We start from the raw sequence: 65,290 nt of genomic DNA on the forward strand, positions 1-65,290 counted from the left end.
CATGCAGGTGAGCGGCTACGTTTGTGGTGTTGGGACACGTTCTTAACAATATGTACTATAATTTTTTTACAATTACTTATTAGAATATTAAATATTTAAGAAATTAAGATCTCTTCCTAAAAATTAAAAAAAAATTGATAAATATACAATTATTTTTATAATACTTTATATAAGTTTATTTTAAATAAAAAATATTTTTATAGAAGAACTTATAAAAACAATGTCAATTCACATAAATGCGCACATTTTAAAATATGGTTATATTAAGAACAATTCTTTTACAGGCAAGTACAAATGCATATCGATGTGCACCAAATGCTGACATGGCAAGTTGTTTAAAAAAAAATTGAGGAAAAGGAGGGAAACATGAAGCAAAGGTCTGGTTACACCATTTTTGTTTCGTTTCAAGATATTCCTCCCCTCTGTGGCGACCACCTCCACAGATCTCCTCCACCATTTTCATCTCTGCTAGGCCACTCCTCTCTCACTTTCTCTATTTGCAACTGCTTGTTCGAATTCATCTCTTTCTGGAGCACTACATAGCTCTTCCTATTCAGCTTCAAACTTATGTTAGAGTACATAGTAGTCTTAGTAGGAGAATCACACTCAGCATACCACTTTCAATTGTAAAAATTGTCTTGCCGAAAAGGTATTTGCTTCCACATTTTTAGTTTTATTGTTCATCTAAAAGAAAATATAGCTTTTCATCATTTTTCCTGAAAATAAACGGGATGATGTTTTCTCTATCTTCTATTGACTAGAAAAGTGTTATTCTAGGTTGGGAAAGTCTTCTTATAGGCATACAGTTTGGAACGAGGAAATGAGTTGAATGGAGCGATTGATCTAACCCCTCCATCCACTCCCAATCTACCTATGTCCTCCCCTACCTTCTGTCATTGTTGCCTCTGCCGCCTCTCAACCACGCCAATACGGTAACATCAATAAAACCCAATATTATTATTTTTTTAACTATTAGTTCGTTATTCTATTATTTGGTGCAATTTTTTGCAAGATGGATGGTGGTGGGCAGAATAATATTTGCTATCGTATGGAAAATTTTCTACTTTTTTAATCAAGGAGTTGACATTTTTGGATCAGAGTGTGATTAATTGATTCACATCTATTTCCCAATTGCTCTCAAGCGCGATTTCCTTCCCATGTTTTTGAGTTCAATTTTTATTCCAAGGAGTTTAATTGATTCACAGCAGGTCACCTACATAACTTTTTGATTCCAAAAATTATTTAATTATACACAGCAACTCACCAATTAGTACCTTTGAGATAGGATTACACTGGCATATACTAGGTATTATATTGTCTCACCATTCCAATTGCTTGCTTACATTTTAGCCTAGCTAATACTTCTATTTCTATACTTCCCAAACCTATAATTATACAACTCTTATTATGTAGGTGACTTGCTTGCACTTCTGAATGTGTCATCTCATGAGAAGATACTGTCTACTACATATGGAGAATTAAAACCTTCTCTTGGGAAGCATCGGTTAAAGGTTAGTTTATTTATGTATTTTATATTTAATTTGCAAGACATAATTGAGTCTAATCCCAATTCTTTATAAGCAGTTAATTTCATTATTAAGCAAGTGTAATCTAATTTTGAACTTGAGTGAAGTAAATTTGACACAGTTGGTTGTCATATATCTTTTACCCATAGTCAATATTTGTGTATTGTATCCTTCTGAGTTTAGGTTAAAAACTCATTTGTGCCAGAAACAGAGCTTATTGTTGTCTTTTGGATATCCGTTTTTATTTTTCTGATATTTATTTTCTTTTTCTTTCCAGATTATGGAGTTCATTGCAGCGCTATTGAAAACTCCCAATGATACTGCAGAGAATGAATTGGTCAGCATAGGAGAACCCATTCTTTCTGGTGATAGTTGTCCAAGTCTTTCTTTTATAACACTCAAATATCATTGTAGCACATTTATAATGCTCTGCTGAACAAAACTAGATTAAAATGAATGTATAAAAAGAAAAAGAACTACTAGTCAAAATATAGACACACGGTGTAGTATGTGTAATATCATGTGGTTGCATAAATATCTATGTTCTCTTAGCTGTTGACTGCAGTAGAAATTTTGATTCTTCTATACTTAATTATGAATTTGTAGCCAACAATTCTTGGTTTTGTCTATTTCATGTTGCTTTGTGTTGGAAAATTTTTCTTTGATAAGTAAAAAATATTATTAAAGAGTGCAAAAGGCTCAACCCAAGTACCCATGATGTACATAAGAGAGAGCTATTTAGGAGAAAAAGATACAAGAATATCATGAAAGTTTTTCCCCATCAAAGTTTAGAAGCCGTCCAAATGAGTTTATAGTATTTTTCTCATTCCAAATAAACATGTAAAGCTAGTTGGGACCAGTAAGAATATGGGATGGGAGTAGCAGCACTAGCTGGTTCTTCAACATTAGTACCACATGTGTTTTGACTTTGGAAATCAGGTTGTTTCTCACATTAATAATCTCCCCAAGAGGCTGACAAGAGCCACTGCCTCCACCAAATTTCCCAATAATAATGTTTCAACGACTCCGAGTTAGGACTCATTCTAATAACCAAGCCATCTTCATGGAAGCCTTCTATCTTTCATTATTTGCTGCAAGAGCAGCAAAATCATTAGCTCCAACCAAATATTAGACAGTTATTTAATTACTTCTTTAGTCAAACATACTAAAAACATGAACACACTTTTTAATTCATGGATGTTTGGCTGGAGAAAGAGTGAATGTCGCCCAATTGGTAGAGATGCTAAACGTTAAGGAAAACATGCAGAATTGTTATTTAGACCTGTTTCAATAATTATAGAGAAGTATGATGGATAATATATTCCAACTTGCCTTGCTTTTCCTCTTAACTAAGCGTGCGAATGAATTTTAAATCTAGTCGATCGAAATCTGACTTGTTAATCTTCAAAGTTAGATGTAAAATCATACGAGAATTTTCAAAAAGAAAAAATGCAGAAAAAATGTACAATTAATGTACTTGATCTCCCCACGTCGGATGAAATTATCTTTGTTTCAAACTTGGTATGCATAGGTAGATCCTGTACACATGGCACGAGTCTTCATTGGAACAAGTAACTTGAGATATATTGCTTGGTCAAAAAGAAGGTTGTATAAAAGCAAGGTCTATATAAAAATAACCTGCACAACATTTACTATCAATCACTATTTTCAAGTATTGGAATTCAATACCTTTGCAGTAAAGTAGCTTTAGCTTTCAGGTTAAAGGTGCTAAATAGAAATTCACAAGACCTCATTTACATGTCCAGTTCGATAACCCCTAAAACCATATATAGCATTAGTAAATATGTTGGCCATTATTTTAGATATTTATAAGTTGTAATTGTAATTAAAAGATGTTTTATATAACTTAGTTAGTTCAATATGGCAATACCTTGGGTTGAAGTTGGATTTGTTTTGAATTATATATTTGATTTGTTTTGCTTGGTTTAAGATGATTTTTAAATGTTTTAAAATATTCTCTACATGGAGAAAGGTAAGGAGCATGCATCTCCTATAACACCTTATACCGCAGATCCATCAACAAATCCATCAACCCAGGTATTCATTAATTAAAGTTAAAATTAAGTTTTTGGAGATTTTCATGATTGGTTTTGTTCCGTAGGTTATACAAAGACCATTCTATCCACTTGGATCAACGTCTCCTACTGCAAATCCATCAACCAATCCAGCAACTTAGGTGAAGTGAATATTAATGAAGTTCATTTGATTGTTCTAATAATGTCTATACATTGTGTTGCTTATTTTTTAAATTAAAATTTTCTTCTTTCTCATGTAAAAAAAGAACAAATAAATCAATCAAATGACGTTAGGCTATATTAGTACATCTTTATTTCATAATCATTATTATTTTATATGTTAGGTGATACCAATATCATTTTATCTGGATTTAACAAATTACATGCATGGTTGCCATCCACCAATGCCACATGTGTGGTTACCACCATTTGATCCTCATCCTGATGCCAATCCATCTACATGGACCAATCAAGTAATAAATTCGTTCATTAAGTTGGTACTAAATCTTTAGTCAGGTGAGTAATTGATTTAAAACATTCTTTGGGTGTAAATTGTAGGGAAATCTGTTGCCCCCGTTTCTGTCATCAGTTAACCCTTCGATTAGTTTACACTCCACAAGTTCAAGCCATGTAGATGAAATTCAAAATGCCACACGTGACTCTACTCCCTCTGTTCAACATACTGTTGAATCCAAAAATGACAATTAGTCTAGGACACAAAATACCGTGCATACTGAGGGGGTCGATATCATTCAAAAGTCGAAGTTGGGGATGGTGTTTAAATCTGAAGAGTAGTTACTTTCTTATTATAAAAGATATGGTCAACAATGCGATTTTGGGATAATGACACAAAGGAGTCATAGGTTTGAGGATGGGAGCCTCAGATATGTTACATTGGGTTGTACTCATAGTGGCAAGGCATGAAACCGTAATTCAAATGTCGCGAGGCCATGTTTGACATCAAAGATAGACTGTAAGGTAAGGATAAATGCTATATTCATCGATGGGGTGTTGAAGGTGTCAACTGTTAACAATTACCATAATTACGGCCTAAGTCCACAAAAGTCAAGGTTCTTTCACTGTAATAGAGAAGCGAGCAAGTCTGTTAAGAGAGTGTTTGATACAAATAATCAGGCTGGGATCATAATAAACAACAGTTTTGCCACTCTTGTCCAAAAAGCGAGTGGGTTTGAGAACTTGACGTTTAATGAAAAAGATTATCGTAATTACATTGACTAGGCACGCTACCTTCAACTTGGGAAAAGTGGCGCTGGAGCCTTCCGTGAGTATTTTGCTAGGATGCAATACAAAAATGATGGATTCTTGTTACTAATAGATATGGATGATGATGGGTGGTTGATAAATATTTTTTGGCGGATGCAAGAAGTAGGGCAGCCTACAAATATTTTGGTGATGTCATTACATTCGAGACCACATATTTGACAAACAGATATGGAATGCCGTTTGCACCATTTTTTTGTGTAAACCACAATGACCAGTCAATTCTTTTGGGGGCAGGATTGATTTCTGATGAGAATACAGAGACATTCACCTGGTTGTTTCAAACTTGGTTGAACTGTATGGATGGTGATGCTCCGAAGGCTATTATTACTGATTAAGATAGAGTCATGAAAAATACAATTGTGCTTGTCTTTTCAAATAGCCGAGATAGATTTTGCTTATGACACATAATAAAAAAATTACTTGAGAAGCTAGGTTCACATGATGCATACAAAATTGGATTGAAAAGTCAGTTGTTAAATCGTGTATATGAGTCTCAAACAATAGAGGAGTTTGAGAGATCTTGGAAAGTGTTAATTACGACATACAACTTGCAGGAGAATGCTTGGTTGCAAAGTTTATACGTTGAGCGTACGTATTAGGTACCGGTATTCATGAAAGAAATTTTTTGGACTGGAATGAGTACAACCCAACGAAGTGAGAGCATAAATGCTTTCTTTGATGGGTATGTTCATTCTATGACAAATTTAAAAGACTTTGTCGATTAATTCGATAATGCGTTGAGGAAGAGGATTGAAAATAAAAATGCGGCGGTCTTCCACTCATTTAACACCACAATTCCCGTCATCTCTCCCTTTCCACTTGAGAAGACATTTAAGAACATATACACTTGCAATAAATTTAGAGAAGTTCAAAAGGAAGTAATGGGATGCTTGCAACTCTTCCAAATCTACATTGAAAGGATAGTGTAATTACGACGACGTACTATGTAGAATATGAAGTGAATGTTAATGATTTCATCAAGGAGGTTACCCACTCGGTGTACTTTAATAAGGCCGAATGCGAGGTGAAGTGTTCGTGTGCTTTGTTCGAGATAAGAGACATATTGTGTAGACATGTATTAGGTATTATGAGAATTAACAAAATTCGTTCAGCGCTGGAAAAGTACATATTAGATCGATGGATGAAAGACATAAAAAGGGCATACACTTTTATCTGAAATAATTATGACATAGTTGATGAGAGGCCAGAAGTGAGCAGATATTCACGTATTATCAAGAGATGTTATCAGGTCGCCACAAATGCAGCTTCATCTGATGAGAATACTGAGGATATGCTAGCTAAGTTAGATGCAATGAATATAGGCTACCACACCAATAAGCCGCCTCATCAAACTTGTTCGAACGTTGCAGTTACAATTGCCGTTACAACGATAGCTGAGAGTTCGAAGAATGTACTGAGTCCCCTTGTAGTGAGAGACAAAGGTAGACCGTCATCTCTCAGGAAAAAAATCAATGATTGAGAGAATCAAACTCACGACGAAGAAGGATACTCAGAAAGGAAAACATAAACAGGTTAACTCAATGATTCGATCTGAATATTTTAGCTTCATATTGTGTTCTTGTTTGTTAAGAGTAATGATCTATATGTATATATCTTGGTTTTTTTTTTGTAGTTGCATGGAAGAGAAGGTGAAGTTGTTGGAACATGTAGGAATTTATTTGGACAAACAGTTATTAGGACACAACAAAGTGTAGCCATTCAGGTTACATACAGGTTTTTAATGCTTATATTATGTTTTCAATGCTAGGAAAAATTGTATGCTCAATGGGTTACTTTGATCTAATATTTTTTATGTATTGTTAGCAACCTCAAAACATTACCGAAGTGTTCAACTTTAGTGCAACCAAGTTAGGTGTTGTAGTGACTGAGATTCAAGAAAGTGTAAATCATCTAGTTTAACTTGGTCATACTCTCTAAATGTTCCATATTTTATAGCGCATTTTGATTTTATTCTTAACGGTTATATTTTATTCACAGATGCAACTTAGAGTGGATGAAACCCAACCTGATAGCTTGCTTGTGATACAATAGTGACTATAAGTCAGTAAGTTTGATAGAGCCATTTTACAACTTGTGGTTTGTGTCTAAAACTTTTGGGGTTGGTGATTTTAGTTCTCTTTTATGATACCCTTTTCATTCTGGAGAAATCTTGAATTTGATATAATTGACTTGCCTATGTAATCTATTGCATAAATATGGGCTTATTTTGATTTATATAAGAGTTGGGAGGCTAACATTGATCCCGTTCACCTCTTGAGGCTTGATTCTCAATAAGTTTTTGTATTTACCTCCAAATTATCACAATTGCAGTACAAATATGGCTTTTGTAAGAGTTCTTGGAATGTTATTGCAAACTTTCCTATTTTATACAAAGTAGTTGAATTTCTAAAAAAACCTAACATTTTTTTAAAAGCAATATCTAATCTTTTGCTTATGCTATCAATTGAGCATATATAGTTGATTTGGTGATTGACATATCTTTCAGACTATTTGTGTCTATTATTGTGTGTTGTGATTTCAAACTAGATTTTGGGTAGATTCATGGCACTTTTGTACAAAAATAGAAAGAGTAAGAGATGTATTGGCCATATTTGTGGATCCAGTTGAGTAAGAGATGGGTATATAAAAGCATATCAAAGTGGATTTTTGTTGAGGAAATCCTTTATTTGCTGTTGTAATTATTTTTTGATGGGTAAATTGAGCTATTGATGCAGATCACCAACCATTTTATTGGCAAAATCATTTATTTGCTGTTGTAATTATTTTTTGATGGATAACTTCAATTGTTATATTTTGAAATATAAATATACAAATACTTTGTCAAAACATCACTCTTTTGCTACTGAAATTTGTTTCCAAGTTCGTGAGATGATCTTGATGTCATCTTGCTACTGTGTAAAGAACAAGCGGAACTATCTGTATGGATTAAATCTCATGGAGATGCATGATCTGATGGTGATGGCACTAAGGATTTAGTGCGCTCAAAGTTATAAAGTTTTATATTGTTTTCTTCACACCAGTTTGCATTATGGCTTTTACTGTATAATTGCAATTGGAATGAGGTTTGTGTGTAAGTGTTTGAAGAGTATTTGGGCAAATAGTCAACCCATTATAAAGCCACTTTTGGATGGAAGACCTCTCATAGGTTTGATTTGAAGGGAAAATTACAGGATCCAACATGAGTTCCAATGATAAAGGACTACCAAAGTATGAATGTAAATATAAAAATATAATATGATCTATTGAACTAGAAACAAAGGCTAAAAATATTCTTCACAGGTCTCATTTCATTTGTGCACCTTAAAGAAGGCATCAACCTTATTGTTCACTATCAAGAACATATATACTAAATAAAGGAACCTACTAGAAGGATACAATTTGGAGCCATGATTAGCAGACACATTCATTGATACTTTGAATTGCATATAGTTTCAAAAGTAGTGTCCCACATGATCCAAAATACACAACAAATATTTCTTACAAACATGCAGCACATATTCTAAGCATTTCTAGAACTACTAGTCTAAAGCACATATTAAAGTATTCAGATTTATACACTAGTCTAAAGCACATATTCGTAGTGCATATTCACCGTGATCGTATCACATACAAACAAATTAATATACAAATTGCCAAATAGATATAAAGAAATCTGTGTTCACGCCAGATGTCTGTTTGTTGCCTTTGAATATTGAGTTGGTTATTGTAAACTCCCAACTCCCTCTTTACAATCTCTTCCTCTCTTTTTTGAAACTCTTCCTCTGTCCTTAACATCTGAATTTCTTTCTTAAGGAGTTCTTTTTCTCTATCTTCACTACTATCTGCTCATTTGAAATAGTTGCTATGGAGTAACCCCTGATTATAAACATACAAATGACAAGTAAGTAAAATATCATAATTTTGGGTCAAACCCAAATGCATGTAAAAATAATTAAAATTCTTTGTACCTTCATATTGTAATTTGGACATCCAAAGAATAATCGCCCCAGATTTCTTCACGTATACGATGTTCGAAGTGTAGCAGGCTTCCCACAAGTGCACATTGGGTTGTTCCTCAAAGTTTCATTAACAAGAGAAGTTGAAGAAACACAAGATGATACCTTTTCTTCAACAAACGTGTTGACAATCTATGGCCCATAAATAATGTGAACAAAATACCCAATCTAGAATACTAAAAAAGTCTGCCCATAAAAGTCTGCCAAATTTTTTAAAAAGTATGAATCTTTCATTCATTGTTTTCTGCTGATGTTTGAAGTATTTGAAAGAATGCAAAGCAACTAGAATAGAGGAGAGGTTAGCATGTGGGTATTACATGATTGGATTTGCAGATGCAGAGAAGAAGATCTTATCTAATGCAGAATATAGGAGAACCAGAATATTGGGGAGAAGAGAGAGAGAGGGTATCTCAAACCAAATTAATGATCTTTTGTCTTTGTTGTCAATGAAAACGAGTTGCTTTTTACTGTAATGTAGCCAAAGCTGCACACTGTTGTGTGTTTTTAAACATGCATCGGTTTGAATCCCATTATATATGTAAAGTCCTTGTAACTAATAATTAAATGGTTTCCCATGCTTTGAACTTTAATTTGATCATCGTACTATATGGATTTTTTTTCCCTTAAAATGAGAGTGTTTTCAATAAAGTGTTCTTAAAAAAAGGGGGGGGGGAACTATTCCACATTCAAAAGTAGTGATCATGATCTTAAAGAAATATCATGATAAGATGTAAAATCGTCATAAACTAATAGAAAAAGGTCATATATATATTATGATATGGGTAATATTGCTATTTGGCATCCCATTTGGCAACCATATTTGCATTGCCACATTCTCATAATTTCTTTCTCTACACACCAACTATCTAGAATATAAAAAAAAAAATATTACAAAATTAACAAGACATGTACTGAAAACTAGGGACACTAAGCCGACAACAAATATTGATACTATCACCGCAAACCTTAGCAATTACAATTTCATATAAAAGTGGGGATAAGATTATGCATTGAAAACTGCCTCTTTCGATGTTTCAGATCACACCATCAAGCAACCCAATTAGCAAGGCAAATACAATCCGTAAACAAATTACTTCAAATTAGAGACTACTATATCCAGTCTTCAAAATCAAATCCCCAAGGTCCTTTAAAGATTAAAGCACCACATGATGAAAATATCAGAGGCACAAGAAATATCATACGTGAAATTCATAATTTATAGTATAAAAAGAGGAATGAGAACATGGACTTAGTACTTGTATCACATGCACAAATGAAGGTCTTTGAAGGTAAAAGTTGCATCTCAACAGAAAAAACAACAACACACTCAAAAGGTCACAGAAAATGGTGTACAAGTTGAAAATGAAATAGACATTGCAAGTCGCTCCACCTAGGTACTACACACTATTTAGAATAATTTTTTGTATTAAATAGAAAAATATCTCAAAAAATTAAAATTTATACAATTTCACATCTCCAAAATAATTATTCTACACTCAATTAAAATCCCTTAGCATCAACACAATGCAAAAAGCTCAATACATTTAACTATAATATCCAAAAAATCAAAACTTACAGTGGGGGAGGGAACGTGAAAGGGACTGCAACGAGTAGGGAGGAGTTACAACAGAAAATACATGGAGCTGCCGAGGTTGCTAAAATATACGGGGTTGCCAACCGTGGCACATGAGTGAACGAGCTGTAGAAGAGCTCTTAAGATAGATTGATGCCATTACTAAGTGTAGGAATGAAACAAGGGAATAGATGGAGTAGAAGAATTATGAGATAAGATTTGGAACAAATAGATTGGTGCAACGAGGGTTGCAACGAGGTTGATTTCGATTTCGATTTTGATGGGGGAGGAGATTGATTTCAATGTTGGAGAAGAAGAAATGTGTTCTTCACATGGGTTAGGGCTGTTGGGAATTTTGATTTCACATGGGTTAGGGCTGTTGGGGATTTTGATTTCACATGGGTTAGGGATGATGGGGATTTCGATGTTGGGGAATCTAGAAAGGTAGTCTTCAGATGGGTTAGGGCTGTAGCTTCAAAATTCTCCATACGCCATAGTAAGGGTTTGTCTTCAATGAAACGAAACGTTTCATTTTCCACGTCAGCAACTGTTATACAATTGTTATGTGAGCTGCCTAAATAAAGGCTTTTCCTATTAAGAATTACATAATGCGTGCATCGTTACTCAAAAAATTAATCAACTAATTTAGGTTATAGGTGGGGACTACATCCCTAGTTTAAAATAAATAATTTTTATTCAAAAAATCCTTGGTTGTCTTCCAAATGTACTATCCAAAATATCCATAGTACATTACATTTTTTATTTTTTAATGTTTAAAAAATTTACTACCAATGAATTTGTGTGTAGTTTTTAATATTAAAAAAATAAAATGCACTAGGAGCACATTTAGAGAGCAACCTAACATCACCCTTTTTATTTTATTATTTTTTTAAAATTTTATAAAAAACATTATCACCCTAATTTACGTCGCCAACATGGGATCCAAGTTGATTCATAATTAATGGAGAATGAATCGCAATTATAAGTGAAGTGGGAGTTGATAAAAGCATTTGAAGTGAGAGAAATGGGAGAATAAGAGAAGAAAGATATTTAAAAATAAATTCCATGGCAAGGGGGCGATAGTGATAGGACAACAACATGAAAATGAACAAAAAATAAGAATAATGCTACATACAGTTGTGAAATATGTAAGCGTCATGCAATCGTTTTGAAAAAGAATGAGATTTACTATTAAAAAATTAATTTCTTTTTATGTAGATCTTGTATTTATTTACTTTTTTTAAAATGATTATACAACGCTTGTACCCTTACGACAACAAATATCATTTCTCATATATATCATAATTAAATCTTAAGTATTAATTTTTATTCACGATTAGTCTCTTCTTGATAAGAAATTTTGATTGGTTATGAACTTAGATTTAAGACAAAAATTTAGAGAACCTTGATTATATGTCCAAAGGTATTTTAACATGTACCATGGCTACAGTGAAAAATGTAAGAAAAATATGAAAAAGTGACAAAATAATGTATCAAAAATAGGGTATGGAGATAAGAATAGTTGAATTTTTATGTCTAAAAAAATTTATATATTTAGTAATTAAAAAATAAATAAAAAATATGAGCAATCCAACTTCTTTAAAGTTTTATTTCTTTTATTCTAAAAAAAAATATTATTAAAAGTCCAGTTGCAATGAAGTGGATCATCACAACACTCATGTCACTTCTTTTTTATTTGATTTTTTTTATAAAATAAAAAAGTAACAAAAACTCTTACATTCGTGTTCTTTGAAGGATGAGAATCCGTTGCTTTCATTTGTACTTTAGAAAAGAAAAAGGAAAAAGTAATGGGACCAACAGAACCATGGTAAAGTATGAGCCAAAACTTCAACTCTTAAAAAGTATGCCAAAAATTCAACTCTTAAAAGGATGATAGTGATACAAAGAATAAACTTAAAAAAAAAAAACTATATATATATATATATAAAAGATTCCCATCATAGCATTAAAATTCTGAAAACACGTCAAAGGACAAATTGTGGCTGATTAAATATTCTTTATCTAATATTTTTGTGATAAGATAATATATTTTTGTTTTATCTATTTAATTTTTAGTTAGTTCATAAAGGATTTAACTACAAAAATATTTCGTTTTGAAGATTAAAGTCCATGTGAGAGTATGATATTTTGAAAGTTTAATTGAATCTTCAAGAAAATTCACCTAATTTTTTAATTATGTTGTATAAATAAATTAGGGTTTGTAGATTATAATGATCCTAAGATAAGATTTTTAAAAAGAAAATTCTATTCTTAAGTCTTGGTTTTTAACACACTGGTCATACCTCCATGCTAGTAGTATTTGAAATGACTAAAAGGCCATAAATTGTAATGTTGCATCTTCTGAACTGCCCCATGACCCAGCCTTCCTCAACAGACTTCTTCATTTCTTACTGTGTTCAAGACACAATAATTGATCCAAAAATCTTATGACTGTTAGATATTAATTTGGTTAAACCTTTAATTTTCAAGATCATAATATTCCACTTCGCTTCCAAATCCGACGTCTATAGCTACTCACTCTATTGACACTAACTCGATAGTAGTCATTTCTCTTTTAACTGCTTCACGTATCTATCAGTATTCAATAACTTAACACCATACCCATACAAAGTACTAAGGTATTTTAATTAAGTCTATAGGTCGCTCCCTCCGTGACTTGAACTTATGACATGGTTTTTGCTTTGATACCTATTGTTAAAGATCCAACTATTGATCCAAAAGCCCTAGAATAAGTAGATACTAATTTGGTTAAACTTTCAATGCTCAGGATCATAACATTAATTGGAAACACACCTGATGGAAAGTGTTTGGATGAGCAGGAAATAAGAGAAAATGCAAGAAAATAGGGTCAAATTCGAGGATGACCTTGCCTTAAGAGAAAAAGAGAGAAACTTGCTCGTACATAAACAGGATGACCCCTAAATGGGTCAACGCTAACCAAATAAAAGCATAAACAAGAAAATAAAACTAAGGGTCCATGCCCACTTGCAATCCTATAATCCGAACAAGATGCTGAACTAAAATAAAGGAAATTGTTAATGAAACTAAACTTGCCCATGGCCCATGTACTTCGTTCTTGGACTATGACAAACCATCTTCGATCAAAGCACTTTACCCACAAAGTGCATGTATCCTTGCCCACAATTGTCCCACAACTCGGGTAAAAAACGAGAATTATCTTTTTACAATAGTCCATATTTCACAACAACAACACCATCAAGTAGTGTTGCTCCCATCATACCAACAAAGGTCTCGTCTTCAACGGTACAATCATAGATAATAGCACTAAGACCTACTGTAACATTATCCTCAATAATAGTAGGTGAGACCCTTCCGCTCAAGTTATACTTTGCCACATGCACAAGGGAGTTCTCTTGTATGTTAGTTCCAAAACCCACAAATTACAATGATGATGTTAGCATCATCTCTCTGGGTACATCCATACCAAATAGATGATCCCTTTCCAATTTGAACATCTCTAGCATTTGTCAATAATTGCTTGTAAACTCCATTTAATCTAATTATTTCATTTGTCTTCTTCAGCAAAAGTTTTTTTTAGTTGAAGTCGATTTTTTTGTTCAGTTCCCACTTGAAGTTCTGGGTATCCTCAAGTTCACCACCATAAAAAGCTGCATACACTAAAATCTTTTTAGGAACACAAACACGAATGATGCACATTCTATCAATTTCTCCAATGAGCTTTGAGCTAATTAGATGAAATGGAAGCTCACAAAGCCCCACCTTGTCTCCATAATTAGCAGAAAATCTAGCCACACGAACACTACAACTTCTAGCTCCAATGACAAACAAGTCAAAGTCCAAGTCATAGCAGAAAAATGTCATGTCGTGTCAACCCGTTATGTTAATAGATTGTGTTAGGGTTTGAGATTTTGACATGATAAGTTTAATGGGTCATGTTCAGGTTAACCCATATAGTATAATATACATGCCGTGACACAACATAAACACGATCCGTTAACACGATTTGATATCCCTAAAATTATAATTGTCATGCCAATTGCTAGAAAGACTGCAACAATGTCAAATGATGAAATGGGGCCAAATCTCATTGTATCAACTAATAGATTTCCAAACAGCCCAAATACAATGGTAACCTGACCATAACCAAGAATTATTGCCTTAGAAAAATGTAATTAAAATCCACTGTTGCTCAAAGTCTTATTATGCTTTGCAACAAGTCAAGATTCAAAATCTGAAAATAGAAGAGATGTGGCGTTGCCTTCCAATATACGTCCCAACACTAAACTTTTTACTCATAAGAATGTTTAGTAATGCAGCTTAGAATATAAACTATGCAGTAAGTAATCCATGCCCTCTTTCTAAGTCCAATCTTGACCACAATATCATATTTCACTTCAGCCAGAGAATCTCTTCCTCTATCAAAGGGCTAAAACACACTCTTAAGTGGCAATTCACCAAACAACTGAGGTGCAATATACTTACACCTAAAATTCCTAGCAAGGGGGCATGCATTAATAATATCAGAATTAATAATATTAGCAGATTTGACAACCAAATTTAGTGACATACATAGAGGAGGAGATACAACATAGCATTTGATCCTATTTCTTTCATGTTTCCTAAGTTTCCCGAATTCTGGACTACCACCATTATCAATAGTGCAATCTCCCCTGCTCCTAGAAAATGATCAGTAAATGTTAAGGTATAATTTGGGTTCCTCTCAACAAATTCCCTCAAAACTTCACTCTCTGCATTGAAAATCCACCCTACTGCCTTTAACATCCCATTGTGGACATACCCACCACCAAAATTTGTTTGCCCCAATTTGTTATAAAGTAAAATAGCATAATCACTTTCATTTGCTAAATTGACTACGAGTGGTGTATTTGAATGCTGGAGAAATTGAAATAACCTTGGGAGATGAAGGATGTTCGGTTCTGCCATTAGATTAAACAAAAATGGTTGAACATCATCAAGAGTCTCTGGCTCTCTTAGATTCAGAAATAGCACCCCAATCTTCTCTTCCATGACAAATCTTAGGACACCATAGCAAGTCCCTTGAACAACAAGACCATTGAGAAGCTTCTAACGGAGAGACTCAGCCTGGGAAATAGCGCAGAGCTCTATATTATTAACTTTCTCAATGTAGAGCTCCACTTTGTTCTCTGGGAACTTGAAGCACTTTTGTACCAAAGAGGTCAGTTCTTTGATCCTCCTTCCTTTCTCACCAAGATCATTTTGGGTCTAAGTGGCTTTGATGATTATCTTAGTATGCATCAAAATAACCCTAACCTCAACTCCGGTGTAACCATCTTTGGCTAGTTCATGGGGTAGTACCTCATTCAGTTCGGCTAAGAAAAAACCATCATCTATGAACTATTTTGTGAAAAGAGATTTGAAATGCTGCAATGCCATGGTTTTGGGACAAGGACGAAGGCAAAAAGCAGTAGCGGTGCTGGAGATGAAGACAAAGCTATTGGGACAAAAGATCTAGCCATTGGAGCTCGAATTGCTATTATCCATGGTGCTTGGTTCAAGTTTCACAAGTTCAACCCATTGTTCTTCTTCCAGATCTTGTACTCCTTCTTTATGAGCCTCTCCTTGATTGAGTGCCCGAGAACTACTCCATCAGGATCAAGGTCCCTTATAGGGTGTTGGAAGTAAATGTTAAGGTGTTTGGAAGGCCAAGAGAGGTAGTGTATCTCATAGAGAGGTCACCATGAGAGTGACAGTAATAGAACTGTGAAGTGAGTTATAGATTTAGATGAGGGTTTAGGAAGATGATGCTAGCTTGGATGGATGTTGGATTTAGTATAAATGTTGGGGGATCTGAGTAGTAGAGTTGATTTCTCTACCACGAGAGAGAGAGGAAGAGATGTTTTACTAGGTATTCGGCCTTCCACTTCCTCGATGCAGTGTTTGGCATGGCCATTCTTGCTGGTGCTACTATTGGCCCCTAAATCTTGACCTTTTTCTATTTTTGAAACCCTCGCTGGTTCTTCATCTTCCTCCCTCGCACAAACCTTACGCTCCATATGGCTTAAATTTTCATGGAGGTTGATTCAATATTCCTTTAATTTTTGTAGGATAACTTTATAGCATTGCTGATTTTGTTCCACCAACTGCTTGATTTTGAGTAATGATGCAATAATTTCTTTTATAGATTTTGATAACATAGAGACTAGTATTTCTCTTATATCAATCTATAACACACTTGATAAAAGGTGTTTGGAATGGCCAAAAATAAGAGAAAATGCAAGAAAATAGGATCAAATTCAAGGATAACCTTACCTCAAGAGAAAAATAGAGAAACCGAAAATGTATTGTATTAAACTTCTAGATGTTGAACATTAGAGCCCTTAGCTCTTACATAAATAGGATGAACCCTACATGGGCCAAGACTAACCAAACTAAAAGCATAAACAAGAAAATAAAATTGATGCTGAATCAAACTAAAGGAAATTGTTAATGAAACTAAACTCTCTCATGGCCCATATACTTCGTTGCTGGACTGTGACACTCTACTCTCACCCTCTGTTTGAAGGCAAGGTTTGGACAAAAGTGACTCCTTTAGGTTGTTGCAACCCATCACTCGATGGCTTTTGTTCTTCAAATCAAAAATACCCATCACTCCAACACTAGGTCACTCGATGGCAATTTCCTCAAACCGCACCAACCTGACGACTTCTTTAAGTTGGAATGCTTGGGTACAAAGTTCCTTTTTGAATTTTATTTTCATACTTGTTGAGTAGTATTTGAACCACTTGATTTCCATAGATCTTGATTTGAGAGGGAATTCATTTGCCCATTCGTAAACTCTTGTATTTAGATTGAACTAAGATTATTTTATGTGAAATCAATTTGTGAACTCAATGCTGTTATGCTATAGTGATAGACATTTGCGAACTCTTGGAAATTTATTTGCCCATGTGTGAAATCCTTTTTGGCTCCCTGGTTTGGGTACATTTTTTTTTTTCTAAAGACAGTATACACTAGCCTGTGTGTAAAAATTTAGTGTGTTCCGTAGCGCAACTTTTAGACTGTGTTTGAATGTTAAATTGAATTGAATTAAGTTTTTTATTAATAATAATGAGTTAAGTTGATGAAGCGAGTTATGTGGGAACATTTAAGATGAGTTTAGATGTATTTGAATGTTAAGATGAGTTTAAAGATATTTATAAAAAGTTAAAAAAGGTTGTGGATCCTACTTATAAAGAGGTGTTGAGTTAAAAAATATTGTAAATCTTACATGTAAAAAGGTTTTGAGTTGAAATGAGTTTAGTAATTTACAAGTTGAGTATTTGTATGATAGACTCAATTTAAAATTAGACTAAACTGATATGAATTTAGTTGAGTCTGACGACCAAACAAGCCCTTAAAATAATATATGTACGGTTAAATCATCTTGCTAATAATAATAATAAAAAAATAATAAATATATTAGAAAATAAAGTAGAAAGATATTCTATTTCATTAGATTGGTTAAAAAGTAAATTTTATTAAAAATAATATTAATTTAAATTTTAAACAAAAATAAATTATCATTAATATATAAATTAGTAACTAACAAAACTCAAATTTTAGGCTGGCCTAGCACATTGGAAACACTTTCACTTCTCTTGACCGCCGTAAGATTTTATTTTATTTTGTTGATTTGCTGTTTCTTGGTCGATAGAAAGAATTAAAGAAACAGTATAGGGGGCAGGACCGGTGCGCATAACAAGACTTTCTCCAGTTTAGTCCTCTTTGGGAGCCCATTTTTTGTCGAAGAGAGAGGCAATGGATTTGCTTCCAGCGGAGAACTCTCAGATCGCCAAGAAACATGGGTTCAGGTCGCTGAAGTTGGTGAACGTGGACCTGGACGATGTTCTTGCTGAGCAACCCGTTGGAGTTGACTACGGCCGGCTTGACAATGGTCTCTATTACTACGTCCGACGCAATTCTAAGCCCAGAATGAGAGCTGCTCTTGCACTTGCTGTTAAAGCCGGGTATAACTTCTTCTTCTTCTTCTTCTTTCTTCTTTTCCTTTTAAAGTGCTTTGCACAGTTCCTTTTATTTTTATTTTTATTTTTTTAATTTGGTTTTGTTTCAAATATCTGAATGCCACAACCGTAGCCGTTTATTTTTTTTGTTTGTTTTGTCGCTTTGGTCTTGATTATGTGTGGTTTTTTTTTTGAATTCGTGGTGAATTGGATGTTAATTTCGTGGTGAATTGGATGTTAATTTAGCTTGCTCTATAATATGGGAAATTGTTATAGTCTCTTATATCTCAGTAATTTATTCTATGGCGCTTGCCCAACTGTTGCAAGATTTCAAAACTTGTGGAAAAAACTGAGCAATGTAATGTGTGGATCAGTGAGACTTGTGCTTTGGTTTGAGACCAATTACATGGGAGATCAGCATCGCTTACGAGAGCCCAGAGAGGCTATGGATATAATTACTTCCACACGAGATGATGGAATTTATAAATTTACCAAATGCAATTGAAAAACTGGTCTTTGACGTGAATCCTCTGAAAATAGAAAAACCCAGTTTACCCGTGGAGAATATAAGAATTTAGATCTATTCTTAGAAAAAAAAAATAAGAATTTGATTTTCTCGTAAGGCCCTGTGATGGATAGTAGGTTGTTACATCAGATCACATAGGAAAAAAGGCTTATCTCACATATAGATAAATTTCATTTCTAATATATAGGTTGAAGTTCACATATATTATATTTACCTTTTGACTAAGTAGTGGAGTGTCCAAGCCTCTAGAGATTACTTATCCAGATTCTTCATCTCTATTCTTATGTTTACCAAAGCATAATTTTTCATTCAATAAATCTCTACGTCATAATTAAATATTTGTACATCCATATGTATAATTACAAGCTCGTTTACTGCTTTCATGGCAGATCAGTTTTGGAAGAGGAAGATGAACGTGGAGTCGCTCACATAGTTGAGCACCTTGCCTTCAGTGCCACTAAGAGATATACAAATCATGATATTGTCAAATTTCTTGAAAGTATTGGGGCAGAATTTGGGGCTTGTCAGAATGCAGTAACTTCTGCTGATGACACTGTGTATGAGTTGTTTGTTCCTGTTGACAAGCCTGAACTGTTGTCCCAAGCCATTTTGGTCTTGGCAGAATTCAGTACGGAGGTATTAATGAGGTTTTGCCATAGTGAAATACTTTAGATACAAAAGGATTACACAAAAGTAAACACACAAACTGATGTGGCTTGACGTAGTAGTTCAGATTGTAAAGTTACTTTTATTGTAAAGTAGATCTAACGGATCTCACGAAACCATATCAGTTTGTGGATTTACTTTGTATAATCTCTTTGAGTATGTAGCAGTTCTCTTTGCCATATATAGTAATATTCAAGTTTTGGCTTCTTTTAGTACATAAACTTGTTCCATGCAGGTTCGAGTCTCAAAAGAAGATTTGGAAAAAGAAAGAGGAGCTGTCTTGGAAGAGTATCGAGGGAACCGGAATGCAACTGGAAGGATGCAGGATGCACATTGGGTTCTGATGATGGAAGGCTCACAGGTATATAGAGCACAATAAGTTTTGTTTTGTTTTGTTTTTCCTGTATTTATGATTAATTTCTGCATCAGTCCACTGTTGACACTCTTCTTGCTGGTATAATTTGCCCATTTATTGAATAATTCGTCACAACTGTTTTTTTGATAAGCAGTCAAAGATTTTACTAAAAAAAGGCAAATAGGAAAAGTCTAAGTACACAGTAGAATACAAGAGGAACACTTAATTAGAAATAGGAAAATATATAAGAAAATCAGTGAAACTCGGCCCATTACAATCTGTAGAAGCTACTCAAAGGAAACAAAGTATTAAAAAAGACAGTTCTAAATTCCTTGTGCCTCTGCTTGTGATCCTCAAAATGTCTATAATTCCTTTCCCTCTGAATATGCTAAACTGGACAAATAAAGGACCATCTTCAACACAATTGCAATTTGTTAGCTGCCATGTAATCTGCTCTCCAATTGGTTAGGAGATCTACTGTCCTTTCTGGGCATAATGTAAGCTGACTCACCTATAAAAAAAAAAAAAAAAAAAAATGTAAGCCAACTCAACTTGACCGAAGAAGTCATTCCGCAAGGTATTGGCAATCTCTTGATGGTAATAGAGCCAAAAACAATACTCTTTTCCTGTGATGAGATGTGTTTATCATTTTTCAAGCCATCTTTGCAATGTTTTGTCGGAGGACCACATTAGGAGTATCCTTTTGGCCTTTTATATGCTTTGTTTTTATTAATTTTATGTTGTTTCTTGTATCAATGATTGATTGCAGTATGCTGAGCGCTTACCGATTGGATTAGAGAAAGTAATTCGGACAGTTTCTCATGAGACTGTCAAGCATTTCTATAGGAAGTGGTACCATTTATCCAATATGGCAGTGATTGCTGTTGGAGATTTTTCTGATACACAGGTTTCTATTGATTTGTAAAGCTTCATATTGCAACTATAACAGTAAGTCTTCCAGTTAAGATTTCTTGACAACCTCTCTCGTCCTTTCTCTTTCTCTCTCAGAGCGTTGTTGAGTTGATAAAGACTAATTTCGGGCAGAAAAGATCAGCACCTGAACCTGCACTTATACCAACATTTGAAGTTCCATCTCATAGGGAGCCACGTTTTTCATGTTTTGTTGAATCTGAAGCTGCTGGGGTGAGTACAGAATATGGGATCATTTGAACAATTAGAATATCTCATAATTACGTGAATAGTAGTCAAATGATTTGAGTTAAGATGCTTTATTGGGTTTTGGAAAAGGAGAGAGAAAAAGTTGAAAAAATATATTGTAAAATTAAAAAAATTGTTTACATATAATTTTTTAATATAATTTTTGTTTTGAAATTTGAAAAAGTTGTATTGTTTTTTTGTTTTATTTGGAAGTTTGGGAAAGTTGTATTAGGTTTTGTGTTTGGATAATGATTAGATGAAAAAGTTGAAAATTAGAAATTGACAAGTGCATTGTGTTGGAGTGATGTTAGTGAAGGTAATTATGAGAAGTTTTGAAAAGTTTTGAGAATATCTAAGGGGTTGCTTGAGGAATGAGATATGAGAATTTTGTAAATAGTAGTAAGATGGTTTGTGAATGGTAGTGAAATAGTTTGAGTTAAGTATTCATTGGGTTTTGGGAAATGAGAGAGAAAAGGTTGAATAAAAAATATTATAAAGTTAAAATATTGTTAGAATATAATTTTTGTTTTGCAATTTAAAAAAGTTGAGTTGTTTCTTGTTTGAAAGTTTGGGAAAGTTGTAATGATAAGTTTGAAAAAATTGTAATGATTAGTTTGAAAGTGTTTGCGTTTGAATGATGGTTGGGAAGGAAATGAGATGGGATGAAATAGAAATTGTTTCCAAACATCCCCTTAGTGTCCAATCATGCTCTAAGTCTTGGTCTTTTTCACTCAAACATTGATAAGCAATGAGACTGAAAAGCTGTCACATGGAAATTGTAAATTCTTATAGTATTATCTTTAATTCTTCCCAAACAGTCTGCAGTGATGATTAGCTACAAGATGCAAGCAGATCAGCTGAAAACGGTGAAGGACTACAGGGATTTACTTGCAGAATCCATGTTCCTTTATGCTCTAAACCAAAGGTTCTTCAAGATATCTCGTAGAAGGAATCCACCCTATTTCTCATGCTCAGCTGCTGCTGATGTTCTAGTTTGTCCGCTGAAGGCATATATAATGACTTCATCTTGCAAGGAAAAAGGGACTATTGATGCCCTAGAGTCAATGCTGATTGAGGTTTGCTTTTAATCTTGTATTGAGAACTTTTTTCCCTATTCCTCTCTCTCTTGTTTGAAATTTTACCCTTTGGATAGAAATCTATGATGTTTCCGGTCTGTGTACATGGGCTTTGCCTATGCATTTGTTTCTAATAAAATTAATTCATACTTATCAAAAAAAAAAAAAACCTATGATGTTTCAGGTTGCAAGGGTAAGACTACATGGGTTTTCAGAACGCGAAATATCTATTGTCCGTGCATTACTGATGTCGGAGATTGAATCTGCCTATTTGGAGCGAGATCAAATGCAATCAACCAGCTTGCGAGATGAATATTTACAAGTACATCCAAATTGTAGCTTTCTTGGAGCTTCTAATTGTTAATTTGAAGTTTTCAAGGCAAAAAGTCTCTTGTTTCATTTTGCAGCATTTTCTTCGAAATGAACCTGTTGTTGGGATTGAATATGAGGCTCAACTCCAGAAAACTCTATTACCTTGTGAGTAATATTATTTAATCTGCAAATGTGTTCGTTGATTTCTGAAATAAATCAATTATGAGGACAATTTATCTTACCATGATCTCTTATATGCATAGATATAACATCATCAGAGGTATCCAAGTATTCAGAGAAATTACAAACAACATGCAGCTGTGTCATAAAGACAATTGAGCCTCGAGCTTCTGCAACAGTAGATGATCTTAAAAATGTGGTATTGAAGATTAATAGTATTGAGGAAGAAAGGAACATCTCTCCTTGGGATGAAGAAAACATTCCTGAAGAAATTGTCACTACAAAGCCAAATGCTGGGTAAAGTTGGATGATCAATCTTTTGATTTGTTTTTCTCCTACTCTTTCTATCTGCTTTGACTACGTTTGCTGTATCTTTGGATTAATTCTGATATTTTACTGCATTTGCATGCACCATTAGTCATTACTAGCCCAATGAGATAGCTCGTTTGTGCTACGGCAGATCTCTTTTGTAATATGATTTTCCGAATCTAATTTTTCCCAAACAATATGCTTCAGGAATATTGTACAGCAGTTGGAATATCCAAATATTGGAGCTACTGAATTAATTCTATCAAATGGTATGCGAGTTTGCTACAAATGTACGGACTTCCTCGCTGACCAGGTACGGTACCATCTTGTATTACTCTCTGTAGTCGAAAGAATTATCCATTGACATTCTGTGTAAAAGATCATTTACACTAGCTCATTTGTGGTCATTATCTATTACTTGCTTGTTTGTAGTTTCTTTTTTGTTTATTAGGTATTGTGTAGTTATCAGAAATTGATAAATTGGCACTTACAGCCAAGTGATGGGATAGAATTAAGAGAAAATAGAAACAAATCATTCAATTTGAAGCCTTGATATGTCTCTTTTCTATGGTTAAGGTGATCCATTTTTATCTGAAGATCCAGCGACCAAAATAAAAATAATAATAATAATCAGAAGGGGTAATGGAAGAGTATTCTCAAGATGGGTTTGAGATGAAACAACAGTGTTATAGATGTGTAAACTCATCAAGGGATTGTAATTTGAAATAGAAAGTATTAGTGAATTGGCAAAATGTCATGTTAATTGTTAAAAATCAACAAGTACATTTTATAGGACTGGATTGCTTCCATTCATATCGAGAGCGGGTATTCATCTAATTGAACTTTCTTATATTATTGTACTTATGTAACCGATAAAAAAAAAAAATATTATTGTATGTGGCAAAACAAGAGATCTCAAAATCAGTCTATCATATATGGAGGGTAGATCACCTTACATGTGGACATTGAGGGTTAGGATCACCTTCTTCATTGTCATTTGCAAGGGCTTGTGAACTCGATTCCTTTTATGCTCAGTATTTGCTGGAGTTTTGGGAGGTTAGACTGATGTCAAGTTTGAAGCCTCTAGAAACTTCATTTTCATTTTCATTTGTTTTCTTTCCTCCTTTTTACATTCATGTATATTTTGTCATTCCATGGTAAATGTAAAAGGAGACTAATCATTATTGAGAGAGCTTGAAGGCCCATGTGGAGGGGCATTTACCTATTATTTTGATTCTTTGTTTCAACAGGTTATTTTCACAGGCTTCTCATATGGGGGTTTATCAGAACTCCATGAGAGCGAATATTTCTCTTGCTCAATGGGTACAACCATTGCAGGAGAAATCGGTGTTTTTGGTTATAGACCATCAGAATTGATGGATATGCTTGCTGGCAAGAGAGCTGAAGTTGGTGTGAATCTTGGAGCATACATGAGAAGTTTCTCTGGTGATTGTTCACCATCAGACCTGGAAACTGCCTTGCAGGTATGCTTCGCTCAATTAATCATACCTGAAGTCTCATCTCTGAGAACCCTACATGCTCTCATATAGGGAATTGTACTAAAAGAATCTATCATAAATCTTCAATCGTAATTATAGTGTTGCAATTACCTGGCACATCTCCATATTTAGATGAGACAAAAAGGGTGTTACTGGCTATTTTGTCGCATCCATTACTTCATCCATATATGGGTTTAGATAAGTTGTTGGATTTTTTTTTTTGAAATTTTGTTGTCCCAGTGTAAATCTCCTTAATATGCTGCTGTGAGGGGGTTATGACCTGTCAATTTTTTATTATGTTTGTTCCGTTACAGCTTGTCTATCAACTGTTCACAACAAGTGTAACTCCGGTAGGAGAAGATGTCAAAATAGTGATGCAAATGGCAGAAGAAGCAGTTCGTGCTCAAGAGAGGGATCCTTACACTGCTTTTGCGAACCGTGTGAAGGAGCTTAACTATGGAAACTCCTATTTCTTTAGGGTGAGATTGATTTATGTTTTAATTTTACTGATTCAAGATATGCCCTGCTTCTAATTTGGGGTTAATTTCTTCTCCTGCAGCCCATTAGAATATGCGACCTTCAAAAAGTCGATCCATTAAAAGCTTGTCAATATTTCAACCACTGTTTCAAAGATCCATCAACTTTTACAGTCGTAATTGTTGGGAATATTGACCCTACAATTGCAATTCCCTTAATATTGCAGTATTTGGTAAGTTATTAGCTTCTTTGCACTTCTACTTTGACTTTGGAAAAGTAAGTACTTAAGGTTAAATAAATGGGTTTGTGCTGCATGCAGGGTGGAATACCAAGGCCTCCTGAACCCATCATGCATTTTAACCGTGATGAGCTCAAAGGATTGCCATTCACTTTTCCTTCAACCATAATTAGGTAACTGGTTCATAAAGTCCTCTCTTCTTTTTTGGAAGGAACAGCCTTTTAGTTCCACTTCCCTCTCTCATTTGGTGGGTCTTAAATTTGAAACATCCTGGAGTTGCCATGTGTGTGAATGCACTATTTTTGAGGATTCAATTCCCTTCTAACCCTTGGATATGCTTGTAGAGAAGTGGTCCGCAGCCCCATGGTGGAAGAACAATGTTCAGTCCAATTGTGCTTTCCTGTGGAGCTGAAAAATGGAGCCATGGTGTGTGACTTTATTTAGATCTGACATTAACTGCTTTCATAATGGATTGTAATCTGCTTGTGTGATTTTTATTTTCCCAACAGTCTATAATTAGCTTTTTATGGAAAAAATGGCAGGTAGAGGAGATTCATGTTGTCGGGTTCCTGAACAAACTTATTGAAACAAAATTGGTGCAGGTTCTCCGTTTCAAACATGGGCAGGTGTTAATGGATGCCATTTGCCTTTTTATTGATTTTAATATATGCTGGCCCAATTCTTAGAGTTGCTCTTGTGTGCCCAGATCTACTCTGCAGGTGTTTCAGTATTTCTTGGTGGTAATAAACCTTCACGTACTGGCAATGTTCGTGGTGATATTAGCATAAATTTCAGTTGTGACCCAGCAATCTCCTCAAAGCTGGTAGTGGTTGATCATTTTATTTTTTTTCCCTGATTCTATGTTTTGATGATTGCCAACCTGCTCACTTTATAGGTCTTGCAATGCTTCTTAACAGGCTGATCTTGCTCTGGATGAGATATTACGCCTGCAAGAGGAAGGGCCTTCGAATGAGGATGTTTTAGCCATCATTGAAATTGAGCAAAGAGCCCATGAAAATGGACTTCAGGTGAAACTTTATTAGCAAATTTGAATGTTTTATGCTATTTTGGCCCATATGGTTAAGATGGGGCAAAGCCTATTTGATTATTGTCATCAACTTTAAATTGTAGAGCTACCTTTCTTATGACCTGTTTTAGGCAATCATCCTGCATATGGTTCATGGATGTGAGAAATTAAAGCTAAATATAATTTGCTGTTACCACTCTTTTTCTGTTGCTGATTTGCTTTTGCTTTTTCAGGAGAACTACTACTGGCTTGACAGGATTTTACGTAGCTACCAGTCTAGGATATATGCTGGTGATGTTGGCTCTACTTTCGAGGTTGGTGGCTGTGACTGTGCCTACCAGTCTATGTTGTAGTTTTCAGGTTGCATATAAATGTGTTGCATTTCTATTGGCCTTAAGGGTATAAAAATATGCAGGGATAAATATATGGTGAGAGACAGACTTGTGTACAAGGAGCAACTTTTCTGGGTTGCCAAGGAAAAAAACAGTTTTTCTTGATTTCAATTTTAATATTGTTTTCTTTAATGCTTCTTAGTTGGTAAATAATTCAACTACAACTGTTCTGGTCACATAAAAATTAGTTCAGTCTACTTGTGATAGTTTGGATACTTTTCTAAACAATATTGCTGTAATGGGAATAGCATTGCTGAATAATCAGGATTTAGCATCTACCATACCATAGCGCTTTGTCTTCATGTCCAAACATCCATCTGTTTGCAGCCATTTGTGTTAAGAAACAGAGTTAATACATGCACAATTGCTGGAATCTTTTCTATTATTTACGGAAGGAATACAAGAGTTTGAATACAAGGAACAAGACCTATAATTTTTCCTATAATTGAGCTGTATACAAGGAAAGTAAGCTGTACAATTTGAAATATGGAAAGGGACAACTGATATCCCGTAATACTCCCCCTCAAGTTGGTGCATGAAGATCCGTAATGCTCAACTTGCTAAGGAAGTGATGAAATGTTTCCCGACCAAGAGCTTTAGTGAAGATGTTGGCCAATTGGTTGGAAGTGGAGATATGAGTAGGTGAAATGAAGCTGGCATGAAACTTGTCACGAACAAGATGGCAGTCAATTTCTATATGTTTTGTCCTTTCATGAAAAACTGGATTGCGTGTGATATGAAGTGCAGCTTGATTATCACAATGAAGAAGCATGGGTTGTGGATGAAAAACTGCCCAATCTTTAAATAAAAGCTTAAGCCAAACAAGTTCACAGGTGGTAGTGGCCATGGCACGATATTTTGCTTCAGTGGAAGAGCGGGACACAACTGATTGTTTCTTGGTGTGCCAAGAAATGGGACTTTCACCAAGTTTGATGAAGAAGCCAGTAGTCGAGCGACGAGTTATGGGACAACTTGCCTAATCAGAATCAAAGTAGGCTGAAATCTGGAAATTACATGTAGAGGAGAAGAATAAACCATGTCCAGGAGAAGTCTTGAGGTAGTGAAGAATACGCAAAGCTGCTTGGTAATGAGGCTGCCGAGGTTGCTGCATAAATTGGCTTAAAACATTAACAGGAAAAACAATATCAGGTCGTGTAATGGTTAAGTAGATGAGACGACCAATAAGTGTTCGATATATGCTGGGATCCGATAGCAATTCACCCTTGGCATGAGTCAACTTCAAATTTTATTCCATGGGAAAATGCGCAGGACGAGTACCTAAATGACTTGAATCAGAGAGAATGTCCAAGGTGTACTTGCGTTGATTGATAAAAATCCCAGAAGGTGACTGAGCAATTTCCAAGCCAAGAAAATACTTGAGATCACCAAGATCTTTGATCTTAAACTTGGCAGCCAACAATTGTTTGGCTGAATTAAGAGCAGCAAGATCATTTCCTGTCATCAAGATGTCATCCACATACACAAGTATGGCAATAAAAGAAGAGCCTTGATAGCAAGTAAATAAAGAATGGTCAGCATGTGATTGGTGGAAGTCGGTAGACATAAGGACAGAAGAGAGTTTGGAGTACCAAATCCTTGATGCTTGCTCGAGACCATATATAGACTTGTGTAGGCGGCAAAATAAGTTCTCCCCCTTACAACAATATCCCGGTGGAGGGACCATATAGACTTCCTCGTCAAGGTCACCATGAAGAGAGGCATTATGAACATCTAATTGGTGTAGATGCCAATGACGAGCAGCATCAATGGTAAGAACACAACACTGTGACAGGTTTGGCAACTGTGGCAAAGTGTCATGGTAGTCGAGCCCTTCAACTTGAGTGTAACCCTTGGCAACCAATCGAGCTTTATACCTTTTGATGGACCCATCAGCATGAAACTTAGTTTTGAAAACCCATTTGCAACCAATGGGTTTCTTACCAGGAGGGAGCGGTTGAAGACTCCACGTATGATTAGCATCTAAAGTATTAAGTTCAGAAAGCATGGCATCACGCCAATGAGGATGACGAGCAACTTCAGAATAACTATGAGGATCAAGATGGTTATTTTGATCCTCATAGTTATTCAAAGCAGATAAAAAGGCAAAATGTTTGGGAGAGAAACGATGATAAGAAAGAAAATTTGCAAGAGGATGAACCGTACCTGTGGGATGCTGTGAAGTGGAGGAGAGCGTAGTGGACTCCGGTTGTAAGGTAGGACAGACATAGTCGTGGAGATGAGATGGTCTAGTGATGGTAAGAATCTGGTAGGTGGTGGAGGGTCTATACGTGGCGGAGGATCAATAGAGGAAGAAGGATCCATGGACTTAACTGGTGCCGATGGTATAGGGGTAGTTGGAGGCATGGGAACGTCCTAGATTGGTTGAGGGATGACGGAGATAGGCTGTGATGATGGAAAGGAAAAACATGCTCGACGAATGTGACATCACGGGAAATAAATAATTTTTTGGTTTCTAAATTAAACACATAGTAAGCTTTGTGACCAAATGGGTAACCGACTAAAATACAAGGAGAGGCACGGGGCTGAAATTTATCCCTATGAGAGCTAAAATTTTGGGCATAACATAAGCAACCGAAGATTTTCAAATGATCATAAGAGGGCGCTTTGTTAAAAAGACGCTCATAGGGAGTAATATTACCAAGACTAGTTGACAGTGTCCGATTTTTCAAGTAGGTGGCGGTGAGTGCATTTACCCCAAAAAGAGAGCGGGAGATTTGCTTGGAAGCACAAACATTGTGCAACATTAAGGAGATGGCGATGTTTTGTGTTTAGCAACGCCATTTTGTTGAGGTTGTTTCAACACAAATCTTTTCATGTAAAATACCATGAGTATTAAAAAACACAAAAAGTGTGAAAGAAAATAACGATACATTTGAGTGCCTTGGTAATTTTGCTAATAGACAGTAGATTAAATTGAAAATCTGGCACGAAGAGAACATTTGCAGAGTAAGAGTAGGAGACAAAGGAAGAGAGCCCATATGAGACACAGGAACAACATCACTTGTAGGGAGTTGAACAGCACTAAGATGATTAGAAGTAGGAGCCTTCGAAGAATGATTACACATATGGTCAGAAGCACCATTGTCTATAACCCATTCAACGTTAGATGAAAAAACAGAGAGACAAGAAGGCAAAGAACAGGTACCAGCAAAATTAGCAGAGGGAGGGGTGAGAATGCCCATCAATTGGTGATATTGCTCAGTGAGGCCAGGAATGGAACTGTTTGGTTCAGGGGCAATCGAACTACTAGAGACTTGATGTGCAACCGGTTGTTTCTGCAAGTCCGAATGTTGAGAGGAGCGGGTTTGATTCCAATGCGATGGATACCCAATCAGCTTGTAGCAAGAAGTCTTAGAATGACCAGTTTTACCGCAATGATCACAAATGGTGCGGCTATGACCCTTATTGCAAGAATCCTTAGTGGATGATTGACAGACATGGCAGAAATGTCTGGAGTTGGTAGAGGCAGATGAAGAAGTCGTTGAGTTTCTTCTTGGTGAATGATAGAATAGACCGGATTAACTGGAGGTAAAGGATCCATTGCTAAGACTTGACTTCTGATTTGGGCGTAGGAATCATTTAAGCCCATTAGAAATTGAAAAACTCACTCCACTGCTTGAATATTGGCTAACTCTTTCAAACCTCCACAAGTGCAGGTAGGCGTTGATTGAAGGGCAGCCAGCTCTTCCCATTATTGTTTGATAGTGTTGTAATATTGAGCAATCAGCATGGCGTCTTGATGAAGTGTGGCGATATTGCGTTTGAGGCGAAAAATGCGTGGATTGTTGCTATGTGAGAATCGAGATTCCAGATGAAGCCAAACTTGTGGTGTATTACAATAGATAAGACTTCCTGTGAGAGACTTATCGATGCTGTTAAGAAGCCAAGAGAGAACCATTTCGCTACATCGTTCCCATAATTTTGCGGCTGCATCGTTGTTGCTTGGCTTCTTGAGCGTGCCGTCAACAAAACCGAGTTTGTACTTGGCATTGAGAGCCATCTTCATCACTCGACGCCATGTGGAGTAGTTATTGCCTGAAAGAAGAGAGTATACAAAGAGAGAACTCGGGTGATCTGCCGAGTGAATGAAATAGGGAGAAGAAACATCACTAAGGGGCTGAGTTTCGTTGCCGACAGCCATGGAAGAAGCTTACGATGAAACCCTAGACAGGCAGCATCGATGGCTCTGTTACCATGTTAAGAAACAGAGTTAATACGTGCACAATTGCTGGAATCTTTTCTATTATTTACAGAAGGAATACAAGAGTTTAAATACAAGGAACAAGACCTATAATTTGTCCTATAATTGAGCTGTATACAAGGAAAGTAAGCTGTACAATTTGAAATATGGAAAGGGACGACTGATATCCCGTAATAATTTGTGACTGTAGTATTGTAGAGAAGTGTTTTTTACTCTTTTCTTGTTAATATATGAAAGAGTTGATTTGTGATTGTTTTTCCCATGCAGATTATAGATGAAGCGCGGTCCAAAGTTAGAACATTACTGACTCCAGTAACGGTACAGTTGGCACTACAAAGGATACTGCCATATCCTTGTAGAAAACTGTTCACTTCAGTGATTCTAATGCCCCAGACGTCCCGCATTAAGTTGTTGAAGTCATTCTTCAGACCCACCCAGACCACTTATCACAGAGATGCAAAGGTCAGTTTTGCCACTGCCTGTGCATATAGGACATATTCTAATTTGTACCCCCTGGTATGCATTGCTTCTGTGTTTTTTTTTGTGGGGTTGTCCAGGAGGGTTTGTTTTCGTGTGAGCAATCGCCCATTGCCTATTGCATTCCAATTTTTTCTTGAAATTTGTATGTAAAATTCCTTATGATCATGAAAAAGCCATATAACACATTGATTATGTTGATTGTGGCAGATGTTAGCTGGAATTGCTGGTCTGGCAGTCTTAGCTATTAGCTTGTGGAGATATTCTCGGAGTACCCTGAAGTCTTAAGAGACTTGTTTTAGGAGAGTTCCATATACATGGGAAGGAATTTAGGGAGACTTGTACCGGAGTTCCATATCCATGGGGATCATGAAGGCATCCAACAAAAATCCGGATTGGATTACCTCGTCGATGGCGGATGCGAGGTTCATGTTACCTTCAATTAAGAAATATCCCAAGTGGGTCACAGGAAAGCACACTGCAAACTCATGTAAGACACCTATGAAGGCTTGTAGTATAAAATTTGTATATCCATTTTTTTAAAGATCTGGCCAGATGAACCAGTTCTTCAGATGAAAGTGCTGCTACACTTGTATTATCATTGCTTAGCCGTTGAGAAAAAAAGGGTAATGAAACTATAGCCTAAGGCTAAAAAACTTGAGCAGTTAATTTGATCAAAATAGGATCACTGATTATGATGCATGGCCAAATTAGTTTGCCCATTGGTTCCAAGAAAGAGTGGTAGAAAAAGCTGATTTAGATCAGAGCCATAGGTTACTTCTTTTTCTTCTTTTTCCTGATGAAACATCCATAATACCTCATTAATATACCATAATCTCCAAGTACTTGTAAAAACTTCTCTCAAATCCATACCTGAAAACTTCTGCTTTATATAAAAAACTTGGGAGTCCAAAGTTCTTTTGTTCTGAAGAGATTGAAGCCATCAGAGGGTAGATCTGCTGCCAAACCTTTTTAACATGTTGACATGAGAACAATGCATGGATGCTATCTTTCTCCCCGTCTACATAGATCACAAGTTGTATCTTGCAAAACATGTTTCCTTGTAAGAGCTTGCTTAGTAGGTGAAATCCTATTGCATAACTCACCATGCAAATTTTTTAATTTTGTTTGGCAGTTTAGAATTCCATACACTGACCCAAAACTGTCTCCATACTGTTGAATTTGATCTCTCCCCAATTTCACAGATTCTTCATAAATTTACAGCTCTGTAATAGGCACTCTCGTAACTGAGAACATATCATTCTTGTTATCCCCTAAAGCTAGTTTATTTTCTTGTGTATTGTGTTTCAGATGAATTTTCAGAATTTTATTGACATCATTTTTTGGGAAAAATCTGCATATCTTCTCTATGTTCCATCTATAAGAGCCCTCTTCCATCAGTTCATTCACCTTTACATCTTCTGTAAACTTTACCTGGTTACTTATCTGCAATAAATTTAGTGTATATGGAAGCCTCCGATCATTCTATTTTCTTGTATTCTTGCCATTACCGACTCTCCACCTACATCCCTCGTATAGAATACCCTTATTCTGAATACCTCACCATGTAGAAGAAGGGTTCCTACCCAAATCATATTCCAAAAGGGATACAGTAGGGAAGCATATTGCTATGAAAACCTTGTATATAAGAGATTGAGAATTTTATAGCAATCTCCACTCTTGTTTAGCAAGTGCCATGTTAAAAGCTTCCAAGTTTCTAAACCCCATTCCACCCCAATCCACCACAATGCATGGATTTACACATTATTTCCCAATCTATCCAATGAATCTTCCTCTTATCCTCTTTCTATCCCCACTAGAACCTTGTTATTAAAATTTCTGGTTCTTTACATAATCTCGAAGGAAGCTTAAAATAGCTCATAGCATAGGTTGGAATGATTTGAGCAATTGCTTTAATTAAAACTTATCTACCAACTTGTGATAATAGCTTCTCTCTCTCTCTCTCTCTCTCTCTCTCTCACAGTTAAATTTTTAATTTTATATTAATTTCCAGCCTTGTAACTTTCTCCATACTCGATCTAATGCCATTAAAGTTTGTCTTCTTGTCTTTCCAACCAATGAAGGGAGCCCTAAATATTTGGCTTGTATTTTCACTATAAAACATGGATGTTTTCTCTTGGTATTTGCTGTCCAGATGCATCTCCATATAATCTAAGAATGTTTTGAATATGCTAGTTATCTTCACTAGTAGTTCGAAAAAATAAAATATGATCATCTGTAAAAATCAAATGAGTTTTTCGTGACCCTTTTTGGTAATACTTATACCAGATAGCCTCTATCAAATGATTTATCCATGGACCCTTTTGCTAGTACTTATACCAGATAGCCTCCTCTCATTTCCTACCGTAAAAGAGAAATTAGTCCCTTAGAACATAACAAAAATAAGTATTGAGAGAGTGGATCTCCTTGGCGTAAGCCTCTAGAAGGAGTAATTGGGCCATGAGGTTTTTCATTTATCATTGATCACACTAAGCCATTTGAAGTACACACGGATGCATCAGACTATGTCATAGTCACCAAGTATGATACAAACTTTATGCACATCATAATCCATGAAATCCATTTTCCATTGAAACTCAAGCGAGATTATCTTCTCTAAGAAAATACACTCAAATCTATCATAAGTTTTGCTCGTGTCTAACTTGATAGACATTAACCCCTTCCTGCCATGCCTTTTGTTGTTAATTAAGAAAGTGAATCAGTTTAGATGCAACAAGTAATAACTCACTAAAAATTCAATGGTGAAATTTTTATAGGCTTTAGGAAATTCGTGAAAACCCTGTAAGTTTTTACGAATCGACTAATCGCATAAATTTTAGTTTGTCAACATTATCAGTGTTATCACTCACTATAGTATTAGAAATGTGATTTTAATTATTTGAGATAGTTAGAAGTGTCAGAATGTGTTATTGTCTGTGCCATTAGACTTAGTTGATTATTTAGTATTTAATGGCGCAATAAATTATTTTCGGACAAAATACATGTTCGAAACTATGAATTTATTTTTAAGGGCACTTTGGGATTGAATTTTGGTAAATGATTTTCACTGTAGGTTCATATGAATATTTATGAATTTTTAGTACTAAGTTTATTATTCGTTTTTTTGGAGTGAATAGTAACCTCGTTAAACACACTAAGTGCAGTATTTTCAAAATCACAGTATAAAATGTCCAAATTAGGTTAGAGAAGTTTTATTTGGATACTTAACAAGATCTTAGCCACACGTGATGAATAGTATTAGACACTTGGCACTATGAGGAACATTGATGAATTTGAAAGAATCAGGGTGTAAGATCATGCCACCTGAGCAAAAACCTTATTCCAACCGACCAATCAAATTGTGCAAAATCAAAGAGAATTTACCCTAATAAAACCTTATATGGTTGGAACCTGGATGAGAACCCAAAAGCATAGTTAAAAGTGAAATCTTAAACGGTTTTATCCAAAGCTTAAAGTTGATCTCAAAATCCTAATCGAATCGATTTCTAGTATTGTGTTGAATCGCTTGATTAAATTACTTTCACATGCTATTAATCCTTCAAATTTATGTTAGAACATCATTATCCAACCTTTTTAACTTTGGATATTTGATTGGACCAAGAGAAATTAGATTTGGTCTTGATAGCAACCCAAATCCCCTTAAAACCCCAAATTGAGGTCCATTTAGTTTAGACCCATTACGGCCCACGAATTTGGTCTCATTAGCATTGTTTTTCGGCTCAGTTTTGCACCCTCACTTGGCTGACCAGATCTTGCAAAAAGGGGCCTAGAAGGTTCTAGAAGGGATAAGCTAAAAGGGCCACCTCACTCTTTCAACTCAATACTCCACTATGAGGAAATATCTTGGGATAGTTTTGTCCACTTTTTTGGGTTATCAAGAGCAACACTGAAGCTCACTCTCAGCTCTCTCTTCATCCCTCACTTATCTAAGAAGTCTTCCAGCTCATTTCACAATCATCCCACCTCTTTTCCCACATTCCTTAGAAAGAAAGTCAAAGACTCTCTCAGACAACTTTTAAGAGTTCTATTGCACGCCTATTTCCAAACTTTTTAAAGTGTTTTATCACAAAGTTTCCTTCATAAAAGTTGTTCTTTTTTTAGTATATTTTATGTGGATATCTTATTTGTTCCATTTTGAAGATCATTTTGTCAGTAAAATGTTGCTTAAACCCCAAAAAGGTCATTTTGGGTGATAAATTGGAGAGTATGTTATATTTTGGAGTTTTTGACCAAGCTAATGGCTAGTTCTTGGCCTGAAATTTTTATGGAGTATTGTTAACATGTGTATATGATTATTTATTAAGGATTTGTTGCATGATTAACGGTTTTTATGAATAATTTTCTTAGATCTAGAAACTTAGAAACTGGAAGAGGAAAAACAGTTTCTGTTTTGAGAAAGTTTAAATCTTTGATGGTTTAAACCTATTCCAATGGCTTTGATAATTTTATTGGAAGATCCTAAACCTCTTATATATATGTTAGAATATTATTTTGAAGATATTTGATGTTAAATTCAAATATATAAAATTTTATGTAAAGAGATATTCGAATAGGCCAAAGTGTGGATGTTCTTGGCTAACTTTATGTTTTGGTTGATTTTTAACCATGTGATCTTGAATTAGAAGCGTAGATCTATTTTAGGACATATTTTTAAATCATGTGATGTTTTTGTTTGAAGATCACATCTTTATAAGTCATGGATCAAAAGGTTGATCAAAACAAGTTAGAAACAAAAATCTGTTTTTAGAACTTAGAAAGAAACCAAAAATTCCAAGTATTATTGTAGTGATTTTGATGACTTTTATTGATGATTAAAAACATTATTATTCTTAGGAATATGTTCTGAATATGTTAGAAGAAAGATTTAGATTTTTGAAGTTCTTGGAGATGCTTGGAAATAGATTAAATCATTTGATTCAATAGTTTTCCCTTTTAGTTAAAAAGTTTGAATCATTTTTCTAAAAGTTGGGTGTTAATGATTAGCATATTTTAGTGGGTTTTTTACGTATGTTTTTAAACTTAGGATAGAAAGATCTTTATTGCAAAAATTTGGTTTGATAATGAGTTTTGAAATTGAAAGAATTGCAACAAAAATAAAATAAAAAACTAATGCAAGTTTAAGCCCCTATATAGTTTTTATGGTTTTGTTTAGGATTAAATTTTTCTTATTTGATATTTGAATTTAGGATAAAATTTACATAAAATTTTGATGATCTTTGAAATTAGGATGCAAAATCCTTAAGTTAGGGGTAAAATGGTTATTTTACCATATGTAGAGGGTAAAATGGCTATTTTGCTCTAAGTTCATATTTTTCCATATTTTGAATTGTTAGTGATTAATTTCTAACTTTTAGAAATCACTATTTTTAGTTCCTCGTGATCGTACTTGAAATTGCTTAAAAAATGCGAAAATCGAGGTAAATTAACTTTTAACTTACTAGTAGTTTATTGTGTATATGTGAGAAGTACATGAACTACAGTGTATGTATGTGTGTTATTATATATGCCATATCATGCCAAATTATCACATATTTGTCTGTTACACATAATTTATTCTGTCACAAGTTATTCATCTATTACACAAGATATTTTGTCATGTATTGATATACATTATAAGTATGTCATGTTAAGTATGTCATCTATTACATGTATGTCAAGTCATGTAATATTTATTGTTGCAAGTATGTCATGTTAAATATGTTGTCTGTTACATATTTATGTCATGTTATGAAATGTTTATATTTCAAGTTAGTCATATCTTTCGAGTTATGTTCAAGTCATGCTATGTCACGTCAGAACTTCTGTCCTTTCATATTCCAATCACGTTTTGTCTCGAATACAGTTTGTGTATTTAAAAAACAGTCTAGTTAAGTTACTCATATCAATCACGACCTTAAGTACTAGGATGAGGTAATATCGTAGTGCAACTCCTTTGTTCACACTGGAGTGTTTAAATAGGTGTGAGATTTCCTAAATTGATGAAATACTGTCAATAGGTAGCGAGCAGGGACCAAACTAGCTGGTCACCAAAGCGCGCTAGGCACTAATGCCAATGGAGCCACATTTCATTTCAACAATTCATGATGCCACAACAACTGTGGAGAATGAAGTATGGGGTCATAACAATTGTGATACACTACGTGAGACATAGCACTTGTGACACGTAGAATATATAGGGCCACACTGACTATGGAGTATGTATTAATGCACTCACAGCTGGTTCAAATACCTGTATTGTGATGCGGTAATCGGCATGAACACATGGCTCTAGGGGACCCATGTAGCACATGAAAAGTTGAGTTTAAGCAGTTAAAGAAATAAGATTCCAATTTCATGTTAAGTTAAGTTTCACATCAAGTTTATGTTAAGTTAAGTTTCATATCTAGTACATGTCAAGTCAAGTCTCAATTTAAGTCCAATTTAAGTAAGTCAAATTCAATTCACATTTTAATTTAAGTTATATCAGTTATGCTATTTTGTATATTAAGTTATGCTATGATTGCTTATAAATTTAATTATGCATTCATGTTTTTACTATCATGTATGCATCATTAACCTATGTAGAAGTTTTCTATTAACTTGTTGAGATTGTAATTAAATCTCATTGTGGTATTCCCAATTACCATTCTCTCTGAATGGTAGATCTTGTTACAGGACCTAAAGGCAAATTGAGATCTGACCAATTGGACATAGTCGACTAAGCGACGTTGTGACGTCAATGTTAATATAGTAGTTAACTTAAATTATTACTTGTACTATGGAGTTGCATCTCCAGTACTCTTTTGGATCATAGTCATTTTAGACTAGTATTGTGACCTTAATTGTTCAATATATCTTTATGTATGAAGTATGTTTTAAGCATTTGAGATATTTTCAGTTTTGTATATAGTATTGCTAAAAAAAAAAAAAATCATCCACTACGAATATTGTATAATGTTATTTGCATGTTAGGAATATTGTATCTTATATGTCATGAATGAGGGCATGTAATCTTGTATTGTATGTTTCAACGCTTCAAATGTTTGTTTAATCCCAAGCGAAATTTAGAGGCATCACACAACAAAAACATTGTTTGTGATGAGCCTTTCCTATACAAATGGACTCTAACTAGGGGACATGATTACTTCATTGCCCTTGTCATGAAAGACAACTTTACTTTGGGTTCTCCACAAAATTTTCATCAAAGTTTTCAATGCCTCATTGTTATAGTATTTGTTCATAAGCGCTGCAATTTTAGGAGCAAACATTTTCACCCTCTGGCATTGAATTTTATGCAATATTCATCAATCAACAATTCCTTAGTTTCACACCTAGACAAAGAAGATGGTTTCCACTTCATCTAATGAAACTACAAAATAAAAACAAAATAAAATTCTACTTCCAATAATTGAACAAAACACATCCTTTGGCCTAATTTAGATTATCTAGTTAAATTGATAGATGAAAGAGAAGTGCTATAGTAGAAATAAATTTCATAAAAATAAATTTATAAACTAGGAGTGCTACCTACACCCTATAGATAGGGGTGTAACCGGTTTGATCCGATTTTGTATAAATTTTGGGACTAAACTATAGTTTTGCATTTTCAATAATCGATTCCAAGTAGGTTACCCTCCTAAACCGATACTTCTGGTTTTACAGGTTCAGTCCAAATTTTCGGTTTTAATCAAGTGCCAATGTCATAAAAAAATATAATTTTCTAATGTATACTAATTAATTACAGTAAAATATAATTCATATATTAATATATATTAGAATTGCTAATGTATTATGAATTTGTTAAAAAAGAATATGTTGACAATTTATTAGGCCATAAAATATAATTAATATATATTATATTAATAACATATAATCAAGCAAATGTTCATATTTAAGATTAAAATTTTATGTTATAAATTATAATATAAAATTATTTCTTATATAATTATATATTATATATAAAATATTTTATATAATATTAAAAATTATATATATATATTATAAACCGGTCTTGTCCCGGAAAGTCAAGAACTAAAACCAGACCAGATTTAATCGATTTTTAAAATGTAGGAATGAGCCCAGATCGACGGGTCTAGTTCAATCTAGTTCGGGCCGATTCTCCAATTTTTCAGTTTAAATTTGCACCCCTACCTACAGAGTGGGGTAGCCCCCTCCCCACCTCCCTTGCATACATGGGTGGGGGTTGGTGGTTTCCCCCCAGAACCTGCTGTCATAAATGGGGGGTGGGGTACCCCATTTGGGTCTCGGGGTGCGGGGGCAGACAACCTATCCGTATACCCTCCCGCTCGCATAAATAGGTCATTTGGCCCAAAGCATGTTTCTGGACCCAAAAACACATGTAATGGGCCAAAATTGGTCCAGAACATGTTTTGGGCCTAGAATTTAACTAAGAAAATATAAAATTAAAAATAACAAAAAATAATTTACAATAGTAGAAATTATTAATTATATACTACTAAGTTCAACTATTAACTAATAATTATAACTAAGCTATTACAATAATATAAATTAAAAGAAAATTATTACAAAATTACAAATTCATCTAAAAATATTACAAATTGTACTGTTGTAGCAACATTATAATTAACTAATTAAGTAAATTAACAAAAGAATAACATTTCAATGGAATTTGGGGTGGCCATGGCGGTAGAAAAGTCAGTGAGTTGTGCTGACTATTATGAGACTGTGAGAATCGAGATCATAAAACTTGAAACATTAATAATTTAAAGGAAAAAAAAATTAGAATTATAAACATGAAACAAAAATTAAAAATTAAAAAATATATTAAAAATGTAAAAATTACAAACATTAAAAGTATTAACCAAGATGAGATTGGATTATTGTGATCAAGATGAGAATAGATCATTAGGTCCTTACCGGTATATGACATTGAGATTATAAAAACTAAAAAAAATACAAGCAAAATAATTAGATACCAAAAAAATTATATAATACAAAAAACAATTAAGGGACAAATTGTGCAAACCAATAACAAATGACAGTGGTGGGTCCAATACACACGAAGTCATATTGCAGCGAAGGTACTCGTAGATATCGTCTCATGTATCGCTTCAATAATTAAATTTGAAATTAATACTGATTAAATTAATATAAATAAATTAAAATAATAAAATGAAATCCATGGTTATTAGATCTAGGTTAATCACCACCCTCTTTCTCGTCGGCCTCCTCAAAATCAAGAACATCCAGAACATGAATTGAGGTCCCCTTAGACTAATTTTGTGTACAAATCAATGTCTTCACAGTGGTAGCAGATAATGAACTCCAGAATGGATTCAATATGTGCCATCTGGTGCTAAAAGCTAACTTTGAGGCTACGATGCTAATAGGGATGCCCAAAATACTGCAAGCTATCTCTCCAAGGATGGCATAATTCACACCATTGGTTTTCCACCAAACTAATATATCAAAGTCTCGTGCAAATGATTGAAGATCCGCTGCCAAGTATCTATCTATCTCTGATTGAGCCTTTGTAGAATGATGGACTATGGGGTTGTGCTCCAACCTCTCACCACAATCCAACATACTCTTTTTTCCCAACTCAGGCTTATGGAGGAGGTAGGGGGGTACGTGTAGGTGTCAGAATATTCCTATCATTTAAGATGGTAAACTCATCAAACAATTTAGCAAGGGTTTCACTAATCCTTGTCACAATAAGCTTTGCCCATTCATTTTCGTGCACAATTCCCAATCCATATACCCTGCCATCAATCTTAAATTGGGGGTCAAGAGCAACAATCACATATAATAACTCTTTGACCCACCAATTGGCCCCTCAACAACTCTTTTTCTGACATATAATGTGTTTTTATATCCTTTACTACCGTGTGGTGAGAAGAAATATTAAACCTAGGTTCCAAGTACTTAGAACATGCTTGGAACTCTTTCTTCTCCACAAACTAAAAAGGTTACTCGTCCATGGTGACTATATGAGCTAAGTGAGACACACTCCTCAAGATCATACTTAGTATACTTGTTCAACGTTGCACCCCCACGACTCCCATCCACTATCTTTTTAAGTACAATCTCTAATCTAGATTGACTATTTTTTCGTAAAGATTTTAATATTGATTTTTTTTTTTTTGCTCTTCTAAGTGTACCTTTAATTGGGATGTACCATGTCTCTTATAGTGACATCCATACGCTTTACCACAAGGGTTACACTTAGCTTGAGGGTTATTGGGGTCACCACTGTCTAATTTGGTAAAGTGAGTTCAAACTATTGAAACATGTTTCTTGCTTTGTAGGGGCAAGGGGGTAGGGCAAGGGTTCATAGGGGTAGCGTCTGTAGATCTTGTAGGGTTAGGTGTTAGGGTAGGGGTAGGAGAGGTAGCACTAAAATTTGATTCTCCATTCTCCAAAACTAACAAAAATCTGAAATGAAGCAAACACCACACCAACAAACAATTAAAACAATGCAACAATCATTCAAAACAGATTAGTTTCATATCGAAACCCTAAAACAGATCGGGGTTTCCAAATCAAAACCCTAAAATAGAAAACATAGACTAATTTATTATAATTACATAATACATACCTCATCTTAATCACATGAGGGGGGTTTTTTTTTTTTTTTTTTTTAAAGCTTGATATATATTATAGAAAGATATAGATATAAAATGTTCGAGGCGGATCAAACAGAAAATATCTAAAAGAGCTATTTAAGGGTAGACTGCTAAAGATCATATTGGTAGCTGCCCATTGAGCCACAAACTGCGCACATCGATTTGCAGTTTGATAGATTTTGACTAATTTCCAATGCTTATGAAGAGCAAAAAGATGTCGAATATCTTTAATGATGGGGGAAATATGCCAGTTTGGTGCAGATAAGGAGTCTTCCATAGTAGAGATGACAGAGTTTCTTTCAAAAATTGCCCGAGGATGCTGATCAGAGGTAGCCATTTTAGTAGCTAGGAGAGTTGCCGATGCTTCCACCACTAGAGGATTCTGGGAAGAGATTTGTTGAACCCAAGGTTTCAAGTTTCATGTGATTATAAATCTACACATAGATTTTGATGATAACAAATGAATTCAAAGAATAAAGGAGTTTCAAGCTCAAGTTGTTCACACAATGGAATCAAGCACATCAAAGAACCAAGCATGAGCAAGAAGGAAACAAGTTCACATTAAAGTCATAGAGTAATGTTGTAAATCTCTTAAAATTAGGAATTAGGATTAATGCTCAAAATTAATATTTTATCATAAAGCATTAAAATATATTTTCCACATGTGCATGAATATTTTTGAAAATTAAATTTGAAAATTTTGAAAGATGATTGATTGTCATCTTTTGCATGTGCATGCCTTGATTAAAGGGTTGAACTTTGAAAATATTAAAGATGATTGATTGTCATCTTTCACATATACATGTTTTATTTGAATATTTTCAAAAGTGATTGATGCTTTTTTAGACTTATACAAAAGGTAGATGATTTTATTTGAAAAATTTGAAAAGTAAAGTGTGCTCATTTTGTCATATGCAAAAAGTAAAAGATTATGTTTGAATTTTTTGAAAAGGAAAATGTGCTCATTTTGTCATATGCCAAAAGTAAAAGATTAGGTTTGATTTTTTTGAAAAAGTGAATGATGTTGTCTTTGACAATTGAAAAAGAAGAACTTTTTATTTGAATTTTTTGAAAAAGTGAATGATGTTGTCTTTGACATGTGAATCTTTTTAAATTTGAATATGATGTCTCATATACCTATAAATAGATCATTTGAGAGCTTCACATTAACAACACCAAGAGCATACAACATTCATTCAAAGCTTTCATTCTCTCTTCTCTAGGCATTGAGCATTAATCCTTATTCATTTTGAGAGATATAGTTTGCGCTGTATTGTTCTTATTTCACTCATTGATGAGTGTTTTCTGATAACCTACCCACTATCAGCTTTTGTATCAGAAAAAGGGTGTGTATAACCCTTGTGCGTATAGAAAGTATTCTACACGGGGAATAGTTGAATCACCACGTGTAAGGTGATTGCAAGTGTAGAGGGTGTTCTACACGGATCCTTTGTAGCGGTGTTGTTCAAAGGTGTAATAGGTTTTTATCTCCACTTGAAGGAGGTTGAATAGTGAATTTGGGAATCCTCAAGGGGTAGCTTGAGGCGAGGACGTAGGCAGTGGGGCCGAACCTCGTTAACATACTGAGTTTGCTTCTCTCTTACCCTTACTCTTTATATTTATTGTTATTTCATATTTTGTTTATAATTTATATTATATATTTGATTTATAATTGTTATTTTTTTAATACAACTCAATTCACCCCCCCTCTTGTGTTAGTCATCTGGGCAACAATTGGTATCAGAGCTAAAAAGCTCTATTATAAGATTAACTATCTTTTGAGTTAAGATCTTATGGCTAACATTGCAGCTTCATTTGGTGAAGGTCAATCTAGCAGTCGGCCTCCACTCTTTTGTGGAGATAATTACTCATTCTGGAAAGTTAGAATGAGAATATTTCTTCAAGCTCAAGGTAGAGAAATCTGGAAATGTATTGTAAATGGACCTTATATTCCAACAAAAGTGGTTGATGGAGTAAAGGTTAAAAAGGAAGAAGAAGAGTTTGATCGTGAAGACGATAGACTTTATACTTTAAATTTAACTGCTATGAATTTATTATATAATACTCTTAATGGAAATGAGTTTAATAGAATAATGAATTGCGCTACGGCAAAGGAAATTTGGGATAACTTGGAAGTAACTTATGAAGGAACTTCGCAAGTCAAGGAATCAAAAATTTATATTTTTACTCATGAATATGAAATGTTTAAGATGAATGATGATGAATCTATTTCTAATATGCATACTCGTTTTACTAACATCATAAACAACTTGACAGCTCTTGGCAAAGTTTATTCCAATGTGGAGATAGTAAGAAAAATTCTCAACTCTTTACCAAAACGTTGGGAATCAAAAGTTACACCAATTCTTGAAGCTAGAGACCTTAAGAAGCTCGAAGTCAATGAACTCATCGGGTCACTTATCACCCATGAGTACACATTGAAAAGAGGAGAAGAAGAAGGAAAGCCAAAGAAGAGCTTAGCACTTAAAGTTGTTCCTCATGAAAGTGAAAGTGATGAAGATGAGGAAAATGACGATAAAGATGAAGAAGTTGCGATGATAACAAGAAGAATTCAGAGGTTCTTGAAGAAAAATAGAACTCCTCCAAGGAAATCTTTCAAAAAGTTTTCTAAGAAAGATTCAGGTAAAAATGACACTTTAATTTGTTATAAATGCAATAAACCTGGTCATATCAAGCCAGATTGTCCTCTGCTAAAGAAAGATCAAAACAAGGGCAAGAAAGCAATGAAAGCTACATGGGATGATGATTCAAGTAGTTCAGATAGTGAAGCAAGAAATGAAGAATCAGCAAATCTTTGTCTTATGGCTAAAGATGACATTGAGGTAACAAATCTTGATAATATTGAAAATCCTTCATATGAAGAATTGCAAAATGTTTTAGAAGAGATTTATGAGGAATTTGAAAAATTGGGTATCAAGTATACTGCTTTGAAAAAGAAAAATTCTTCTTTAACAAACGAAATTGAAATTTTAAGAAAAGAAAGTATCATTTTGAAAGATGAAAATCTTGAATTGAATAAGAAGAAAACCGATTTAGAAAATATTATTGAAAACTTTACGAATGGAAAAAGAAAGTTTGAAAAACTTTTTGGTAGTCAAAGATGTGTTTTTGACAAGGCATGATTGGGATATATGCCAAAACAAAAATACAAACCTTATAAAAATTTCTTTGATAATCATTCTACATCAAAGACTAATATTTAAAATTCTTTTCATAAAAATAATTTTGTCAAAAAAGGATATGTGATGACCCGCTTTTACGTGTATTTTCACTAAATGGTTATTTTTAATTTAATTAATATATTAGTTGATTTATTTTAAATTAATGTATTTTAATTATTTTTTATTTATTTGATGTTGTGTTTAATTTATTTTAGTCGTTTTACGGTTTTTAATATCGTTTTCGGCAGATCTGTTTTGGTTTCCGGGGTGAGGACTGGACCTCATTTCTCGATTTGTGTGTCATCCTTGCGCAGGGGCCATGCTAATCTTCTCTGTATCATTTCAATTTTATCGGATGTCCCCTGACGCCCCCAAATCCCCACGCACGATCATGGAAAAATCGAGACGTCCGGATGATGACATCACGGGTCATCATCCTATCGACGTGTGCTAAGTGTGTGAAAAAGCGATGAATGTGCACGAGAAATATGCAGCGAAAAGCAAGTTAATAACTAAGTACCAGAATTTTTCTTGTTTAATACAAAACTATTCAAAACATACATAAATAAATATTACAGGACACAAACATAATTTTAAACTAAATACAAAGCATAAACTTCAGCACCCCGGCGGAGCCGCGCCATCGGGCTCAGCCTCCTCCTCCTCATCCTCAATCTCTGTACCAAAATCTACAGAACTAAAAATGGTGTCGCAGGTAAGTAAAATCCAAACACCATCAGATAAAAACATATAGAACTCAAACAATATGCATGAAGTGATGCCAATGCGTAAAACCCATAAAATCATATTTTTACCACGCACGCCAAAAATCCCATTTGGCCCAAAAACATATCTTTTCCAAATATCACGCCAAAAGTCACATTTGGCCCATATCCATCTCAAACCATTATCCAATTAATCCGTATGCACCATGACCTCCCCTAGGGGTCATCCGCACACCCTGGCTCCAGTGCCACACCACAGGTTACGACCACGCATGTGACACTTAACGAGCGATGCCCAGTTCCGCGCCCCGCGCATTCGTAGCCAAGCATCCTCTAGCCCTCGCCAGCGAAGGGCCACGGAGTCGGTGCGTAGAGCGATGCCTGGTTCCGCGCTCGGCGCGTTCGTAGCCAAGCATCCCCTAGCCCCCGCTCCTGTCGTCGCCCAGCGACAACTCAGGGGACGTCACTCAGTTTATTCCGCTCCCGAGTGACCAGAGGAGCTCCACCGAGATAATACCCCATCCCGACTTGGGGTCGTGATACACACGCACCCGAAAATCCACTTACGCCAATAAAACAGGCTTTTCTCAATTAAATAAAAATGCATGTGCATGCACCATGTAAATGCGATATCAATGCACAAAAATAAACAACCATCCATAAATCAATAAAACAAGCAACTCCGTCCACAACCCATCCGACCCCCGAACTCCTCGGACTCAGTCCGGAATCAGCCAACCAACAGATAAATATTTATTGAATGAGCAAAATATATTTAAATCTAAAAGTAGAGTTTGGAAAATACTTACAGCGCTATATGGTATTTTTAGAAAGCTTGCGGTGTTGCAAACGGCGGAAGGAAAGTAACGTAACAGTGAAATTTCACTGTGGCCGTGGGTTGTAAAATACCCACTTTTGAACGGGGACAAACCAAGGCTCAGGATTGATAGAGAATGGCCTTGAGATATTTATGAAGTTAAGGGAAATGAGTTTTGGCCGTGGGTGGTGGTGAAAATGGCGGTCGAAGGCCAAAAAGGGGCTGAACGGAGTTGAGCTCGTGGGAGCTGCTCCGGCAACAGATCAAGGCCGTAAATGGGTGGTTTAGGTTGGCAAGAGGTAGGGGAATAAGCTGTGAAAAGATGGTGGTCGGAGGTGGTGCGACGGCGCCGGAAACGGTGAAAAACCGTATGGCTTGGAGGAGCTCGTGGCGGCTAACGGTGGCTCAGATGGAGGTGAAACTTGGTGGGGATGTTCACAGGTGAGAGGGGAAGAAAACTGGATGGGTGGTGTAGGCCACGCCGCCGGCGAGCTGTGGTTCTGGGCTGCGAAAGCAACCGGCGACAGGGGCAAAAACAGAGCAGGTGCAACGACTTTCGGCGACTCTCGAAGGCTAACGGCTGGTCCGATGGCTCTAAAAATTGGTGGGGATGATCTCTGGTGGAAGGGGAAGAGAATGGTGGTGGCGGTACACTAAACGGTGGTCGGACGGCGGAGAACTGGGCTGACAAACAAGCGGCGACGGAAGGAGAAAAAGGGGCTGCTGCGTACGCGGGAGAGGAGGAAGAAGAAAGAAAAAGAAAAGGAAGAAAAAGAAGGAAAAAGAAAGAAAAAGAAAAAAAGAAAAAGAAAGAAAAGAAAAGAAAAGAAAAGATAAAGGAAAAGAAATGAGGTCCAGTCCTCACTCCAGAAACCAAAACAGATCCGCCGAAAACGATATTAAAAACCGTAAAACGACTAAAATAAATTAAACACAACATCAAATAAATAAAAACTAATTAAAATACATTAATTTAAAATAAATCAACTAATATATTAATTAAATTAAAAACAACCATTCAGTGAAAATACACGTAAAAGCGGGTCATCACATCCTCCCCCCTTAAAAACAAATTTCGTCCTCGAAATTTACAAGATCAACCATCAACGCCAAAAAGATACAAGATACAACTCTAAACCTAATTGAGAGATACATATCATCGACAACTTCCAACAAATCCAAAAGTTATTATCTTCACACCATAAATTGCTAATATCGGCGACGCCTCTGCTTTACCTTCTGAATTTTCATCTTATTTCAACCTTGGTAACCTAATAGCCACTTCCTAAAATTAACCATCAATAAATAAAAACTAATTAAAATACATTAATTTAAAATAAATAAACTAATATATTAATTAAATTAAAAACAATCATTCAGTGAAAATACACGTAAAAGCGGGTCATCACAGGATATTATTATAATCATTCAAGTTTTTCATATATGTCACATGCTATTTGTAATTTTTGTAATAGAAATGGTCATAATTATCATACTTGTCCTATTAGAAGAAATCATACAATGACTATTAGGGCCATATGGGTACCTAAAAATCTTGTTTCTTCTAATATTAATAAATAAAGGACCCAAAGAACTTGGGTACCAAGAAAAATCATTTTAATTGTTTTTATAGGTATGCATGAAATCATCCACAAGCAAAAATAAGTGGTTTTTAGATAGTGGATGTTCAAGACACATGACGGGAGACAAGACTAAGTTCTTTGATCTTAGATCTAAAGAAGAAGGACACGTGACATTTGGAGACAACTCGAAAGGGAAGATCGTGGGAATAAGTAAAATTGGTAATGAATCTTCTCTCATAATTGAAGATGTTCTATTTGTTGAAGGTTTAAAACATAATCTTTTGAGCATAAGTCAATTATATGATAAAGGATTTACAGTTACTTTCAAAATGGATAACTGCATTATTTTGAATGATCATGATTGTAATATTTTTTTTATTACTTTTAGAAACAATAATGTTTATACAATCGATTTTGAAGAAATTACCTCACAAGATGCTATTTGCTTTTCAGCTCAAAATGAAACTAGTTGGCTATGGTATAGAAGATTAGGTCATGCCAATATGGAACTTATTTCCAAACTTTCAAAAAATGATCTTGTGAGAGGTTTACCAAAAACAAATTTTCTTAAAGACAAAATTTGTGATGCATGTCAATTTGGTAAACAAACAAAAACTTCTTTTAAAACTAAGAAATATATTTTCACTACTAGACCATTGCAACTGATACACATGGATCTTTTTGGACCAAATAGAGTTGCAAGTCTAGGAGGAAAATATTATGCATTTGTTATTGTTGATGATTTCTCTAGATATACTTGGATCATCTTTCTTGCTCATAAAGATGAGGCACATAATGCGTTTACCAAATTATGCAAGAGAATTCAAAATGAAAAGGGCTATACTATTTCAAGTATCCGAAGTGATAGGGGAAAAGAGTTTGTTAATAAAAATATTGAAACATTTTGTGATGAAAACGGTTTTGTGCATAATTTTTCTGCTCCTCGAACTCCTTAACAAAATGGGGTAGTAGAGAGGAAAAATAGATCTCTTCAAGAGATGACAAGAACAATGCTCAATGAGAACAACTTGCTTAGTTATTTTTGGGCCGAAGCGGTAAGTACTGCATGTTATGTTATAAATAGAGTTATGCTAAGGTCTAAGTTAGATAAAACCCCCTATGAGCTTTGGAATGAGAAAAAGCCCAACATTGGTTACTTTCATGTATTTGGATGCAAATGTTTTATTTTGAATGACAGGGACAATTTAGGCAAATTTGATGCAAAATCTGATGAATGTATCTTTCTCGGGTATTCTACTAATAGTAAAGCTTATAGAGTATTCAATAAAAAGACTTTGACTGTACAAGAATCTATGCATGTAGTATTTGATAAATCTAATTCTCCACTCTCCAAGAAATCTATTGATGAAGAAACAGAAGGTATAAATAACATAGAAAGTCTCAATCTCAACTAAGAGAAAACAATAGAGGAAGTTCAACATGGAGCTATCAGGAAAGATCATCAAAATTTAATACAAGATGCAACCAAACAGTGAAAATTTGTGAAAGATCATCCAGTAGAACAAATTTTGGGAGAACCTTCACAAGGTGTAAGTACTCGATCATCTCTTAGAAATATTTACAATCATATTGCTTTTCTATCTCAAATTGAACCCAAAAATATTGATGACGCACTTCTTGATAAATCTTGGATTCTAGCTATGCAAGAAGAGTTGAATCAATTTGAAAGAAATGATGTTTGGACACTTGTTCCTAGACCCAAAAATCATACTATTATTGGAACAAAATGAGTTTTTAGAAACAAGAAAGATGAGTCCGAAGTCATTACTAGAAATAAGGCTCGACTTGTAGTCCAAGGTTTTAATCAAGAAGAAGGAATCGATTATGATGAGACATATGCACCTGTCGCAAGATTAGAAGCTATTCGAATGCTACTTGCATATGCTTGTTATAAAGATTTCAAACTTTTTCAAATGGATGTTAAAAGTGCTTTCTTAAATGGTTTTATAAATGAAGAGGTATATGTTGAGCAACCTCCAGGTTTTGAAAATCATATTTCCTCAAATCATGTTTTCAAACTCACAAAAGCACTATATGGACTTAAACAAGCTCCTAGAGCTTGGTACGAGAGATTCAGTGGTTTCTTGATTGAAAAAGGTTTTTCAAGAGGAAAAATCGATACAACTCTTTTCATTAAATATGAAAATGATGATATTCTTTTGATTCAGATTTATGTTGATGATATAATATTCGGTGCTACTAATGAAAATATGTGTCAAGTTTTTGCTAAGACTATGCAGGAAGAATTTGAGATGAGCATGATGGGAGAACTTACATTCTTTCTCGGATTACAAATTAAGCAAGTAAAAAGTGGGACATTCATCAATCAATCAAAATATATTAAGGAATTACTGAAGAAGTTTGGGATGGAAAATGCCAAGGAAATTGGAACACCAATGAGCCCATCAACTAAACTTGATAAAGATGAATCCGGTAAGCCAGTTGACTCGAAGATATATCGAGGTATGATTGGTAGCTTATTATATTTAATAGCCAGTAGACCAGATATTATGTTTAGTGTGTGCTTATGTCCACGCTTTCAATCATCTCCAAAAGAATCACATTTAATTGCAGTTAAGCGCATTTTTAGATATCTTAGTGGTACAATTAACCTAGAGTTATGGTACCCTAAGCACACATCTTTCGATCTAATCAGTTACACAGATGCAGATTATGCTGGCTGTAAAATAGATCGAAAAAGCACTAGTGGAGCATGTCGTTTCTTAGGTCATGCACTAGTTTCCTGGTTTAGTAAAAAATAAAATTCTGTTGCACTATCTACTGCTGAGGCAGTATATGTTGCTGCGAGTAGTTGTTGTGCTCAAGTTCTCTACATGAAGCAACAACTTGAAGATTTTAAACTCATGTATAATCACATTTCAATCAAATGTGATAATATAAGTACTATAAATCTTTCAAAGAACCCAATACAACATTCTAGAACTAAACATATTGAAATAAGGTATCATTTTCTTCGAGATCATGTGCAAAAAGGCGATATAATATTAGAGTTCACAAACACACACGATCAGTTAGCAGATATTTTCACAAAACCTTTACTAGAAGATAGATTATGTATGATCAGAAGAGAAATAGGTATGATGCATGCTATAAATATCTCTTAAAAGATAGACCAGAGTCAATAAAAATAGAGATAGATTTTTTAAATACTTTTACATAAACTTGAGATTCTTAGCCTCATGTTTGAGACGCTCATTCTCTTCATATAATATCATGTCATTCTTATCCATGGGAACCGGCAAGCGAAATGAAGAATCTAATAAAGATTTCAACTGTTTATTCTTCTGCCGAATGATTCATTCCCTTGTGTGAGACTCTTGAACAATTCGTTGAAGTACAACAATTTGTTCTTTGAGCTTTTCAACTTCGTAATTTTTGGCTTGTAGCCGCTGAGAAAAAGCCACAATAGAGGAAGAGTAGCGAGTCACAAGACTCACCAAGTCATAAATAGCATCAGAATCTGACTTATTAGTCAGATTATTATTTTCTTGCTGCAACATGGCACCAATGGTAGCTGCAGAAAGAACAGGAGGTTGAGATGCAGAATGCCTCATGGATGGATCTAGAGAAATGTTAGAAGAATGAGCCATTGAGAAAAGAATAGAAGGCTTAAAACGAGAATGTTGAAAGAATGCAGATGAGTTATAGAGACGAGAAGAAAACTTGATGCGGATTGGATGAACTTCAGGACTGATTTTATAGAGATAGCATAAAGAATAAGACAAGCTATCATCCAAGTCAAAGAACAATGTATTTTTTTCCTGATCGGTGAAAATGACATTTTTAGAAACTCGGAGCCTTCAATCTCGTTTGTCAACAACATCAGGTAATTTTTTCAAATCTCCAGCCGCACTTGTCTGGTCACGGACTGATGAAATTTATTTATTTATTTATTTTTTTAACTATCTACAGTGTCTACTAACGCACCGTTTTCTTCAGGTCTATTTACTTGCTGCCGATCCTTTTTAATGATGCCAAAAGGGGGAGAAGTTTTAGACTAGAACATTAACGTTGTTTAAATTGCTAAACTTGTTATATATGCTTGGAATTATATTTATACTTTTGCTTGAAAAACTATTTATATTTTCAGGGGGAGTTTAAGTATTAATACAGGTTTCAAGTTCTATCAATCATTTGTCATCATTGAAAAGGGGGAGATTGTTGAACCCAAAGTTTCAAGTTTCATTTGATTATAAATCTACACATGGATTTTGATGATAACAAATGAATTCAAAGAATAAAGGAGTTTCAATCTCAAGTTGTTCACACAATGGAATCAAGCACATCAAAGAACCAAGCATGAGCAAGAAGGAAACAAGTTCACATTAAAGTCATAGAGTAATGTTGTAAATCTCTTATAATTCGAAATTAGGATTAATGCTCAAAATTAATATTTTATCATAAAGCATTAAAATACATTTTCCACATGTGCATGAATATTTTTGAAAATTAAATTTGAAAATTTTGAAAGATGATTGATTGTCATCTTTTGCATATGCATGCCTTGATTAAAGGGTTGAACTTTGAAAATATTAAAGATGATTGATTGTCATCTTTCACATGTGCATGTTTTATTTGAATATTTTCAAAAGTGATTGATACTTTTTTAGACTTATACAAAAGGTAGATGATTTTGTTTGAAAAATTTGAAAAGTAAAGTGTGCTTATTTTGTCATATGCAAAAAGTAAAAGATTAGGTTTGAATTTTTTGAAAAGGAAAATGTGCTCATTTTGTCATATGCCAAAAGTAAAAGATTAGGTTTAATTTTTTGGAAAAAGTGAATGATGTTGTCTTTGACAATTGAAAAAGAAGAACTTTTTATTTGAATTTTTTGAAAAAGTGAATGATGTTGTCTTTGACATGTGAATCTTTTTAAATTTGAATATGATGTCTCATATGCCTATAAATAGATCATTTGAGAGCTTCACATTAACAACACCAAGAGCATACAACATTCATTCAAAGCTTTCATTCTCTCTTCTCTAGGCATTGAGCATTAATCCTTGTTCATTTTGAGAGATATAGTTTGCGCTGTATTGTTCTTATTTCACTAATTGAGGAGTGTTTTCTGATAACCTACCCACTATCAGCTTTTGTATCAGAAAAAGGGTGTGTATAACCCTTGTACGTGTAGAAAGTATTCTACACGGGGAATAGTTGAATCACCACGTGTAAGGTGATTGCAAGTGTAGAGGGTGTTCTACACGGATCTTTTGTAGCGGTATTGTTCAAAAGTATAATAGGTTTCTATCTCCACCTGAAGGAGGTTGAATAGTAAATTTGGGAATCCTCAAGGGGTAGGTTGAGGCGAGGACGTAGGCAGTGGGGCCGAACCTCGTTAACATACTGAATTTGCTTCTCTCTTACCCTTACTCTTTATATTTATTATTATTTCATATTTTGTTTATATTTTATATTATATATTTGATTTATAATTGTTATTTTTTTAATACAACTCAATTCACCCCCCCTCTTGTGTTAGTCATCTGGGCAACAAGATTTTTTCAATCTGGATCTCTAAAAAGTTACCAAAGTGGTCTCTGCATATTATAGAAATAATAGAGAAATTATCCCTAACTGCAGCATCAAAAGAGTAGCTTATGAAGTTAGGGAGTGGAGGTTGTCATTTTTCAATCTTGTCTTTTCGTTTTCCTTTCCATGCTTCTTTATAATTGTGATAAATACGACTCAGTTGAGCTTTGGTGTCATCCATAGAGAAAATGAGTGGATTGTGCACTATGTCATTTATTTGCTTTTAGATAAAATCTATAGTTATAACTGCAAAAAGCTTGTTGCCCAGATGATTAACACAAGAGGGGGTGAATTGGGTTGTATTTAAAAATTAATAATTATAAATCAAATACACAATATAAAATATAAACAAAATACGAAACAACAATAAATATAGAGAGTAAGGGTAAGAGAGAAGTAAACTTAATATGTTAACGATGTTCGACCCCACTGTCTACATCCTCGCCTCAAGCTATCCCTTGAGGATTCCCAAATTTACTATTCAACCTCCTTCAAGTAGAGATAGAAAGCTATTACATCTTTGAAAAACACCGCTACAAAGGATTCGTGTAAAATACCCTCTACACTTACAATCACCTTACATGTGGTGATTCAACTATTCCTTGTGTAGAACACTTTCTACACGCACAAGTGTTATACACACCATTTTACTGATACAAGAGCTGATAGTGGATAGGTTATTAGAAAACACTCCTCAATGAGTGAAATAAGAACAATACAGTGCAAACTATATTTTCTTAAAAATGAACAAGGATTAAAACTCAATGCTTAGAAAAGAGAGAATGAAAGTTTTAAATGAATGTTGTATACTCTTGGTGTTTTGAATTTGAAGCTATCAAATGATCTATTTATAGGCATATGAGACTTCATATTCAAATTTAAAAAGATTCACATGTCAAAGATAACATCATTCACTTTTTTAAAAAATTCAAATCAAAAGTTCTTCTTTTTTATTTATTAAAGACAACATCATTAACTTTTCAAAAATTTCAAATCTAATCTTTTTACTTTTCGCATATGACAGAAGGAGTATTAATTACTTTTCAAAATTTTCAAACAAAATCATCTACCTTTTGCATAAGTCAAAAAGAGCATCAATTACTTTTGAAAATATTCAAATAAAGCATGCACATGTGAAAGATGACAAATAATCATTTTTAATATTTTCAAAATTCTTTAATCATGTCATGCACATGTGAAAGATGACAATTAATTATCTTTTAAAATTTTCAAATTTAATTTTCAAAATATTTATGCACATGTGAAAAATGTATTCTAATGCTTTATGATAAAATATTAATTTTAAGTCTTAGTCCTAATTTCAAATGTTTAAGAGATTTACAACATTACTCTATGAGCTTTAATGTGAATTTATTCCCTTCTTGCTCATGCTTGGTTCCTTGATGTGTTTGACTCCATTGTGTAGATAACTTGAGCTTCAGACTCATTTATTCTTTGAATTCGTTTGGTATCATCAAAATCTATGTGTAGATATATAATTACATGAAACTTGAAACTTTGAGTTCAACAAAGCTAAAATGGATAAATCCCTGTGTCTTGAAGGCCCAGTTCTTCATTTGGAGAAATAATCATTCTAATCTAGTCTGATATTGAATGAATCGGCAAGTTTCCTAAGTTCATAGGCCATGAGCTTTGATTCCATAATATTCTTACTATTGGGCATTTAACAAATAAATGAAGTGAGGATTCTTCAGCTTGATTGCAGAGCAGGCATTCTTCTGAAACTGAATTTGAGATGACTTTATTCACTCTTGTTTTTGTAGAGAGCATATCTGATAGCAGCATCCATAATGGTAATTTGTGTCTCTCATGAACTTTCAGCTTCCATATTGACTTAAAAAGATTCTGGGTTGCATTTTGTTGTATTGTTTATTGTCCATGACTACAACTTGTGACTACAACTTGGTAAACCGATTTAATAGAGAATTTTCCATTCTGGTATGAGATCCAAATCATTTTGTCTTGATCTTGAGAGAAAATCGGTAGAGAGGTTTTTTGAATTTCGTTGGTACTCTCTTGCTCAAATAGATTTTGCATTTTCCCTATGTCCCAATGTCTTGGGCTACCTGTGATATTGTTCAATACTTTTTAATTCTGGGCGAGTTTGATCCATTCCTTGCAATGGTCTTGGTTTGAAAATTTCCATTGTGGGTACCCATGGTGTATCCCAGATATTTGTCGTGAGGCCATTATTAATATGAATGCATCTCCATTTTCTAAGAGTTTCTCTTGTGTGTAGAATTCATTTCCAAAAATATGAGTCTAATTGCCTATGAGATACATGGCGAAAATCTGAATTTCTAAAATATTTTGCTGCTAGTATATCATGCCAAAGTCTATTTTGACTTTTACTCATTTTCCATCCCATTTTTGTGAGTATTGCTTGGTTCATATTTGTCATTTGCCTTATTCCAAGACCCCCTGAGATTTTTGGTAGGCATATGGATTTCTATGACTTGAGAGTCAAATTATGGGTCTTATCTTTTGGGAAACCCCATCAGAAATTTTTGAAGCTTATATCTAAAATCTTGCACACAATTTTGGGAAGCTGGATTTTTTTTTTTTAAAATTTTTTATATAAAGAGTTAGGGCCACTTGTCCAAGAGTGACCCCTCTCCAATTTTATTAATAACTATCTGTGTTCAGTTTAACCCAACCAGCCATTAAACGTTGCCAAGCAATAGCCTTGCTTCACCGTACGAGAAGGAACTCAGGCTGGACATGCAAAATCTCTAGTACCTACAAATCAAAATGAGAAATGTGAGAACTATTATGCATATCACGACATATAAGACTAATCCACTGACGAATAGAGTAAATAAGTTTTGTGGTAGATTCCAAGCGTCCCTCCATATGTGCCAAACAATGCCTCTGCCAGATTCTCAAAGTAAGGACAATCAGCATAATCCCCACAATTATGCCAACTTGAGACAATGATTTCACAACTAAGTCTGTAGACTCTGCACCATGTCTTTCCAATTGCAGCCAATCAGAATACCAAAAATAGCACTAAAATAACACCAAACCGTGTTGGCAATTTCACCTACAAACAAAACATGATTCTGATCTTCATAGTGACTGTTAGTACAATAATCACAACGAGAAGTAATAGGAATGCCAATGCGACAAAGATGATGATCTACACTCAAAGCCATATTACAAGCTTTCCACATATTGATGGACATTTTAAGAGAAAGACTCTTATGCCACATCCAAGAATGCCCTTCAAGAGTGCAACCCCTAATGTGAACACAATCCCAAGCCGAGTTGGTGGAAAACAGGCCGTTATCATTTTTAGTTCAAATCAACACATCCAAACCCGGTTTATTCTTACAAATATCCTCTAAGATGCCTTCAAAATTATTCGGGCCCACTAACTGGAGAATAAGATCCATATCCCAATTGTTTGATAATTTGCAATTCTTAACTTTAAGAAAAGGATGACCCATAATTTGCATATCATTAACTAAAGACCGCTATCCCTCCCTTTGTCATATCAAAAGAAAACATTTCTCTCCTTTAATCGCCACTTAGAATTATTGAAAATCAAAGGAATGGTTTTAGCAATCATTTTCCAAAACCTTGTACCACTTGTTGTATCAATCAGGGTCTAAGGCTTAGCACCCATATACTTACCCTTAAAAAAAATTGGCCTATAAAGAGTTACCTTGAATAAGATTCCAAGCAAATCTAGTGTGACAGGCTTGTTGCATATCATCAAGATGCCTTAGACCCAAGCCACCTTCCTCAACAAGACAACAAATAGAATTCTAGGCCACCCATTTTTTCTTACCTTTACCATTCGCCTCCCCTTCCCCCCCAACAAAAGAAAAAGTGCTCATCATACGATGGAGGGTTTTGATAATGGATTGCAGGACTTGTAAAATAGCAAAGAGATGAAAGGTCATACTAGAAAGAACATGCCGTAATAAGATAAGTCTGCCACTCGCTGAAAGAAGTTTCATCTTCCAACCTGATATTTTCTTCTGTACTTTGGATACCATATATTCTAAATGCACCTGTTTGAGTCGACTCAAGATAATAGGCAGGCCAATATATTTAAAGGGGAAATCTTCTTCTAAAAATCATGTCTTCCGTAATAACGAGCTCTTACGAGCTAAGGAAATTTTTTGAGAGCAAAAAATGGTAGATTTAGATTGATTTATGCATCAACCCAACCAACTTTCTTATTTGTGAAGCACATCTAAAAGCTCCCTTATGGCTTTTGAGCTTTTATTAGTAAAAAGAACCACATCATCAACATATATAAGATGAGAAATTATAAGTGTACTTCAGTCTTGAGAAAAATGACAAATTTCTTAGCCTCCATACTTTGCTTGATCAGTCTACATAGCACTTCTTGTAAAATAATAAATAGATAGGGAGAGAGGGGGTCTCCTTGAGGCAAGCCACGACCTCCTTGAAAAAAGACCTTTTATAGTGCTATTCATCATAATAGAGTACCAAGGAGTCGAGATACAAGCTCTGATAAGTTCACAAAAATGAGGAGAGAAACCAAAGTAGTGAAAAACCTCCATAAGAAAACTCCAATCCACTTGATCATAAGCCTTTGCCATATCTACTTTAATCATGATATTTCCACCATGGGCCTTCTTATTAATGGAATGAACCATTTCCTATGTAAGACTAATATTTTCAAAGATGCTTCTCCCCAGGATTAAAGCGACTTGTTCCCGTGAAATCATTCATGAGAGTAGACCTATCAAGCGATTAACAATGATTTTGGAGCTGATTTTATAAAACACTGAGCAGAGACTAATAGGCTTTAAACTTATTAAAACTAGAAGGTGTATCAACCTTCGAAATTAAGACAAGAAAAGAAGCTGTAAAAAATCTTAGAAGCTGTTTAGAAACAAAAAATTCAGATATGGCTTCTAAGACATCATCTTTTACCACCTCCCAACAACTTTTGAAAAAACCCGAACCAAACCCATTCAGAGAGCCGAGATAGAGGAAAGAGCCAATAAAACTTCAGTCATAGAAGGAGCGGAGCACCCTTGCAGAAAATTAGAAAAGAAGTCCACAGCTACAGAAAACGAGTGGAGCACCTCATTTCCACCACTCGTTTATACCGTTTATTGGCAAGGCAAGCATGGAAAGATTTCATATTATGATCACCTTCCATTTGCCATTTTAACTTAGACATTTGGGCTAATCTTTTATCTTCACGACGAAGCCAATTATCCAATTATGCAAATGGGAAAAGAAGGTCCCTCTCTGTCGCTTCATCCCAGCTTTGATTCAGTTTATTTTCAAGCTCCTCAATGTGACTCTCAAGAAAATTAATATGCGTAGTGGTTCGACCGAAAAGCTGTTTGTTCCATTCACACAAAACAACCTTAGTTTTCTTCAACTTTGCCACCAACTTATTACGTCCCTGACCAACAACAGACTCAGATCAAGCCTGAAGAACAAACTCTAAAAAATGCGGATGGTCCACTCACATTTTTTGAAAATGAAAAGGCAAGGGGCCATAAGAGAAAGGATTCATCTTGAATTCAATAATCATGGGAGAGTGATTAGACATAGTGCATGGAAGATAAGAATAGACTACATTCAGAAATGAAGAGAGCAAAGAAACATCCATGAATACCCGATCTAACTTCGCCCAAGACCGAGCAAGACCTAATTGACCATTGCACCAAGAGAAAATTATACCCTTCAAGTTCATTTCAACCAAACCTCCCTGGTGGACCCAGGCATTGAAATCATCCATCGCAGAATTGGGTCGTGGACAACCACCCATTCTCTCCGAGTTACTGCAAATAATATTAAAATCACTAGCAAAAAAAAAACAAGGCTCCGAGCCCATGAACTGAGTACTAAGATTCTCCCACAAGCTTTTTCGCTTATGCATGCCACACTTTGCATAAATAAGTTTACACAAAAATTGATAAGACCCTGTATTCACATGAAGGGAAATAAATTGAGTTTACTTGAATATCAATAGCATTGTCCCAAAAAATCCATATTTTACCACCAACTATCGCATTAGAAGTAAATGAATCAAAATGTAAAGAATGCATCAACCTGAGAGCTTTGTCAAGATTTTGGAAAGATTCCAAAACTACCACAATCTTGGGTTTGAACTTGCAAGCTAAAGTCTTTAAATGACGCCTGGATGTACCAATGCCACGGACATTCCAAACAAGGAGAGGGTCAATCATAGAGATGAGGTAGAAGATCAGGCAAGGACCCGAATGTAACTCCTCACTTTCACAAGTTGCTTCTTCTGATATTTTTCTTAGTGGTTTTGCCTTCAGATTCAAAGTGATATTCTTTATCCCGAGGAAGAATTTCTGGGGAAATATCAGGGTTAGGCTCCAAAACAACATCATCGAGAAGAGATGTTGGTTTCTCATTCAGAGGCACATCATCCAAACATGGGTCAGGTTCCAGATCAAATTTAATGGGATTCTCCAATATAGAGGATTAGGCTCTACAAAACTAATACAATCAGTTTGATTCTAAGTCAAGAGATTACCTGCATCCTCCCTAGGCGCAAGCACCCCCTAGCATCAACCACTGCAGCATTCGTACTATTAATCCCCTATGGCGAGGACAGTGATGCATTTATAATAGCTTTTTCAAATGGTGCACCATCCGGTTTAACAGTCTCTTTCTTAGAGGTTATTACTACGGGATTTAACTTCGAATTGACATCCTGCATGTTACCAAAATTGGTTCCACTAGAAACTATTTCACCTTTCTTACGAAAATGATTTTTCTCACCATGCACAGCTTTCCCCACATGACAGGTCTTAGGATTATGCCCCTGCACTTTACATTTTTTGCAATATGCAAGTAAAGTCTCATAGAGGACCTCTTGATTCTGACTAGTTGGCAATCCAAGAACATAAATCCAGAAATATGAGATAGGTTCCTTGCCAGCATTTGTCTTTAAACAAATTCTAGCCCTATTCATTCGAGTTATGCAGCGAGTAAGATTGTCTCGGCGAATAAATCGACAAATAGGTGCCATAAAAATATGGAGGACAGACTCTTGGTAGAAGTTAGGAGGCAAACCTGGCAGTAAGATCCACACGGGAACGCTAGATGGTTCTTGCTCCTCATTGAAATCTGGAGTCCAGTGAAAATCATGGTAAGCAACTCCATTCACTTCGTAGGACTCACAGGACAAAGCTTTCACAAAGTCAACCTCCGTAGCCAACCTTACGAACACGTTGTGGGAAAGTTTCATGGATGAAACCACCAGGGTAGAGGACAGACCCCAACAATTATGAATAAAGGCACAGATTGTGTCCAGAAAGGTCTCTATCGAAGGAACTTTAGAACAATGGAGAAGCCAAAGGGTTCTGCCAATCAATTTATTTCTTCTTTCAAAAACTGGAAAAAAAAAAAAAGTTCTCCATCCATGACCTTAGGCTCATGAGGGGTGACTATGATATCAAGAATGGGTTGCAGAACCACAACACTAGATCGGCATAAGACTGTCAGCCAGCGGTGTGGCTAACAGTGGCTGCCATGCAGCCTCACTAGAGTGGAAGTGACCAAGTGAAGGATCCCTTGCAAACATAGGGAAACCCTAGCAGAGCACGCAAGGAAAGCGTTAGTTTACTTCATTTTATTGATTCTACATAAAGTTCTTTCCAAGAACCTGGAATGTTGACATAATATATGTTGGGATAGTACTAGCTATAGATATGATAAGGATTGTTTAGCCTGCTTGTGAAAATAATTTTAATTTCTAGCCTTTTAATTTTTTCTCCACTCCGTTTAGAAGTTCCTGGAAACTTTCTTTTTTGTTTTGTCAAAAGAAGTTGGGAGGCCCAGATATCTCATTTTTTCCGAGGAGACTTTTTACAGAAGCCATTAGTGAGTTGCTGACTTTGTAACTGAGTTGACATTCCTTGTGATAAAGATGGAAGATTTATGCATGTTGATTTTCTACCCTGTCTACTATTGTTATTTTGCTAAAATTTTAGAGATTACTTGGGCAATATTTGTTGTTTTTGCAAAGATGATTGTGTCATCTGCAAACAGCAGATGTGAGATTGGTGGGCTAAGTCTACTTAGCTTTATCCCTTCCATCTTTTCTCCTGTTTCCTCTTTCAACAAAATTATTGATGACACCTTAATCGCTAAAATAAATAGAAACGGAGAGACTGGATCTCCTTGTCTTAATCCCTTTTGAGCATTGAAGAATCCCCGTGGTGATCCATTGATGAGAATAGAAAATGTTGTAGTGGTGATGCATTCTTTGATCAGGTTTACCCAGCCTGGACTATATCCCAATAACTTCAATACCATGAATAAGAATTCTCATTTAACTAGATCGAAAGTTTTTTCCATATCTAACTTTATGGCCATCAGACCTTTTTTTCCCTCTTTTTTTCCCTTGAGATGGTGGATAAATTCAAGCGCAATTATAGTGTTTTACTTTATATTGCATCCTAGGACAAAGGCAATTTGCAATGGGGATATGATGGTATCTAGTGTGCTTTAAAATGGTTGGCAATGATTTTGGAAATAATTTTATAAATGACATTTGTGAGGCTAATTGGGCGGTAGTGGCTCGGGTTGTTTGGATTTTGAGTTTTTGGAATTAAAGCTATGTTGGTGTGGCTAATTTGTTTTAACAATTTACCACTCCTGAAGAAATTCAGCACTGCTTCCACCACCTCCTTTTTTATAATACTCCAATAATGCCTGTAGAAATGTGTTGTCATACTATTTGGGCTTGATGCTTTATGGTTCGGAATTAGTTTTAAAGCACTGAAAATTTCTTCCTCATTGGGCACTGCTTGGAGATTCTCATTTTCTTGGTCTGTAATTTGCTTCTCAAATAAATTTTCTAAATTTTTCGGAAAGTTTGGATTTGATGAAGTGTATATGAATCGAAAATGATTAATGAAAGTAAATTCAATAAGAATATGATCCATAGACCAGTTTCTTGGACCCAGCTTGATGGTGTCGATTGAGTTTCTCCTTCTTCTGATCTTTGTTAACAAGTGAAAGAATTTGGTGTTGAGATCTGTTGAAGTGAGCCATGCTATCCTTGAATTTTGACGCCACAATGATTCTTCATATTCTCTTTGTTTGTGGAGGTAGTGTTGTAGATATTTTTCTTTTTCTTGGTTGAATTTACCCATTGGCTTACTCTGAACCTCTAGAAGCTCTATTTCCAGATTTTGGATATTGTTTTAAATGCACCCAAAGTGATTTTTGTTCCAGAGTTTGAGAGCTTCTTTTGTTGCTTGAATTTTTTGACAAAGTATATAAACAGGATTGCCACGGAAATATTTGCTCCAAGCTTCTTGGATGATATTCTGATTGAGGGGTTCATGAATCCAAAATTCTTCAAATTTGAACAATGAAGCAGGTTTCTGGTTGTTGGTCATATGTAGCATAAGCGGATGATGGTATGAAGCTGACAACGCCAAATGTTGCAACAAGGCATTGGGAAAGAGTAGTCTCTAGTCTTAATTTGCTATCACTCTATCTAGTCTTTCTCTGATAAGCATCAGACTACTTCTATTGTTCGACCATATGTATTGTGGACCAGAGTAACCAATGTCTATGAGACCATGTCTATCCATTAGAGCTTTGAGTCCTTGGTTGCGATTATTAAGAATTGGATCCCCCTTATGTTTCTCATTTTGGTTTCTCACATCTTTGAAACCCCTCATACATATCCAAGGGCCTTGAAAGGCTTGATGTATTAAGTCTAGATGACTCCAAAAGTTTGCTTTGAGACTTTGCTGCATTGGGGCATAGACATAAGTAATTAACCATAGGTGATGAGAAGGATCCGAATACACCAAAATGGAAATTGCATTCATATTAATATGAACTGATTCAATATCTATACCCGATCTCCACATTAGTAGTGATCCCTCTTTTTTACAAACTGCTGGATAGCTTACAAAATGATGGAAACATATGCTATTTGCAATAGATATGGTGCGATCATCCATCACCAAGGTTTCTGACAAAAAAACTATTTCCGAGTTATGCTTCCTAATATTAGCCCTTAGGTTTCTTATTGCTTTGGGTTGGGCTAGACCCCTACAATTCCATGCCAGTGTCTTCATTTGACTTGTGGAGGCATTTTGAAGCTTGCCTTGCTAGCTAATTTGGACTTGCCTTGGGAGTGTGAAGGTGGCCTATTGTATGGATTTAATCTCACTTTCCCTTTTGATTTTTTTTCCTCGCCCATTGTGCCTTAATGCATTTCCAAGAGAATAATAGCCATTGAAGATTTCTTTGATTGTGGCTCTTTGGTTGTACCATCCATGGACTCTATTTTCTCTACTTTTATAAGACGTTGGGATTTCCTTTTCGGAGCTTCAAGAAACTCTACATCCTGTTGTCTCTTGGACTGGAGGAGTGCTTGAGTTGAGTGATGCACTTAAGTAATGTGTACCATAGAAGGGAGATGTGCTTAAGTGGGGTAGGTTACTCTTGGATCACTCTGTATTTCTTTTATGGGTTTTGTTGGTGCTAGTGATGATTCAACTTGCATAGGACTAATCTCACGTTGGGGGCTTGAGTCTTCAATCAGTTGGATGGTTAACCGAGATTGATTTTGTTCTGTGGTGTTAAAGGTTGATGGGCTTGGAGCGCAATCACTATGGATGGACTATCTGGATCAAGCGGTGTTGGAGGGTTGTTATCATGGGCCAATGAAGGGTTGCACTCAGCTAAAGAATAAAATTACATTGGGCCCACTATAGTTTGCTTGGGATTACTTGTGATTTCCGCCTTGTTTTCAAATATATATTGATAGGGTTGGGTTGGGTTCATGATAACAGACCTGTTGGTATAGAAATCTTGGGGGCTTATAAAAAGTGGCCTTGTCTCAGTTGGAGATGTAGAATTGATGATGGGCCTGATGAAGTCTAATTCCATATTTTTGCTGCTATGACTTATAACCTTGCATTGCCGAGTAGATTTGTTGCCATTGGGATTTCCATGGCAGTTGTTTTTCTAGATGCCTTGAGCAACTAAGTGATGTTTTGATTGTTCTGCACCGTAGCCTTTATTCCTTCTGCTGCCTGCATATCTAGACTTATAGACAAAATTGAGATCTGGCTTCTATATGAGGTCAGGTTGCTAGATTTAGTAGTTGGTTCAACAGTGAAAATATTTACTCTTCTTGATGGAGAATTTAATGAGCTTGGACTACTGTAGCTTAACAGTGTCTGGGAACTTGTTGAAGCCATTGGCATGGAGTTTTCGCCTGGTTTCTAAGAATTTGATAGAGATGGGAAGAAATGTAACAACTTTGGTTTGTTGGCCAAGATGGCCTCAAAATGACCGCTGGTAAGGTTATGCTAGCCTCTCAGTTTGATTTGGTTGATTTCATGTTGTTTACTCACAAAACTAGCTTGCTTCCCTTTGTTGGACTTTTCATAGGGCATTATCATTGGGGTGATATTTTCCATTTGCTCTGTTTCTTCAT

The 65,290-nt window shown here is 35.0% G+C and overlaps 1 protein-coding gene and 1 pseudogene across 1 annotated transcript; one reads left to right on the forward strand and one right to left on the reverse strand.

The window, feature by feature from the left end:
- Window positions 1-18,102: 18,102 nt before the first annotated feature.
- LOC122304401 (zinc protease PQQL-like) lies at window positions 18,103-32,044 on the forward strand. Its single transcript, XM_043116661.1, has 21 exons — window positions 18,103-18,426; window positions 19,336-19,582; window positions 19,848-19,973; window positions 20,737-20,874; window positions 20,976-21,110; window positions 21,944-22,201; window positions 22,386-22,523; window positions 22,609-22,678; window positions 22,777-22,990; window positions 23,210-23,315; window positions 24,253-24,486; window positions 24,816-24,980; window positions 25,061-25,210; window positions 25,298-25,389; window positions 25,561-25,642; window positions 25,759-25,842; window positions 25,923-26,039; window positions 26,134-26,244; window positions 26,477-26,557; window positions 31,125-31,319; window positions 31,545-32,044. The coding sequence occupies exons 1-21, from the start codon at window positions 18,218-18,220 to the stop codon at window positions 31,620-31,622; spliced, it is 3,030 nt and encodes a 1,009-aa protein (XP_042972595.1). The 5' UTR covers window positions 18,103-18,217; the 3' UTR covers window positions 31,623-32,044.
- A 13,349-nt stretch (window positions 32,045-45,393) lies between these two features.
- Window positions 45,394-45,490, reverse strand: LOC122305920 (annotated as a pseudogene).
- Window positions 45,491-65,290: the final 19,800 nt, after the last annotated feature.

This window comes from Carya illinoinensis, chromosome 3 (genome assembly GCF_018687715.1).
Source record: "Carya illinoinensis cultivar Pawnee chromosome 3, C.illinoinensisPawnee_v1, whole genome shotgun sequence".
NCBI lineage: Eukaryota > Viridiplantae > Streptophyta > Magnoliopsida > Fagales > Juglandaceae > Carya > Carya illinoinensis.

Excerpts from the sequence above, each read along its gene's own strand:
- LOC122304401 (XM_043116661.1), top strand. The coding sequence starts at position 18,218 with ATGGATTTGCTTCCAGCGGAGAACTCTCAGATCGCCAAGAAACATGGG. Across the intron at positions 18,427-19,335 it reads GCACTTGCTGTTAAAGCCGG|ATCAGTTTTGGAAGAGGAAG; the intron begins GTATAACTTCTT and ends CTTTCATGGCAG. Across the intron at positions 19,583-19,847 it reads TGGCAGAATTCAGTACGGAG|GTTCGAGTCTCAAAAGAAGA; the intron begins GTATTAATGAGG and ends TGTTCCATGCAG.